Genomic DNA, 71,758 nt, shown 5'->3' on the forward strand with positions numbered 1-71,758 from the left:
TACGGCGCCGCTGCGGCCGATCGCACTCCGACGCTCAAGTCAGTGGCGGTATCACCAAATACTAAGAACTGGAACCGTGCAAATCTCTCTCACAAACAGCTTTGTCACTCGCAAGCGTAAAGTGTATGAACTGAACGCGCGTACCTTAGAAAATCTGTTAGGAACTCTTATATACCTGGTGGTTTTCTCTCTCCTGGCAGTTACAGACTTGGACACGTGGCTCGTATCCAACTGTACACGTGCCATCATCTGGAGGCTCACTGACTTGGCACTGCTTCTACTCTCATTTTGGCTAAGTTACCTATGCATTGTACTGCCCAGTGCATAGCTAACTCAGGAGTGCGATCTCTACTGAAACTGGCGAGGTAGGGCCTTCATACACCTTCCCTGTGGTCTCGCCGGCCGCCTTCATAATCTGCTTCTCCTTTAACTTCGGCGATGTGCTTGTTCTGGCGATCTCCGACTGCCTGGTCGCCTAAGTCCACATCTGGCGACTTCATCCCCAATCTGGCGATCGCCTATTCTAGTACGCTGGAGATCGGAACACGCCAACTTAACTATCGGCGACTACACGTGCCTCCCGACTTCCTTCCCAACTGTCAACCTGGCGCCTTGTCAACACGCCTATACTGTAGCAGGATGCCACGTCATCACACCCGACCACCAGGGCGGTACAATGTTCATAATATAAATTTGTGGTTATTCGATAATGTTCATAATATAAATGTTTTTACACTGAATTAATCGTACTCATCTTAAAGCATGGATAAGAGTGTTACGTACCAATTAGGTCAATCGAAGTTCGTCCATTGGTAAATCTTCCAGTTGGGCCTAATGGGAAGTCAACACCATATGGGATGTAATTTGTCTTTGCAGTTGTTTGAAGATTGTTGTTATTTCCATCATCAGATAGAGAGTCCCCAAAGATGAAAAGGCAAGGCACTCGTGATTCTCCATGTACATATTGTCGCATGCAATTTAAAGCCAAATAAATAAGAGATACAATTAACGATATCTTAGTTTTCGCTGCCATATAGAAAAGCCTAAGGCAATAGAGGTTTGCTTTTTAGTAAATATATGCTATGTCGCAAAAACAATGAAACCTTCATATGTATATATAGTGTTTTTGTGTTCAAGTTGAACTTTTTTTCCTTTTTTTTTAATTACGACGAAATGGGAATGAATCATGTTGAAGGCCGAAGAGTTTCAATTTTTTGTCATTAGCAAAGAAAGTAACAATTTTTTATAAGTCATAAAAAATATATTAGATAAGGAGACATTGGGTGTATGTACAAAAATTATGTTAAATAAGGAAATACTGGATTCATGTATAAAACATTAATTAAATGAAAAAAAATAAAATACTTTTGTAGGTTGACCAAAGAAAGTAACATAATTGTTAATTAAGATGACGAGTTTGAGAAGTTTTGTTTGATAAAATATAGAGTGTAAAGGATGAGAACTTGTATTTCTATTTTGCACCAATGAACACAAGTTCCGAGAAGTACGTGCTCCCATTTGTTCCATTCGTCTTGTTGATAAGTGAACGCCAAAGCACAGATAGATGCTTTTGTTCGTTTCTTCTATTAAGCATTTGATGAAATGTGATTTGATAACAATCGATCATAGTAAAGAACTCTCCTGTCTTCTATGAATGTGTTATATAAAAAATGTTAGAAATCACATATTGGGTAAAAAGTAAATGAGTTAAATAATATATTAGTGAAGAGACTCACAATTTTTTTTGTTGAAAATTGTATCAAATTTTTTGATGTTATTAGATTTTGATCTTGCAGGGGATTCAAACGTTGAAGGATTCGTCACGTCAAACTCTATCTTCCACCTCCTCAACCGCGACAAGTGCAAGAATGTTCCAGGAACTCCACAAGAACTCCAAGCAAACCTGCAAAACACACCAAACGGCGCCTCTAGCGGTCGATTGCACTCCGACGCTCAAGTTAGCCTTACAAAACCACCAAAGAACTAAGAATCTCTACGAGACTCGTGTGCACTCTGTGATTCTCTCTCTGTGTGTGTAAACTGGTAACTTGCAAGAATGAATCTTACCCCCTTTGTATGAGCGTGGAATGCCCTTTATATACTCTGTTGCACGCCTAAGTTATCTGTGCATGATGTAACTTAGCACGTTTCTTACACTAGGTGGCTCGTGCAACCTCAGTGTGAATACCAAGTGTGGCTTGGCTAAGCGCACGCACCAGGCATTACCTACCGTGTGAACGATCACCTCTGCTTTGTACCATGCACGTCATGGGTTAAGAAGCACCAATCACTGACTGGCTTACTAGCTCTCTTAGGCCACTCTCGTGCATGTCACTACAAAGCTCATAACTTCTCCTTTCTCGAATACTCTGCCACGCCAGACTCGCATGCAATGCTCTCGCTGGGAAACGTCCTTCGTTTCCAGCTTAACTGCGTGCAGCACGAAAACCCGATCGATCATCGCTCACCCAGATGACCGATCGGTGCCCCATAGCGCCACGCCTTCTGCTTCCAGGCGCTTATCTAGGCGCTGATCGCGCATCCTCTCTGACCACCGCTCCCTGATCACCGATCACCACCCTGGGTGACTTTCTCAATGACTCATCTGCTTCCCTGGCCCACGTGTTCCACTAAGAACGGTCCACGTGGCTATCCTTTGCTAATGTCACCGACTATCGATGACCGACCGGATCAGATTTGATAAAAAAAACTTCCTTAATTTTTTTCTATCCAATTGTCAAAAGCAAAATTCTTTCAACTATGAAGACTTGATTTAGTTTGTACTAAAATATCCACTAAATAGTTGAACATTAATTATCTTAGAATTGCAAAAAATTAATGAAGTACGTTTTGTCTGTTGGAATAAAATATTCTCTATACAATAAAATTGTTGAATCATCTTTGATGACACATTAACACTTCGTTTGGATCAAGTAAGTTGCAGAGAAAGGAAGAACGTGTATTTACTTTGTTTGGATTAGGATGAATGCGAGAAAAGGTGTTGACGCACGTATAAAGCTCTTCCTCTCTCACTTACAAAGATTACCAAAGAAGGATTAAGTGAACTTACACAAAGGCCCCTATTTTTTTTTCTCAGCATGCACCTGCGGTGCATTTATTAGAGTGGTCTTCATTTACCAACATTGACTTTGCTCTATTTTTACAACCATTATCCCAGGATTTGTTATGAATGCATAATAGACTTATATTATTAATAATAGCTTATTTTAATATTTGTATTATGTTTTTAAGTTGATAATCAATTATGTTAATCTTTATACGTGTTTTATAATCGATTATTCTTATATTTTGAGTTGATAATCGATCACGTCAATCTTTGTAAGTGTCTCATAATCGGTTATGGATTACATATATTGGGATAGATAGAGATGTTGCAGATTTTGTTTTGGTATGTTAGGACTTTTATGTGTTTTTTAAGATTCCAAACTTGTGTAGCTTTTAAATATTTTCATAAATTTCAGATTATGTAGTTTTAATGTATTTCAAATTATTTTCAAATGTATTTTTTACAATTTTTAATATTAAAATTTAATTTATAATTGACAAAATTTAATTTTATGAAAATTTTCTTCTCAAATCACTTTAAATACACTCTCTCAAATCATCACATATCTCCTTCCTAATCCAAACAAAGCATAAGGATCTTGTACTATACCTAAATATTTTTACCAATGTAATATATTTTCTCAAAGTAATTATCATATTTGAAAAATTGTAAAAAATTATAAAATTGAGTAAAACGTGCTTTATAAGCACAATTATAACTTTTTTATTTATTTTTTACAACATAAAAATTAGGTAAGTTTATGGTCTACACTAATTTGATTTATATAGTTTTTTTACTAAAGTCGTGCTTATCAAAATACGACACTAATAAAAAAAATAAAAATTATACTTATCAACACGAATTTAGTATAAAAAAAATTAGAAGTTGTAAACAACAAAATTGTGTTTATTAAATCATCTTTAATAAAAAAGTTGAAATAAAATTAAGTATATCAAAGACAAATTTTATATTATTAAAAATAAAATTTATGTTTGTGGAACACGGCGTTTTGAAGATGAATTTGTATTTTCCAAGCTCGACTTATCAGTTTTATATTTTTTCTACAAGTTTTTCATTCTAGTAATTTCTTCAAGGAACTAAACCATAATGGTAAATATTCCCCATATGCCACCAAAACATGCAGGTAAATAATTTTTTGGGTGAGGTTTTTAGTTAAAAACCTACATAAAAAGATTTGCAAACAAAAATGGACTCATGAGTTGCGAAATGGAGAAAGGGAGATTGATTAATTTGGGATGTGTGTTAACTTTTATTTTAGGATTGTGCAAGAATAGAGGGGAATTTTGTAAATATTTTGAAGAGCAAGGAGAGTTTGAGAGGTGTTCATACTAAGAAGAATAAATAAGGAGATACAAAGAGAAGGAGTGTGTCTAAGATTTGGAAGTACAAGGTCTATATGGCATGACCAAAATGTTCAAGTCAATCCAGTTGTAGAAATATTACGAATCTAAGTGTAAGTATAAGTTTGTAGAAATAAAAATGTTGAGCAAGATATGAAAAAAAGAAAGATCCTCAAAATACATATAAATTACTAGTTACAAATATGTATTTATCGATAAATTTAATATTTTATACAAAATATTATTCACTCATTAATAATAATAATAATAATAATAAATTAATATTTTTAATATTATTTATATTATTACTAAATTATTATTAATATTTTTAATATTATCAAAAAAGTATTGATTGGTATGTATTATTTATGGATATATGTAGATAGGTAATATTAAAAATAGTAATTATATTAATAATATTATTAACACTTTTTTAAAATTTATTAATAAGAATATTAATTTATTAACAATAATATTAATAGATATTAGTATTTTTATTAATATTATTAATATTGTAATTAATATTATTAATTTTTCTACTAACATTATGAACATTAAATATTTATATTAATATTATTATTATGATTATTAATATTAATATTATTATTAATTAATTAAAAATAATAATATATGAATATTTTTATTAATGTCAATAGTTTTATTAATACTATTAACATTGTAATTAATAATAATAGTCACATTATTAATAATTATATTAAAAATAGTAATATTATTAATACTAATAATATTAATAACATTAGCTATAATATTAATTAAAATATTAAAAATGGTAATATTACTAATTATGTTAATAATATTAATTACAATATAGATAATGTTAATAATATTATAAAAAATATTAATAAATATTAATATTATTATGAACATTATTTTTTTTATTACTATATAAATATTAGTTGTTCTGGTACCAATATAGTCCCACACAGCTCAGGAGTTGAGGCCAATGGTAGTTTATATACTTCCATAACAGAACACCAATCTCCAAAGTGGACAATACCTCTAGTGCAGTGATTGACCCTAGCGATGTTATCTCAGACTTGAGGTTGGCCCATTAGTGCCGTTTGTGGGAACGAAAATGTGTCCCAAGCCCTTCAGCTAGGGGGAAACCAGTCCCCTTAAACCTCGACTGGGCTTGTTCTGATACCAATATAGTCCCGCATCGCTCAAGAGTCGAGGTCAATAGAAGTTTATATACTCCTTCCTCCTCTAACCCACCGAGGCACCTTTTAAGGACAAAACCATGACAGAGCACCGACCTCCAAAGCGGACAATACCTCAGATGTGGTGATTGACCCTAACGATGTTATCTCGGACTTGAGGTCGGAACATTGTGTACTGGTCAGACATGCCCAGGGCCCGACCCGAGCACTTATACGCACTACGTTGACTTGCCTAGTCTATAAAGGTTGTTTCCGCCGGTTGACCAGGATCGTCTTTTGCGCGTGGCTTGTCCTTGCGAGCTAGGGCACCTTCGTTACGCTCCGTCTGTGATACCTGAAAAAGAAGTGAACAAAGGGGCGCCCTCACGGCCGTTTGCACTCCGACGATCAAGTCAGCTAGCGAGAAACATCAAAGGTGACACACCCTTGGGAGGTGGTCGAAAAACTGTACTGAAGGGCTAAAACTGTGTTGCCCAAATTGCCTTGTGCTCACTGTGAGTGCGTCGCGAAGACAACTAGGGTTTTATTTGTGTATATCTGTGTATTAGGTTAAGATTCTCATCCCTTTCAAATGTCCCCAGGTTCCTTTTTATACACATCCAACATTTAAAGCGCGCTGAAGCGCATTGAAAGCGTATAAAAATGTCCCCTAAAACATTTGATACGTAATCTTAAATTAGCGCGTACCTTAGCAAACTTTCACTGAAACCTTTAATGGGCACGTGTGCATTGCCACGTGGCCTTCTGACTTGACCGTTTATTCTGTGCAGAGGGTCCCTCAGCGCCGCAACCCAACTTAGGGTTATTCTATTGTGTGAGCTTCCCTTCGAAGTACTCTCTGGCACGTGGGCTGACTTTCTGGGTGCCAACCCACGCTTCCCAATCACTTGTCACTCACCCTGGGGGGCGTATCTACCTTGCTCTCGTACCATGCACGTGGTTCTCCCCTGGTCATGGCCCTCTCATGGGTCGTATCTGTCCCAGGTCTCCCAGCAGTGGCGTGGGTACTTCACGAGTCAGGTTACCCCCTACTGGTACTAGAACTTATGGCCTTGAAGCCACCTTTCTCTTCTCCTTACTACTGTTTTGTATGGTCGAGGCTCGAAGCCTCTCTGGTGATGTCTTTACTCGGCGATGCCTCTTCTGGGCGATGCCTATCTTGGGCGATGCCTCTTCTGGGCGATGCCTCTCTTGGGCGACGCCTTTCTTGGGCGATGCCTCTTCTGGGCGATGCCTCTCTTGGGCGACGCCTCTCTTGGGCGACGCCTCAACGAGGCGATGACTCGAGCGGTCAACCTGTTGACTTCTCTTCCTCGGGTCCCTTGATGGGCCCCACCATGCGTTGACTCTGACCTTTGGTCAATGCCCGGGGACGGGACGGTACACAAGCCCCCCAGTCTTGAGCTGACACTTGTTTCAGCGAAAAGACTAAGGCCTCGCCCCATTATCCATGTGGCATTCTTGCTGATGTGACATTCCTTTGTTCAGTTTGACTTGACACTCTCTGAACATTTGACGTGACGTTCTCTGCGCTTGCGGATGTGACGTTTTAAGTTATGTTCTAATCTTGACACGTGGCTTGATCGCACGACTATCACTTAGCGCTTCTAGCGCTTCTCAAGTTAACGTTGCATCTTTCAAAAACGCGCGCTCCAAGCCACTGTTTCATTCACTCTTCGCATTCTCTCCACTGTTCATCTTCCCAAGCTCTCTTTGCAACCCTTGCTTTCTCTCTCGCCCTTTCGATCTTCCAGCAATCCTTCAAGGGGTGGAAGGGAAAGTTCTTCAAAGTTTGCTGCTCTGATTACGACCCCTCTGCTCTCGACGACTTTCCCCTATACTGGGTGAAGGAGGTTAAGACCATGAAGTCTAAATCGCTGGACGAACTGCCCTCGAACGTTCGAGAGGCTTGTCAGATCTTGACCAGCGTGGGGGGCTTCGAAACCGCCACTCTGATAAATCTAGAGTTTAATGCCGATGCTCTAGCAAAATATATAAGTATGAATGTCCTTCCCTATAACTTTCTGGCCTTTTTTTTTGTTGGATTCTTGCTTGATGCATGATTTGTCTGCTCCTTTGTGCTTTAACTTTAGCATGTGCCTAACCTCTGATATATTTGTCTTCTTGGTGTAGATTCTAAGATGGATAGGCAACAACGGTTGCGACTGACCCAGGTGCTGAAGTCCAAAGATGGGGCTTTGGCGTCTCCGCCCTCAACCTCTTCCGCACCTCCATCTTCTCCTAACCCCCAACCTCAACCTGCAACAACACCAACAACTCCAACAAACCAAGCTTCTCACCCTCCACTTCCAAGTTCACCACCTCCTATCGCAGCCGTGCCTCTCGCGCTGGTCGAGGCGGGTGCTTCCTCAGCCCCCCTTGACAAGGGTAAGAGGGTGGTGGAGGTCGTTTCTGATGATGAGGACTCTGCTGAGGGGCAAGTCTTCAAGCGACAAAGAACCCAGCATGCCCCTCAGATGGTTACCTCCGCTACCTCCTCCTCTCATGGGGCTGAGTCCTTAAGGGAGGATCCACCGAGCGCCACTTCCCCTCCTCAATCAGTGCATCAGGAGAGAGGGTTTGAAGCTGAGCCCGTAGGCGTTCTTCCACCTGCCCCAGAACTTCCTCTTCCCATGCAAGAGTCATTAAGGGGATTTCTGAGCATGGGATCTCCTGGTAGCCAAACTGAAGAGCCCCAGAGGGAGAGCATGTACTATTACATGGGCCTCTTCATGTCTTGCGCCTACACCTGGCACAAAAAATCCAGGGCCAAAATCGCCCAAGCTTCTGCCTTCCAAGCTCTAGAGAAGGAAGTTGCTTCTCTGAAAGAGGGGAAGGAGAGGCTGGCTGCCCATTGGGGGCGTCAAGAGGGAGCCTACAAAGAGTCACTGAGGGTGGCGCAGAAGGCGAGGGAGGAGGCCAACAAACGGCTGCACGAGGTGGCTCAAGCCCAGGCAGGGCTTCTCAATGAGGTGGTCCCCCTTCGCACAAAGATTGTTGATCTTGAGGCGGCTGCAGAAACCTCCAAGGCATACCAGAAGAAGCTCGAGGACCAGTGTGTGGACCGGGAGCAGAAACTGGGGAAGACGGAGGTCGCGCTTGCGAACAAAACTGATGAGTGTTCCTGGTTATCCACTGAGAACGCCTCCCTTTAAGCCAAAGTCCAAGAGTTGACTTCTGCCCTAGCCTCCAAGTACTAAGAGATGACCGCCCAAGCTGCTAACTTCAAAGTTGCTGAAGAGAAGCTGGTCGAGGAGGCTGCCTCCAGATTTGCTGAGGGGTTCGCGGAGGCTCTGGTCTAGGCGGCATGCGCCAACCCTGGTATTGATGTCTCCGGGTGCAGCCCTTTGAACGAGGTGGTTGATGGTAAGCTCGTGGCACTAGAGGCTTCTGACGAATAGCCTTTCTCCTTTGCGTCTCACCCGGACATTTGATGTGTATATAACGTAATGATCCTCTGTTTAATTCGCAACTGTCATGGATTTCCTCTGTAATTATAACTCTTTACTTTTTCTTAAATGCCTATTTGCTTCATCTTCGCATAGTTGTGCACTTTTAGCTTCTCTCGCACGTTTGTCTGTTTCTGCTTTCTTTTCTATATCAAAGGCCCAACTGGTACTTGCCTTCAACGTATTTCTTGGTCGCTTCGCCTTTACTCTTTAGGTAGCGCGTGTCTCCCCCTCTTATTCTTTCTTCTTAAGGCGTGAGGCACACCCTTTAATGATTCACGCTTCTACGCTTCTTCTTCTTAATCTTCGAATTTCTTTTTCCCTTTGAACTTGTGAAATCTTCAACCTGCTTCCTACTTACCTTTCTTGGGCCCAAGGCACTCGTAGCCGAATGCAGTACTGACTTTCTCATCGATTTAGGATGAAAAGGGGAGTCTCTTCTTTTTTGGCCTCGACATTGCTCAAGGGCGAGGAGGTCTTATCTGTTCTTCTGTGGCCTCGACATCGCTCGAAGGCACAGAGGACTTATCGTACCTGTGCTGGGTGTCTACGCTCGAGGAGAGCCCTGCTCTGGGTGTCCTTAGCGTGTCTAAACACTTGGGACAAAAGTCGCGCTCTGGTGCCCACGCCCATGGGGAGGTCTAAACAATAGTACCGTATCGTCCATGGATTGTCTAAAAACACCAAGGTGCAACGTTCTAAACATCAGATGCGGGGCTAGCTGTTCATACTTAAGGAGGGGGCGTCCCGAAGGAATCCCTTAACCCCTGATCAAGGACTAGGCACCCAGATTTTAGCTTGCATCTATCGCCTGATACCGGGGCCAGCTATTCATACCTGAGGAGGGGGCGTCCCGAAGGAATCCCTTAACCCCTACTCAAGGACTAAGCGCCCGGGTTTTTAACTTATGTCTAACATCTGACACCGGGGCCAGCTGTTCATACCTGAGGAGGGGGCGTCCCGAAGGAATCCCTTGGCCCCTGCTCAAGGACTAGGCTTCCGGATTTTAATTCATACTGATATCTGGTAATGGGGCTAGTTGTTCATACTTGAGGAGGGGGTGTCCCGAAGGAATCCCTTAACCCCTGATCAAGGACTAGGCTCCCAGATTTTAACTTATACTGACATCTGGCACAGGGGCTAGTTGTTCATACTTGAGGAGGGGGTGTCCCGAAGGAATCCCTTAACCCATGATCAAGGACTAGGCTCCCGAATTTTAACTTATACTGACATACCTGTTATCTTGCTCTGAACTTGACTTCTGCTTGATTATCTGGTGGCGACGCCTTGTGCTGGCGACGCCCTGTTCTAGTAACACCTTATCTTGGCATTGCTATCTTGGCGACGCCTCATCTTGGCGACGACTCATCTTGGTGACGCCTTGTCTTGGCGATGACTCATCTTGGCGACGACTCATCTTGGCGACGACTCATCTTGGCGACGCCTTGTCTTGGCGACGCCTTATCTTGGTGGTGCCTCAAGTTTTCGTCTTTGTTTCTTTAACCTTTGATCTTACATTCGAATGAGAGAAAAACTAGAGCAAAAATATTTTAACTTTTCTTTTCTTTATTTGGGTGACCTCGTTAAAAAACCCTGGGAGGGAAAAAGAGTGTCCCCTTTACAAACTTCAACTGGAATAACATCAACTGAAATAAAACTTTAAATTTGCCGCATTCCAGCTACGTGGGATGGGGCTCCCTTCTAAAGTCTCTAGCTTATACGAACCATTCCCTTTGGCTTTGGTTATTCTGAACGGTCCAGTCCACTTGGGAGACAACTTGTTTTCTAATTCGTAGGAGTGGGCCTTTCTCATGACCAGATCACCAATCTGGAATTGTCGCAACTTCAGTTTGGAGTTGTACTAACGCTCCACTCTTCTCTTCACGGCCTCGGCCTTAATTTTCGCTTCTTCCCTAGCCTCGTCTATCAGGTCCAGGTTCACCCTCCTTTCTTCGTTGGATTCTTCCGCCACGAAACCCAGGAAACGGGGCGAGCTTTCGTGGATCTCTACTGGGATCATGGCGTCCGATCCATACACTAAGCTGAAGGGTGTCTCCATGGTGGAGGATTGAGGCGTGGTGTGGTAAGCCCATACGATCCTTGGTACTTCATCTGCCCACGCCCCTTTAGCCTTCTCTAGTCTGCCTTTCAAACCCCTCAACAAAACTCTGTTTGCTGACTCGACTTGCCCATTTGTCTGGGGGTGTTCAACTGATGCGAACACCTACTTGATTCCCATTTCTGTACATAGCTTCCCCACCTGTTGGCTTGCGAACTGGGTGCCATTGTCTGAAATGAGATGCCTTGGTACTCCGAAACGACACACAATGTTCTTCCAAACAAAGTGTTGTACCCTGTGGGCGGTGATCTGTGCCACTGGTTCGGCTTCTATCCACTTGGTGAAGTACTCGATGGCAACGATCAAATACTTCATCTGCCTTATCGCCTATGGGAATGGACCTAGGATGTCAATTCCCCAAGTATGGAAAGGCCAGGGGCTGTATATGGATCTCAATTCCTCTGGCGGCGCCTTGTGCCAATCAGCGTGCCTCTGGCACTGCTTGCAATGCTGGGCGTATCGTACGCAATCCTCTCTTACCGTTGGCCAGAAGAACCCTACACGTATCACCTTGGACGCTAAGGATCTTCCTCCCACGTGGCTCCCACAAATACCTTCGTGAAGTTCGGCCATTATCCTGGTGCACTCGTTGCCGCTTACGCACGTCAAGATAGGGTGTGTAAACCCATGCCTGAACAATATCCCATCCACTAAGGTGTACCTGGTGGCGTTCCTCTTGATCTTCTTGCCCTCCTCTGGCTCTGCTGGGAGGATTCCATCCGCTAGGTATCGCTTGTAAGGGGTCATCCAAGTGTCGCCTTCCTCCAAAGTGCATACCTGTACACCCATTTCCTCATCTGGCGAGGCTGCGTAAGTACTGATGCAGGGTGCCCTCGCCGTGTCTTGACTCTGGGAGCGATGGTTACGTGGATTTCCTCTTGTTGTGCTAACGTAAAGGACATCTACCCTGTTGTCTGCAACAAACTTTTGCAGCGTTTTGAGGGTCTCTTGGATTACAGTCCTCTGCCTTCCCCCCTTGCTTGAGCTGGCCAGCTTGGCAAGCAGGTCAGCTCTGGCATTTTGCTCCCTGGGGACGTGCACTAGCTCAAACGCAGCGAAGGCCCTCTTCAACATCTCGACATACCTTAAGTACGCGGCCATCTGTGGATCCTTTGCTTGATATTCTCCCGTTACTTGCCCTGTGACTAATTGCAAGTCACTCTTTGCCAATAGGCTCTGAGCGCCCATTTCTTTAGCCAAGAGCATCCCAGCAATCAACGCTTCGTACTCTGCCTGGTTGTTGCTTGCCTTGAAGGCGAAGCGTAAAGTCTGCTCGATCAATACTCCATTAGGCCCTTCCAAAATAATTCCAGCACCGCTCCCTTGCTGGTTGGAAGACCCATCCACTGAGAGCATCCACTATGCTCCTAACTCCACCTCTTCAGGGTCTCCTCCTGGTGAAAGTTCTGCCACGAAGTCGCCATAGACTTGCCCTTTGATGGACCCCCTGGGCTCATATTGGATATCGAACTCTGACAACTCGACCGCCCATCAAACCATCCTCCCTGCCACATCTGGCTTCTGAAGTACCTTTTGGATAGGGAGGTTTGTCATTACCACCACTGTGAAGCTGTAGAAATAGTGGCGGAGCCTCCGTGCTGAGAATACTACCGCTAGCGCCGCTTTCTCTAGTGACTGATACCTCAATTCTGGGCCTTGTAAGGCCTTGCTCACGAAGTAGATGGGCTTCTGCACCTGGTCTTGTTCCTGGACAAGTACAGACCTGATGGCCCACTCAGTCACCGTAAAGTATAAGCGGAGGGGGACGCTACTTGTGGCTTGCAAAGCACAGGTGGCGTCGCCAAGTACTCCTTCAACTTGAGAAACGTTGCTTCACACTCGTCTGTCCATGCGAAACGGCTATTCCTTTTGAGGCACTGGAAGTAAGGGTGGCCCTTTTCTCCTCCGGCTGATACGAATCTCGATAATGCTGCCATTCGCCCCGTTAGTTGTTGAACTTCTTTCACTGAGGTTGGGCTCCTCATGGCGATGATGGCTGCACACTTGTCAAGATTTGCTTTTATCCCCCTCTCTGTGAGCATGAAACCTAAAAACTTTCCCGCTTCTACGCCAAAAACGCACTTCTCTGGGTTTAACTTGAGGTGATACTTCGATATGGTAGCAAACAGCTCTTCCAGATCAGCTGCATGCTGCCCTCTCTCGTGGGAAGTTACCACTATGTCATCTACGTAAGCCTGCACGTTCCTTCCCAGCATGGGTGCAAGGACCTTGTCCATCAGCCTCTGGTAGGTGGCGCCTGCATTTTTCAAACCAAACGACATCACCTTATAACAATAACTACATGTCTCTGTCATGAACGTTGTCTTGCTCTCGTCTCTGGGATGCATCTTGATCTGATTGTAACCTGAGAATGCATCCAAGAAACTTAGCATCTTGCAACCCGAGGCGCTATCCACTAATGCATCGATGTTGGGTAATGGGTACGAGTCCTTGGGGCATGCCTTGTTCAGATCTCTGAAGTCAACGCACATCCTCCACTTCCCATTCGCCTTCTTCACTAGAACTACGTTGGCTAACCACTCAGGGTATTGTATCTCCCTGATGTGTCCGGCGCTGAGCAGCTTCTGTGTTTCCTCCTTCACAACGAGGCATCGCTCTTCGTTGAACTTCCTCCTTCTTTGTCTCACAGGGCGAACCTTTGCGTCCATGGTGAGATGATGGCACAAAAAATCTGGGTCAATACCTGGCATATCCGCCGCAGTCCACGCGAAAGCATCTAGGTGGCATGAGATTACTGCAGCTACCTCTTCTTGTTCTCCTTGGCTCAGCAAGCGTCCTAATTTGAACACCTTACCCCCTATTTGTCTTTCTACTATGTTATCTTCTGGTCGGGGTAGCTCATTCTGTACATTCTCTGCTAGAGACTCGTTCGTGGAGTCCTCTTCCATAGGCATTGCCCCAACGGATGCATCGGGCATCGCCTCTTCCAGCTCTCCTTCTGCGGGCGAGGCCTCTCCGTGTACCCCTTCCATCGGCGAGGCATCGCAGTTTCTTCCTTTTGTATGTGCCTCTTCTATAGGCGTCGCCCCTGAGGTGGCTTCGATCGGCGTGGGCTTCGCGGGCGTCGCCTCTTCCAACGGTTCTAACTCCATTTGCGAATTTGAAACGAATGGTTGTTCAATCACCATGACCACGCCTCTCTTTGTTTTTAGGCTATTTTCATAGCACTTACGGGCTTCTTCTTGATCCGACTTGATCACAATTACCTTACCACTAAGATCTGGTAGTTTCATCTTCGTGTGGCACGTGGAGGACACCGCCCTCAATCCGTTCAAAGCAGGTCTGCCTAACAAAATGTTGTACGCTGAGTTGGCATTGACCACCAAGTACCGGATGTTCTCGGTGCGTGAGGCTGCTCCATCAGTGAACGTTGTCCTCAGCTCCAAGTAGCCTCGTACCTCTACTGGATTATCTGCAAACCCATACAAGCATCAAGTATAGGGTCTCAAAAGATCGGGGGACAACTGTAGCTTGTTGAAAGTTGACCAAAACATGACATCTGCGGAACTGCCCAGGGTCGACGAGAAACCTATGCACCTTCCTTCCTGCCGTGACTATTGAAATGACCACTGGGTCATTGTCGTGTGGGACCACATCCCGCAGGTCAGCCCTTGTGAAAACGAGATCTGACTCCCATGGGTCGTCTGGAAATTCCTCTGCAACCGTACTCACTGACCTCACATATTTCTTCCGTTGAGAGGTAGTGGGCTCTCCTCCAGAAAAGCCGCCAGAGATGGTGTGCACTTCTCCGTGAGTTGGGACTTCATGCGCTTGACCTTCCTCTAGCGTCGCTGGGACTGTGGTCGTGGTGGACCCAGCGAGATAATCTTTCAAGAAACCATTCTTCACAAGCTCGTCCAACTGATAGCCCAGCGCCAAGCAGTTATTAATATGGTGCCCAAACGCCTCGTGGAACTCGCACCATGATTCCTTGTGAGGCCCCAGTATTTTGTCAGACTTCACTGGTGGCCTCAACCTGTCAGCTATGTTGGGCACAACGATGAGGACTTTGAGTTCCACCATAAAGTTGTGCCTTAGTGGTCTATTTCCCTCCCTCCTTCCTTTGTCTCGTAAGTGTGCTTCCTGTCTTAGTTCTTTTTCTCTGTGGCAACTTCGTGGACCCTAGCAGGTTGTGTGCGTATCTGTGCCCTTGGTCGCGCAGGTGCAGCAATCATGCACTTCTCGTATGCCTCGCCCTCCGAGGCAATGTGCTCTACCGCCCGACGCCTCACTTCAGCAAAAGTTTTGGGGCGGCTGCGGTTGAGCGATTTGCTAAAAGATCCAAGACACACTCCCTTCCTAAATGCATACACGATCATGGGCTCGTCTGTGGTACCCACCTTCACAACCTGTGCCCCGAAGCGGCTTATGTACTCCTTCAATGTTTCCCCTTGGTATTGCTTTACGTCGAAAAGGTCATACGAAACTGGGGCTGGGGCCCTGTTGGCTAAATACTGCTCTCTGAATAGTCGTGAGAGTTGTGCGAAAGACGTAATGTGACCCTCTGGGAGGTTGATGAACCAATCCATAGCCATCCCAGTCAAAGTGCTCATAAAGAGCTTGCATCTCACGGCATCAGAACCGCCAACCAGCATCATCTGTGTGTGGAACGCAGTGAGGTGCGCCTAAGGATCCTCCATCCCTATGAAGGTTACCTTGGGCCCTGATCCTGCCTGTTGACCAGAACGCAAGAGCCTTGCCTCGTCAAATCTGGATCGACTTTGCACCGTGCTAGCTTCCGTCCTTCGCCTTGATTCACCTCAGGGACCTGCAAAAGACAGAACGGCGCCGCTGCGGCCGATCACGCTCCGACGCCCAAGTCAGCGACTGAACCACCAAAATACTAAGAGAAAACTAAGAACTTCAGGAATCGTGCAATATTCTCTCTCAGCGTACTCCAGTTCTCGCAAGCGTAAAAGAAGTATTCTAAAACGCGCGTACCTCAGAAGTTCTTTAGGATTCCTTATATACCTGTGCATTTTCTCTCTCCTGACAGTTACACATCTGGACACGTGGCTCGCATCCAGCTGTACACGTGTCACCATCTGGAGCATCCTTGACTTGAGCGTCACCTCTTACTCTTCAGGCTTTACGACTAAGTTACTTATGCAGGAAGCAACTCAGCGTATAACTGCCTTGGAGCGCGATCTCTTCTGCGTGGCGAGTACGGGTGTCTTCATACACACCTTCCCTGTGGTCTCGCCGGTCGCCATTATATTCTACTTTTCTTAGTTCACTGTGCATGCTCGGGTAAGCTGTTCCCCGACCTCAACCTCTGGCCAGCTAGGGAATGACCATCTGACGACTTCATCCTTTGCTTCGAAAGCCTGGAACAAGCTTTCCTGATCCTTCGGCGATGTCATCCTCTCGGCGATCTCCGATCGCCTTGTCGCCTGGGTTCGCACCCGGCGACTACAACACAAACTTGGTGACCGCCGTTTTAGGTACGCTAGAGATCGGGGCACGCCAACTTAACGACTGGCGATCACACGAGCCTCCCGACGTCCTTCCCTTCTACCAGCCAGGTGTCCCGTTCAACACGCCTATACTATTGCTTGCGGCCACGTCATCAATTCCGACTACCTGAGCGGTACACAAGCCCCCCAGTCTTAAGCGAAGACTTGTCCAGCGAAAAGACTAAGAGGTCACGTCACTGCCGATCTACGTGGCGCTGGCACGGAATTCCAAACGTTCGTACCCTCTGCTTTTCTGACGTTCCACCAAACCCCTTTTTCCAATCGTTCGACACATGGCTTCATCAACGGTCATCTTCAGCTGTCGTTTGCGCTTCCAAAAACGTTTGAAAAACCCTTAAACCCCTTCATTTCTACTGTTTCATCATCTCTCTGCATTCTCAAAACGCTCTGAGTTTTCTCTGCAAACCCACAACGCTTCTCAGCTCCCTCAATCTCCAACTCCCTTCAACGCTCATCTGATCATCGAAAGGTACCTCTTTTACTTCTTCTGTTGATACTTGCTGCATTTTAACCGATTCGCATCATCCATTATCTGTCTGGTGCATACGCTGTGGGTTGTTTCCTCTTCTTCTTCCTTCTCGTAACTTAGGGCTTCGTCTTCCATTACATTCATCACAACAAACTCCCGTTCGTTCGTTCTCCATTCTTCGTCCACAATCGAGTCGATCTCTGTAACCTTTGTTCATCCTTTTTCCTTTTTCCTTTGCAGTTCCCGCGATGGCTCGTACGAAAACCACCGCGAATCCTCCTCCTTCATCACGAAACCCTCCACCCCAAGCGCATAACTTACCACGAGCATCTGGTGCTCCTTCTTCCCAGGCTGAGAGGCCTGCAACCTCTCACCCCAATCTCGCTCAGGCAACTCCACCAGTCGCCGGAGGAGCCTCCGTTGCCACACAAGACTACAAGAAGCTTTATCCGTGGGCCACCTCAGCTTTGTTGAAAGTAACCTCTTCCATAAACACAATGTTGGGCGTGCACCGACTAAGGAAAGGGGACCAATCTGATCTTTCATTCCATAAGGAGCATGACAGCAAAATGGCCGTGCTTCCCTGCCACCCGGATGAACCAATCTGTGCTGACGATAAAGCGAGCAACGACGAGTTGTTCTGCTTTCTCTACGCGACGTTCTTCAAGAAGGTGAAGCTCCGACTTCCCTTCACTCGCTTCGAGAGGGAGTTACTAACTGAGCTCGACATCGCCCCCGCCCAGCTTCACCCCAACAGCTGGGCGTTCGTAAGGGCGTTCCAGATCATGTGCGCACACCTGGGTTTTCCTCTTCCTCTTTAAAGCTAAGAATCTAGGAGACCGCCTCTGGATTAGCCTGAACGGGATCGCTGGGAGGTCAATCCTCTCCATCTTCCAGCAATCTTACAAAGATTGGAAAGGAAAATTCATAAAGGTGCGCGCCAACGACCAAGATCCTTCCCTGCTCGACGGCTTCCCCTTGTACTGGGTGCACAAGGGGAACAAAGATGCCAAAGAGAGCTTTAGGAGGCCCAGAAGTCCCGACAACATGGGCGAGCTAGATAAAGATCTATGCCTTTTTTGGAAGAAAGTAGCAGCCGCCAACATCACTTTTCCCACCTCCGCAATAATCTCCTTCGAGTTCCTCGAGGACCAACTCGAAGCTCACATAGGTTAGCACTTACCTCGACATTTAGGTTTTCGTCTTGTGTTGGAACTGATTTCGCATCTCTGTTATCTACCATCGGGCGTCCTGCTTGTTGCGCACTGGACTTGGTTTTTAATTCATGCGCCATTTGTTTGCATCATTCGCACACGTACTCGTATATTTTGCTTTTGCTGTTGTGCTTACTTGTATATTTTTACCCTGTGCAGACCTCATGTTGGGCAAAGGCAAATTAGCTGAACTGAGGGCGCTCGCCTGAACTCATAAGTTGGCGACGGGTTCCCAAACCGTGCCCAACTCGGTGGTGGAGATCGCCGCCGCCCAGGGTAGATCGCCTCCTCGAGGCCCAGCTCCTCCAGAGACACTGCCCGCCCCTCAACGAAAAAAGCTCATCTTAAGGAAACCAAAGAGGAAAACTCCTCAAGTGGTTCAAGAAGATGAGGATGAGGATGATGAGGCGACTGAGGACGGCCTTGTCACCAAAAGGAAAAGGGTGGCACCTTCTTCACCACCCGCTCTCCCAACACCAACACCGCCCTCTCCCCCAGCTCCAACACCGCCCTCTCCCCCAGCTCCAACACCGCCGGTCCAAGCAACACCCTTGGCAGTCGCGCTTCCTGCGGTTGAAGGCAACGAGCCCAAATTCATGGAGAACCCTCCTAGTGCCTCCACGCCGTTCGTATATGCTGGAGAGGGTCCTCCTTCAACCGCCTCAATTGCTGAAGCCGCACCAGGTGGGGATGAAGGCGCTCACAACTCACCGATACTCATAACCGAGTCGCCCACTTCACCACCACGCCAGAAAGCCCCCCTTGCTCAACCAATTCAAGAGGGTGGTGGTGAGAGTCAGCACCAGGCTCCTTCAGCACCTCCACCAACAGAAGCTGCAAGCCTTCCCCCCTTGGTCAAAGAAGTCTGGGGGCCTTTCACAGCTAAGCTAAAGATGATGGCAGAGGACCTTCCCTCAATCATAACAAAGGCTGTGAAGAGCTCCAACAAAAAGCTTCAGGACGAGATGATGAGAATCAACTAAAGGTGGCTTTTTATAATGAAGAACAAGATCATTCGCCTTCACATTTAAAGTTTTTCTTGTTAATCTTTGCAAAAGATAAAGCCCAAGCCCAAGCCCAAGAAGGCCAAAGCCCACAAAAGCCCAAAGACCATCCCATGAAGGGCAAAGCCAAGTTTTAAATAAATATTGTTTAGAAAGGTGCTTAGAGGGAAACATTAGAAACCTCTATTGTTAAAGCATCTTTTAGTCTTAGGGGGGGTGTGTTAGTAGATAGGTGTAGGAGTAAATAAGGAGGTGCCAAAGTGAGAGAAGGGATCACACCTTCCTCATGCTTTGTTTTAGGCGCAAATTCTAGAAGCTTTTTAGGAGGGAGTTTTTTTCAATTTGTGTAGCTTACTTTTCAACACCTTAGGCTATAAATAGAGGTGCTCTCTTTGTAAAATTCAGATTGGAATTAATCTAAGAAAACTCTACTCAAATTTTGAGTGAACTTTGGAGAGCTTTGAGCCTTCTTCTCTAGTCTTATCTTGATGGATCGATGGAGTCCTCAAGTGGCGGCATCACTCTCATCTAGGAGCATTCCACACTTCTAGTGGCGAGATCATCCATCCTCTTTCCATCTTCATGAGCATTTCTCTTCTCCTTCCTTTCTTCTCTTTCTATTGTTTTTGTTAGCTTGTGTTCTTGAGTTTTGGTTTGGTGTTCTTGCTGTTTTTTATGAGTTTTGGTTCGGCAGTTTTATATTTCAGTCCATTCATCTTGTTCCTTTGCTTTTCTTACTCTTTTGTTCGGTTCAATTTGACTAAAATTGGTTCATCCAAATGAGTTTGGGATTTGGTACTAGTTTTTGGTGAGTTCTTGTCTTAGAACAATGATCCAACTCTAAGAAAAGTGCCTCTATAATGTCCAACTCAAGGTGATTCCTAAGAAGGTCAAGAACCTTTCTCTATGTGGCTAGTGGAATCACATCATGTGGTATCATGAGTCTTAGGTTCTTCTTGTTTAATTTTTGAGTTGTGTAGCACTTTATTTCAAGAGCTCTTTAATTTTCTTGCAATTTAAGTTTCTGTTTTAGGCTTATTTTGAGTTTACTTGTTGTTTTAATTCTTTTGCCTATCATATGTTTGAGTATTTTCCTTTTTGAATCATGTCAAGTTTTGTCTTAGTCATGTTATTCCATAATTGTCATTACTTCTAGTAGTACTTTTATTGTTTTTGATTGTTTCTTGCTTTAGTGTCATATAATTTTCTGAATTGATGTTGATCCTTTGTGCATTTTCTTTTTAGAATTGAGTTCGTACTTGTATTCTAGACCTATACAAGTTCCAATACATCATTTTCTATTATGTCTTTGCTAGTTCATCATCCTGTTTTTTATTCCTATTAGGATTCCTCTGTTTCTGAAAAAAAGTGCTTACTGTTTTTCCTTATTGCAATTGATTTACTTACTGGAAAATTCTGAAATTCTGGCTAGTGGAATCACATCATGTGGTATCATGAGTCTTAGGTTCTTCTTGTTTAATTTTTGAGTTGTGTAGCACTTTATTTCAATTGTGAATCACATCACGAGATCTCCACACTCCAGGAGGAGAATCGCCTGATAAGGATCGAGGCGGAAAAGCTGTCTTGCAACCTGATGATGGCAGAGATCGATCACTCAAGGGTGGAAGACGCCATGAGTGCCGAGTTGAGGGTTGTGCGCAAGGAGGCCTCCGATCTGCGCCAGAAACTGCACCTCCTAGCTCAAGAGAAAATCGAGCTGGAGAGCAAGCTGGTTCCCTATAGGCTTAAGGTTGCCAACTTGGAGGCATCGATGAAAGCGGATGCAGCCAAGGTAGAGAACCTTGAAAAGAGGTCGGCTGATCGGGAGGTTCTCCTTGGAAAGGTCGAGAAGGAGAGGGACGATGCCGTGGACGAGCTCGTCAAGGCTCGAGAGGAAAACGAGAAAATTGCTGCAGAGCTGGCCCAGGCGCGGGACGAAGAACTGAAGAAACGAGCTGACGAGCTAAAGCAGCAAACCGAGGGGCTCAAACAACAAAACGAAGAGCTCGAACTAAGCTCCACCCAAGTCCTTGCCGCCGGATTCGACGCCGCCCTGGAGCAAGTCGCCTGCCAGTACCCCGAGCTCGACCTCTCCATGGTGTCGATATGTAATGAAGTGGTGGATGAGAAGATCGTGCCTTCTGAAGATTAGTCGTCTCCCTCCATCACTTATTCCCTGGGAACTAATGCTTGTCCCTTTTTGCACAAACTTTACCTGTAATAACTTTTTCTTTTCTTCTTATGCATTCAAACTAATACCACCTTTATTATAACTTCTCCCGCTTCTGCACATGGTCTCTCTGTTTACTTCGCTTTTCCTTGTAGAAACCGCTTAAACAAATTAACTTAGCGATTCTGCGGGCTCAATCGTTTACTTACTGCTTCAAACTCGAGCAAACTATCAACTCTCAAACGATGGCATTTTAATAACTTGTGAACTTAAGGCAACGAACTTCAGCGTGAAACTACTTACTAAACAGCAAGTTTCAATCCAACTGATAGTTTAAGATATAGTTCACCTGATCTGCTCCATCGAAACGGGCCCTTACTCTTGCCATCGCCCGGACTTCTTCTGATCGCCATAGGGTCCCGGCGATGTAAGCTTCCTTTTGCCTTCATAACTTGGCTATTGTTCCCTCATCTGGGGTAGAGGCGCCTTTCGGATCCTTCTCTACCTCCCTGAGTTTCAGAACAATAAGCCGGATAGCTAGGCGTTCTCTTTGAACCTACCTTAGCCACCCTTTAAACTTCTTTCACCCTCCACACCATACCTGAACTCGTTTGAGACGAGAAGGATTTTATCTTGCCTGAACTCGCTCGACGGCGAGAAGGTCTTTATCTTGCCTAAACTCGCTCGACGGCGAGAAGGTCTTTATCTTGCCTGAACTCGCTCGACGGCAAGAAGGTCTTTATCTTGCCTGAACTCGCTCGACGGCGAGAAGGTCTTTATCTGGTGCCTCTACTTTGCCCAGGGATTACATCTCCTCTTCCCTGGATGCACTGAGGGCTTTTAACTTGTTCTTGCCTGCACTCGCACAAAGTCGAGGAGGACTTTAATCTCTTTCTCGCCTCAAGACGCGCGATGGCGTTGAGGTCTTTTAAACGTTGTTGGCGCCTCCGATCGCCGAAAGACGATGAAGACTTTTAACTTTAACTGATGCCGCCAATCGCCAAAAAGCGATGAGGACTTTAAAACTTTTAGAAAGCATGCAACATATCTTCAAACTTGCCTTAAATCACATACGAGTGACAAGGTGTTTTTCTAAAACTTTCGAAGCAACAAGCATGCAATCTTAGAAACTTTAAACTTTGAAAATTCTTCTTTATTGGGTGGCCTCATTAAAAACCCTCCTTAGGGAAAAAAGAGTGCCCCCTTCAAACTGTTTTAACAGAAAGCTTGCAAATATCTTCGTGTTTGTTTTTACTTACAAAGCTTCAACTGTAATATAACTTGAGGTGTGTGGCGTTCCAAGTGCGAGGAATCGCCCCTCCTTCCAATGTTTCTAAGCGGTAGGCGCCGTTCCCGAGCGCCTCGGTTATTCTGAACGGTCCCGTCCACTTAGGCGACAACTTGTTTTCCATCTCGTACTGGTGGGCCTTCCTCATCACCAGGTCGCCTTCTTTAAACTGCCTCAGCATCACCTTCGAGTTATATCTTCGTTCAATCCTCCTTTTCACTGCCTCGGCTTTTACTCTCGCCTCCTCCCTGACCTCATCCAGCAAATCCAGATTCAACCTTCTTTCCTCATTCGAGTCTTCCACTACAAAGTTCTGGAATCTCGGCGAGCTCTCCTGGATTTCCACTGGAATCATTGCGTCGCATCCATAGACCAGGCTAAACGGGGTCTCATGGGTTCCTGACTGCTCGGTGGTGTGGTATGCCCAAACTATGCGGGGTACCTCCTCAGCCCACAATCCCTTGGCTTTCTCCATCCTCCTCTTCAAGCCTCTTAGCAACACCCGATTGGTGGACTCTACTTGGCCATTTGTCTGAGGGTGCTCGACGGATGCAAATACTTGTTGAATTCCCACCTCTTCGCACAGCTTCTTCAACAGGTGACTTGCAAACTGAGTCCCGTTGTCTGACACCAGGCACTTAGGCACACCAAACCGGCACACGATGTTCTTCCACACAAAGCTCTCAATCTTGTGTGTGGTGATCTGGGCTACTGGTTCTGCTTCGATCCACTTGGTGAAATATTCGATTGCCACCACCAAGTACTTCATCTGCCTGATCGCCAATGGGAAAGGTCCCAGGATGTCGATTCCCCACGTATGAAACGGCCAAGGGCTGTAAATTGACTTTAACTCTTCTGGAGGCGCTTTGTGCCAATCGGCGTGCTGCTGACATTGTTTGCAACACTGTGCATACTTCTTGCAGTCCTCCCTCATTGTTGGCCAGTAGTAACCTGCACGGAGGGTTCTTGCGGCCAGAGCTCGACCCCCGACGTGACTTCCGCATATCCCTTCATGGAGCTCGGCCATAATTCTTGTACATTTCTCTCCGTGCACACATTCCAGGAGTGGGTGTGTGAACCCAAACCTATACAACTCGCCATCAATCATCGTGAACTTGCTGGAGTTCTTCTTTATCTTCCTAGCCTCCGTCGGATCCAGCGGGAGAAGGCCATCTGCCAGGCATCGCTGGTATTGTGTTATCCATGTGTCTGGCTCATGCGTAGCGCAGACCTGCGTCATGTTCACCCTCTCCCCCCGAAATGCTCTTATTCTTGGTGATCTCAAGGTTTCCTGAGTCAAAGACCCGTGACTCCTCACTGCTTTCTCCGTCGACTTGCTTATTTGAAGGACCATGTGGTCTACCACAAATGCTCTAGGCGTCTTCAGAGTTTCTTCGATCACCGTCCTCTGCCTACCCCCCTTGCCTGAACTGGCGAGCTTAGCTAGCAAGTCTGCTCGGGCATTCTGCTCTCTGGGCACATGCACCACTTCGAAGGAGGCAAAGGAAACCTTCAATTCCTGCACGTACGCTAAGTAAGCCGCCATTTGTGGATCCTTGGCCTGGAACTCGCCCGTTACTTGTCCCGTGACCAACAGCGAGTCACTCTTAGCCATCAGCACCCTAGCTCCCATCTCCTTGGCCAGCAAGATTCCGGCGATCAGCGCCTCATATTCTGCTTGATTGTTGCTGGCTTTGAAGGCAAACCTCAGGGACTGTTCAATCAGCACACCGTTGGGCCCTTCTAGGATGACTCCAGCACCGCTACCCTGCTGGTTCGACGATCCGTCCACCGAGAGCACCCAACGAAAGCCATCCCCTTCGACTCGTGCTGCCTCCGACGAGAGTTCGACCACGAAATCGGCGAAAACTTGCCCCTTGATCGGTCCTCGGGGCTCATACTTGATGTCGAACTGCGATAGCTCCACTGCCCATTTCACCATCCTCCCAGCTACATCAGGCTTCTTCAGGACTTTCTGGATAGGCAAGTCGGTCATCACCAGTATTGTAAAACTGTGAAAATAGTGGCGCAACCTCCTCGCCGAAAACACCACAGCCAGTGCAGCTTTCTCCAAGGCCTGATACCTGACCTCCGGGCCCTGCAACACCTTGCTGACGAAATAAATAGGCTTCTGGGCCTGGTCTTGGTCTTGGGCGAGCACCGCACTCACCGCCCTCTCAGTCACAGCAAAATACAACCTGGGAGGGGTTCCCGCCAACGGTTTGCACAAAACCGGCGGGCTCGCCAGGTACTCTTTAAGCTTGACGAAGGCCTCTTCACACTCCCTCGTCCAGGCAAACTTATTGTTTCGCCTTAAACACTGGAAGTACGAATGGCCTTTCTCTCCGCTAGCCGACACGAAACGAGACAGGGCGACCATCCGACCTGTAAGCTGCTGCACCTCCTTCACGGTAGCCGGACTCCTCATCGCCAAGATGGCAGCACACTTATCAGGATTTGCCTCTATTCCTCTTTCAGTTAAGAGGAATCCCAAGAACTTCCCTGCCTCCACGCCGAAAATGCACTTCTCGGGATTCAGCTTTAACCTGAACTTGGCGATTATGGTGAACAACTCCTCCAGGTCCGCAACGTGCTTGCTCGTTTCCGGCGAGGTCACGACCATATCATCCACACACGCTTGCACATTCCTTCCCAGCATTGGTGCAAGTACCCTATCCATCAATCTTTGGTACGTGGCCCCTGCGTTCTTCAGCCCAAAGGGCATCACTTTGTAGCAGTAGCACGATCTCTCGGTCATGAAGGCGGTCTTCTCTTCGTCCATAGGATGCATTTTTATCTGGTTGTACCCCGAGAAGGCGTCCAGGAAACTCAGCATCTTACACCCTGCAACACTGTCGACCAGGGCATCTATGCTTGGCAAAGGATATGAGTCCTTTGGGCAAGCCTTGTTTAGATCAGTGAAGTCGACGCACATGCGCCACTTCCCATTGCTTTTCTTCACCAGCACGACATTGGCCAACCACTCAGGGTACTGAACTTCTCTGATATGGCCTGCGGCGAGGAGCTTCTGTATTTCATCCCTGATCGCCTGCCTCCTCTCCTCGTTAAACTTCCTTCTTCTCTGCCGCACTGGTCTGACCTGGTTGTCCATTGCTAGACGATGGCACAAGAAGTCGGGGTCGATTCCCGGCAAGTCTGAAGCAGACCATGCGAAAGCATCCAGATGCCGCTCTATCACCTTGGCGATCTGGTCTTGGAGTTCAGCCTCCAAAGATCTTCCCAGCTTGAAGACTTTTCCCCCGATCTCCCTCTCGAGCCACTCCTCGACGGGTTTGGGTCGGTTTTCCTTGGCGATCACCGCCTTGGCGATTCCCAGCTCCCTCGCTTCCTCTGGGCGGTTCCTCGCCTCTTCTTCCCGATCGGCGTTCTCCTCCCTTGCTTCAGCATCTACCATGACGACATCGCTACCGGCGGTCGCCTCCACTACCGTCGACCTGTGCTTCACACCGGGAGGCGGGGTGGTAGTGATGTAACTTACTGACCTCTTATTTTTCAGGCTATTCTCATAGCACTTTTTCGCTTCCTTCTGGTCAGATTTGATGGTGATCACCACCCCATCCATAGACGGCAACTTCACCTTCATGTGCCTGGTCGAGGGCACAACTCCTATTCTATTGAGTGTTGGTCTTCCCAACAGAATGTTATATGCTGAGGGAGCATTCACGACGAGGTACTTGATTTTCTCCGTCCTCGAGCCCGCCTCATCTGTGAATGTAGTTCTTAACTCGATGTACCCCCTAACCTCCACCTGGTCACCAGCGAAACCGTATAAGCACCCTCCATAAGGCCTCAGCTGGTCAAGGGGTAATTGCAGCTGTGTGAAAGTCGGCCAGAACATCACATCTGCCGAGCTTCCTTGGCCCACCAGTACCCTGTGGACCTTCCTCCCCGCTGTGACAAGCGAGATAACTATGGGATCGTTGTCATGAGGCACAACGTCCCTGAGATCTTCTCTTGTGAACGTGATGTCCACATCTGGCGAGTGGTCCTCGAACATGTCCACCGTCATCACAGACCTTGCATACTTCTTCCTCTGTGATGCGGTGCATCCACCACCCGAGAAACCTCCTGCGATGGTGTGAATCTCTCCATGAGTGGGCATCTCGTGCTGCTGAGCCTCACTACCCGCCGGCTGGGAGCTCGACGCGCCCCCTGTCCTCCTGTCCAGCAGGTAATCATTCAGGAAACTGCTCTTGACCAGGTCGTCGAGCTGGTATCCCAGTGCCAAACATGAATCGACGGTGTGACCAAAACTCTGGTGGAATTCGCACCAGGCGTCTGGTTTTGGTCCTAACACCTTGTTGCCCACTTTCTCGGGTGCTTTGAGCCGGGCTGTTATATTGGGGATGGCGATCAGGTCCGCCAACCCCATGACAAACTTATGCTTTGGCGGGCGATTGTACTCCCTGGGGCGCCCTGGGCCCCTGCCCTTGTTTTTCCTCGGATCATAAGGATGGCGAGTCCTTTGATCCCTCTTGGCCGCTGCTGTCTCCAGCACCCTCTGTGGCTGGATCCTGGTCTGGGCACGTGGCCTAGCGGGGGCCACGATCCCTCTCTTCTCGGCGAACTCACTCTCATCGGCGATGTGGGCCACCACAAGTCGCCTAACCTCAGCAAACGTGGCGGGGTGAGCCCTGATCAGTGCCTCACAGAAAGGTCCCGGCAGCACGCCCTTTTTGAAGGCGTATACCAGCATCTCCTCGTCTTTCGCAGGCGAGCGGACCATCTGTGCCCCAAAACGATTCAGATAGTCCCTGAGGGACTCTCCCTGGTATTGCCTTATGTCGAACAGGTCGTAAGACACCCTTGGTGGCGCTTTGTTCACAATGTACTGCTCGACGAAAATCTTCGAAAACTGCTGGAAATTGGTTATGTGACCTGTAGGCAGGCTCACAAACCATTCCAGCGCTGTTCCCTGGAGTGTGCTCACAAACATTTTGCAATACCCAGCATGCGAGCCTCCTGACAGCATCATCTGCGTGTGGAACGTGGTGAGATGTGCCTCAGGATCCTCCATGCCGGTGAAAGTAGCCTTCACGGGTACCACGCTCGCAGGGATAGGCGTGTCTGTGATCGCCTGAGCAAATGGCATAGGGAAAACGCGAGGTGGCGACAACGGTGCGACCTCTTCAGCGACTGGGCGGCCTCTCTGCTCCTGAAGAGCTTGGCGCAACTCCTCAGTCACTTTGCTGAGCTCTTCATTCCTGGCCTGAGAGGCAACTAGGTCCTCATGCATCTTTGCCTGCTCTACGCGCGAGGCCTCCACGTTCGCCTGTAGTGCACGCATGATCTCCATCATTTGCGCCATGGTCATGGCGCCTTCAGCAGCAACTGGCACAACTGGACTTGAACGGTTGCTTCTCATCTTTCTCATGAAAACTCAGCAAACCAAAGTTCGACGAACAAAATCTCCTTTAGCAACGATCGGTCCAACGAACAACCGGCCAGAAGTCCCCAAACTCCCTAAGGCCTTCGCAAACACAACTACAACAGCACGCCGATAGATTCGGACGTCAAAACCTTCGCAGAAACTTGCAACTTCACCTCAGATCCTCCACTTCTTCAACAAGCCCCCGATCCCCTAACCAGAAACGCAATCAAACAGAAACACACTGAATGGCCGATTGAACACCGGGCGAACGGCAAGAAACTCCAAGAAAAACGATCGAAAGCTTGAATGAACGGTGGAAAACCTCACTCCACCGATTAAAACTCGAACAACGGTAGAAACCTCGAATTCACCGGACAAGACTCAAACGAGCGGTGAAAAACACGAGTTTACCGAACAACAGCTTGAACGAACGGCGGAAAATGGTTGCATCAGCACACAACCACACAGAAACTACCGAAACTTCAAGAACTCACGCTGTGGATGGGGACACGTTTTACACGGCCCCACGGTGGGCGCCTGATGATCCTGCCTGTTGACCAGAACGCAAGAGCCTTGCCTCGTCAAATCTGGATCGACTTTGCACCGTGCTAGCTTCCGTCCTTCGCCTTGATTCACCTCAGGGACCTGCAAAAGACAGAACGGCGCCGCTGCGGCCGATCACGCTCCGACGCCCAAGTCAGCAACTGAACCACCAAAATACTAAGAGAAAACTAAGAACTTCAAGAACCGTGCAATATTCTCTCTCAGCGTACTCCAGTTCTCGCAAGCGTAAAAGAAGTATTCTAAAACGCGCGTACCTCAGAAGTTCGTTAGGATTCCTTATATACCTATGCATTTTCTCTCTCCTGACAGTTACACATCTGGACACGTGGCTCGCATCCAGCTGTACACGTGTCACCATCTGGAGCATCCTTGACTTGAGCATCATCTCTTACTCTTCAGGCTTTTCGACTAAGTTACTTATGCAGGAAGCAACTCAGTGTATAACTGCCTTGGAGCGCGATCTCTTCTGCGTGGCGAGTACGGGTGTCTTCATACACACCTTCCCTGTGGTCTCGCCGGTCGCCATTATATTCTACTTTTCTTAGTTCACTGTGCATGCTCGGGTAAGCTGTTCCCCGACCTCAACCTCTGGCCAGCTAGGGAATGACCATCTGACGACTTCATCCTTTGCTTCGAAAGCCTGGAACAAGCTTTCCTGATCCTTCGGCGATGTCATCCTCTCGGCGATCTCCGATCGCCTTGTCGCCTGGGTTCGCACCCGGCGACTACAACACAAACTTGGTGACCGCCGTTTTAGGTACGCTAGAGATCGGGGCACGCCAACTTAACGACTGGCGATCACACGAGCCTCCCGACGTCCTTCCCTTCTACCAGCCAGGTGTCCCGTTCAACACGCCTATACTATTGCTTGCGGCCACGTCATCAATTCCGACTACCTGGGCGGTACAGGCCCTGTGAACATGTTGGGGATTGCTGTCTCTAAGATTGCCTGTGAGAATGGTGTTGTGAATTCTCTAGGTGGGGTGGTAGTCTCAGGTTCGTCTACATCACGCCAACCACGGCGTAGTTCCTCGTTGGCACGGTGGAGCTCATCGTTTCTTGCCTGAGAAGCTGCGAGATCCGCCTGCATGCGCTCTTGCTCCGCTTTGGATGCCGCCATTGCTTCCTGCAGCCCTTGCATCATGCCCATGAGTTGTTGCATGGTCATCTCTTCACTCCTAGCGCGTGCAAGCCTCGTGATCATGGTTCTCTGAAAACCTTCTTAACTTGCCTAGGTCTTGAGAACTGGGAATGGAAAACTTGTGTGGTGGGACTGATGTTTTATATCAGCCCCACGGTGGGCGCCAAATGTTCCCGCTGGTTGACCGGGATCGTCTTTTGCGCGTGGCTTGTCCTTGCGAGCTAGGGCACCTTCGTTACGCTCCGTCTGTGATACCTGAAAAAGAAGTGAACAAAGGGGCGCCCTCGCGGCCGTTTGCACTCCGACGATCAAGTCAGCTAGCTAGAAACATCAAAGGTGACACACCCTTGGGAGGTGGTCGAAAAACTGTACTGAAGGGCTAAAAATGTCCCCTGAAACATTTGATACGTAATCTTAAATTAGCGCGTACCTTAGCAAACTTTCACTGAAACCTGTAATGAGCACGTGTGCATTGCCACGTGGCCTTCTGACTTGACCGTTTATTCTGTGCAGAGGGTCCCTCAGCGCCGCAAACCAACTTAGGGTTATTCTATTGTGTGAGCTTCCCTTAGAAGTATTCTCTAGCACATGGGCTGACTTTCTGGGTGCCAACCCACGCTTCCCAATCACTAGTCACTCACCCTGGGGGGCGTATCTACCTTGCTCTCGTACCATGCACGTGGTTCTCCCCTGGTCATGGCCCTCTCATGGGTCGTATCTGTCCTAGGGTCTCCCAGCAGTGGCGTGGGTACTTCACGAGTCAGGTTACCCCCTACTGGTACTAGAACTTATGGCCTTGAAGCCACCTTTCTCTTCTCCTTACTACTGTTCTGTATGGTCGAGGCTCGAAGCCTCTCTGGCGATGTCTTTACTCGGCGATGCCTCTTCTGGGCGATGCTTCTCTTGGGCGATGCCTCTCTTGGGCGACGCCTCTCTTGGGCGACGCCTCACTTAGGTGACGCCTCACTTAAGCGATGCCTCAACGAGGCGATGACTCGAGCGATCAACCTGTTGACTTCTCTTCCTCGGGTCCCTTGATGGGCCCCACCATGCGTTGACTCTGACCTTTGGTCAACGCCCGGGGACGGGACGGTACAAAGGCAAATACTTAACTCAATCAAAAACAATAATAGGCCTAATTATGTGTCAAACAATTGAATGTGTAACTGAATCAGTTAGACATTAATATGTTCTTACTGACTTGATCGTGGGAGTCTTATCAACCTCCTCTTAACATTCTTTATGATATTATTATTATTAAAAATAATAATAATTAATAAATTTTATAATAATAATCATGACATTTATCTACGAATGATTATTAGTGGGAAGACATAAAATTTTGATTAGCATGGATAAAAATTTATGGGAAATTTACCTACACCTTAATTGTACTTAATTTTGTATTTTCTTATGAATTTTTTTTCAGGTAAATGTAATTTTATTTTGTAATAGGTGAAAAATTATATGTGAGGATTCTTGTATAAAAAATCTTTTTAATGATTTCAAACTAGTTTGTCCTGTTGTGCTAATAAAAGAACGATACAAGTAAAAGTTATAGTTTAGGTATTCAAGGTTGAAATGTTTCTCCTTGAGAGAGTGTACCAATATAAAAGGACTCACTTTTGAGAAGAAGATAATTAATAATCCAAGTGAGTCCAAGTCTCACATTAAGTAGAAAAGAGAAAGTTGAGCAATCTATAAGAAAAAAAGACATGTAAAACTATTGCCTTAAGGTTTTAGGTTAGAGATCGTGTTAATCCCTAATGTAAATTTGACTCAGGTCTCATTGTTCTTAAATCACTCTAATAAATCCCTTCAAAAAGACCTAACAGGGAACTAAATATATTCTTCAACAACATTAGTAGTTGGGATCTGATGTTATAGAATTCCATTGCTCACTAGGAATGTATCAAGTATAACAAAGGTTGTCAGGTATAAAGGATCGTCTAGTGACAACGAGAAGGCGTATGGAAATATTTGGAATGGTCTAATTGCAATGAAGAATGAGCACAATATTAGATTAGGGGCCATCCCGCCTAAACAAAAAAGGGAAATAGTCGTTCGACAAATCACCAGGAATGAAAAATAGTATAAGACCCATTGGATAATAGGAACTAGAGAAACTTGTCATGGAAGGATCGCAATTTCAGAGGGATCTTAGGAAACAGGATAATGACCAATAGTAGGGTCAAATCCTTGCATATTCACATTCAAATTTAGTTATAGGAATAACTAGTAGGTTAGGCACGTGTAGTAAGCAACACAAAGAGAAAAGTTTGGAGATAATAAAGAAAATGGGGCCAAACAAAAAAATAAGTTGGATTGTAGATGTTCCTGCTGGTTGACTCGCTTCGCCGGTTGACTCCAACGGTAGCCTTGGGCCCTTCTATCTCCGCCTGAGAATCGTACCTTCTTGATCAAGAAACCTCTCACCTGCAAAGACAAAGGGGCGCCCTAGCGGCCGTTTGCACTCCGACGCTCAAGTCAGTATTAGGGCAAAGAAACACCAAGAGTGTATATTAGCTTCAGTCTTATAAACTGTGTACCTTGCTAGGGTTCTTAGCACCCTTTATATAGGCTGAAACTAGGGTTTACCTCTGTTCTGTTACCCTTGTCTAAGGTTCCTTGGGGAACGTCCTTACGCCGCTATTTACAGAATCTTAGCGTATCTGGCACATAAAATTTCCCTTAATTGGAGTGCAACGAATAACAGAATGGCCGCTTGGGTACCACTTGTGCACCTAACCTCTAGCGCCATCTGCTTCGTGGGTGCCCTAAGCATTCACGTGCCATGCATGCAACTTTCCCTGGAAACCCTAACCCTAATGGGCCTTATCGCCTCTCAGGATTATTTACTTGTGTCGCGCCTTCATGCGCTATACACACCACGTGCATGGATCCTTCGTGACCCAGGCTTCCCACATATCTAATGGCTTAACTGTGAACTTGGCATAATTCTAGGGCCCACCTTACGTGCCCCATTACAACGTTCAGACCGTTGATGCCCGATCTCTTCCTTTGTCGGCGAGGTCTGATGTTGATTTTCAACATCGGGATCTATGATATCAATGTCCGAAAACTAACCAATCTCCTGATAGGCGCGTCTGGGGCCCACCTTACGTGGCCCCCTTCCATTACCAAGCATCGGTGTGCGATGTCTGAGGTCAGTCCCTGGGTCGATGACAGAGGACTGGTCGGGACACAAGCCCCCTAGTCTCGGGCTGTAACTTGTTTCAGCGAAGAGACTAAGTGATTGCACTGGGCGACCTACGTGGCGCTGGGTAACGGGTGTGAATAGTACATCGATGCGACGTGTCACCATACTTCGTTAATCAACGTACACGTGTCAAGATCAACGACTAGGACTTGTTGGCGCTCGAACTTCTTCGTGCACTGTTCAAACACTTAAAACTCTAACGCTTTCTTCACTATTCCATTACTCTCACTTACGCGAACCTTCTCTTAAGCATTTATGCGAAAAACGCTCTTCCCTCTCTCTTCCAAAACTCCAAACCCTCAAACCTCAATATTCAAAGGTATGATTTTTATTCACCGATTGCTTGCGATTTATGATTTCGCTGCTTGTAACATATATAACTGCCTGAGACTGTTTATGATTTTCTGCATTTTTCTGTGCATTCATTTTCTCTACTCACGCGTTGAGTCTCTGTTTTATGGTTTTCTCTGGTTCTGTCGAGTTACGCCACCTTCTTTCTCTAAAGTTTCTCTTTTTCTTTCCTTTTTAGCTTCCTTATCTAAGATGACCTAATGAGAACCCACTTCAGCTCTTCCTTTGGATTCTAACTCTGTTATGTCTTCGTCCCCTGTTCCATCTACGTCACCGATCCCTCCTCCTTCCGCCTCCTTCTATAAGTCCTTATATCGTTGGGCTCTGACTGCCCTTCTAAACGAGATTTCCAGCTTTACTTCCCTCAAGAGTATAGCCCCCTATAGGAAGAAACATACCTGTCACAAATCGCGGGTCTTTGGGAAAGACCATGATAAATACGTGAGGATGGTGGCCTGTTGGGAAGGAGAGCCAGTGTGTGCTGACGAATCTTCAAACCCCGAAGGACCCTTCTGTTTTATTTATTCCACCGTTTTTCAAAGGCTTGGGCTTCGACTACCCTTCACCCCCTTCGAGCTTGCACTCCTGACAGAGGTGAATGTCGCCCCTGCCCAACTGCACCCCAACAGTTGGGCATTCGTAAGGTCCTTTACGATCCTTTGCCACTGTCTTGGCCATACGCCATCGGTGGATGTGTTCCTCTTCTTCTTCAAAGCAAAGAGTCATGGGAAGAAGTTGTGGGTTAGTTTCAACAGTGTTGCTGAGAGGGTGCTCCTAACGCTCTTCCAGCAATCCTACAAGGGGTTCAAGAGGAACTTCTTCAAGGTTCGGAGCAATCGGAGGGACCCCACACTTTTAGATGGGTTCCCCCTATACTAGGCGGAGAAACCAAACCTTTAGAGGCTCAGGTGTCTCGAGGACCTTCTCCCTCAGGATCGGGAAGTATGCGAGCTCCTCTCTGGACTCCATACTCCATTCAGCACCTTGGAGTTGCTCAAGCTTGAGTTTAGCCCTAAGTATCTTAAGAAATATATTGGTACCCTTCTTAGTCCTGTCTTACGTTTGCCTGTATTTTATTTGCTTTATCCATGTTGCATATGTTGACTTGTTGTTTTCGTGTACATATGGGCTTCAACAAGGATAAGAAGAAGAAATTGGCCGACCTGCTTGCCAAGCGTAGGGCGGCCGCTGCCGGGGTGGGCACTTCACCCAGAGTCTCTCCAACCTCAGCTACTTCTGCCCCAATCGAACCAGCCCCTGTTGATGACAGGCAGAAAGGGGTGGTGGCCGTTGACTCGGATGACGAGGAGACGTGCACGGGCCGCTCCCGAGCTTCCCATGCTGCTTCAACAAATCCTCAAGCGCTTCCAAGACAAGGAAGTGTTGGAGAGCTTGGACAGCCTTGGGGACTTCCTAATCGCATCTAACCTTGCGCTAAGTAGGGCCCAAGAGGCGGAAGAACTCAAGGCTAGGATGGCAGAGCTGGAGGAAGAATTGTCCCTCAAGACCAAGACCTTCGCCAACCGCGAGACCGCTATGTACAACGAGCTGGCAAGCCTTCGCTAATCTGAGAAGGACGTCAAGAAAGCTCTTTTTGACAAGAGCCATGAGGCTGTCCAACTGGAAGTGAAGATCTTGCCTATTCGCAACAACACAGTCAAACTGGAGGGGCAGGTCGAGGAGATGAAAGCAAAAATGACCAAGCTGGAGGAGAGGGCCACCCAATGGGAGGTCTTGCTGGGGCAGGTTGAAGGGGAACTGGCCGAAAAGGTTGAGCTCTTCAAGAAGACAAAGGAGGAACTCACCAATGATGTCGCCGATGCTTACGGCGAGGGGTTCCAAGATGCCATCGCTCAGTTTGCTTGTGTGCATCCTGAGGTGGATCTTGCCCCTTTTAGTGAGTCCAAGTACGTTGTTGATGGGCAACTCGTGCCGCGAGAGTGATTATTCTGTAACTTTATCTTCTTGAAGGACAATTTTCTCTCTGTGCATATAACTTTATAAATATTTATCTTTTGTTTAACTGTTTGTTTTAGCTTGCGTTTTTCTACCTTTACTTGTCTTGACTTCTACTAACAGCGCCCTCGACCTAGGTTCGCCCTTTAGGTAGCACGTTTTAACTTTGCGCGCAACCCCTTAGCTGGCTCGATCTCTGTTCGAGGGTACGCTCCTCTTGCTGTTCTTGATTTTCTTCTTACAAAGTAAGGCGTCTCCATTGATCTCATTCGTACCCTCCTTAGATCGACAGGAATGCCTTGCTGGCAATGTTGGGCAAACATACCCCTTTCAACCTCGGTGAGCCATACTGTTCGACCCTGGAGTTATTACGCAAGAGGGAGGTCCCCTAAGGAACCATACTTCCCCTATCTTGGTGTTTCTAACTTGAGTGAACGACTCTTAGCGACCTCATCCTTGTTGTACAAAGTTAAGGGACAGGTCTGAATAACTTGTTGATCAAGAGCGATCAAGTGCTTTGAAGAATTCATTTTATGCTTTGAAGAATCCAAATCCTCTGTGCTTGATGCAAGGCTGTGTTGCTGTTGTATTTTGGGAGGGATTTGGGTAATTTTATATGTGATCCGATCGGTCATCGGTAGTCGATGACGTCAGCATCAGAGAACCACGTGGACCACTCGCAGGGTGACACGTGGACCAGGTGGCAGAGAGGTAGGGGGACGATCGCCAAGAGAGGTGATCGGTGGTCAGTAACCAAGTTACCACCGACAGATCAGGCGGCAGAGAGGTCGGGGGATAGATCACCCAGAATGGTGATCGGTGGTCAGTAGCCAAGTGACCACCAGCAGACCAGTTCACAGACTCGCGCCTGGAGGCAGAGCGCGAGTAGCGAATAAACACTGATCAGTCATCGGGTGTATTGTCATCGGGGTCTCGTGTTACACGCAGTTAAACTGGGACTAAGGTTCCCAGCGAGAGCGTTACGCATGGACCTTGCATGAGCACACCTCAAGGAATCATGCACGAGAGTGGCCTGAGGGAACTAGTAAGCCAGTCAGTGATTGGTGATTCCCTCAACCCATTACGTGCGTGTCATCCAGAAGGGTAAGTCGCCTACATAGAGAGTAACGTTCGGTGAGTGCGCCTAGACCAGCCACACCCGACGACCACTCCTAAGAGTGTGCGATTTACCCAGATAAGGGAAGCATCCTAAGTTACTCCGCAAGGGCGTAGCTTAGACAGACAAATAGAGGCGCTAGAGCCCTTCCAGTAAGTGACACGTGTGTGGTTAGATGTGAGTTGCAGGCCTCCACGTGTCACCATCTGAGAGGGGTGCGGTCCAGACAAAAGAGCACTCCGTACCGCTAAAGGTACAGACAGGCGCAGCCAAGCGCAGACATGCGCAGACTCTCACGCTCCCCATTGCTGATTCTGAAGGTACGCTTTCTCTGAAAAGCATGACAGGGTTCTGACACATGCCAGAAAAGCATAACAGAATTCCGTTATGCCCAGAAGCAGGGAAAGAGAGATAAAAGGCAGAATCAGAGTGAGAGAAATGGTGAGAGGAAAAACAGAGTGCAAGTTTTTCTCACACACACATTTTTACTAAGTTTCCAGTTTCTGGTGGTTCTGTTGAACTAACTTGATCGTCGGAGTGCAAACGGCCGCTAGAGGCGCCGTCTGTGTATTTTGCAGGTCACATTTTGAAGACATCTGAGAGAGATAGTTCAGAAGGTGATTCTTCAGGAGACGCAGTCGCGAAGACAGGGCAGAAAGTGTTACGAAGCGATTCACCCACGTTCAAGTTGCCGGCAGGATCAATATGTAATCCACTCCTTTGTTGAATCTAAAGCTAATGTGTTTTAAAATCCTTTTTAAAATAAAGTGTTTTTCAAACTAAGTGAAAAACAACCTGTTGTTTTGTCGAATCAACTTGTTGTTTTACTCTTAGGAGTTTTTGAAAAGGTTGAAAATTGTTTAAGTTTGGTTGACTTAACTGCCAAACCAAACAATCGGTTGTTTCATGGTTTCAACCGATTGTTTCTTTGAAAATCCTAACAGAATTCTGTTTTGGTGGTTGAATGTGCTTTAAATGATTTCCAACTGAATACGCTCCTTCATTAAATGCTTTGACCAATCTTTGGAAAATATAAATAGTTTGTTTGTTTTCAAACGTAAAAGTGAAACAGATTTGAGTTTTGCAGTTGTGAAAGAATTGATTCAAGATTTGAACATTCACATCAAAGTTTTGGGTTTTCTAAGAGAGTGGAATAGGATTGCATTTGTATTGATTTCAGATTGTTCTGTTAGCAAGTGTAATCTCTTCTCAACCTTCTGTATTTTTGGTGTTGTGTTGCCAAGGAGTGTTGTGTGCTCTTGAGGGGATCAATATCAATACTCTTGGTGTGTGAATTGCCAAAGTGAGTGTGTTTCTTGAAGGGTTCAAGGTCACTGCTTTGGTGGATTATGTGTTGTAATCTGGTTTGATTACTTTGTGGATTACCCAGTGGTTTTCTGGGGACTGGATGTAGCTCTTGGTTTAAGAGTGAACCAGTATAAACTGTTGGTGTATCTTTCTCTTACCCTTAAACTCATTTACATTTTCTTTAGCTTTACTGGTATAAACAACCGATTGTTTCGCAGAAACAACTAATTGTTTTTCTGCTGCTTTATTGATCTTGTTCTTGGCTAACCTGATTTTTGTTTTGGATTCATACAAAGAATTTTGTTAAAAATAAAAAAGATTTCAAAAACCCCTTTTAAACAATTCACCCCCCTCTCGTTTAAGGCCATATATTCTATCATAACTGACCGCGACCTTGCTGTAAAAGTCAAGGGGCAAGCCTTTAACGTTTGAACCATACTGTTCTCAGCCTTGGTAAACTTGCGTAAGAGGGAGGTTCACCATCGAACCATACTATTCCCGACCTTGGCACATTACTTCAAGGGAGAGGTTCATTAACTGGAGAACCATACTATTCTTCCCCTTGGTGAACTTACACAAGAGGGGCTCCTTAGGGAAACTAAACTACCTCTGCTCTTGGTGTATCACTTCAAGGGAGAGGTTCACTAATCTGCAACGCACACATATTCTTAACTGAAATTTTATTTGGGTGACCTCGTTAAAAAACCCTTATGAGGGAAAAGAGTGTCCCTTTAAAACGTGTACAATGCAAAATATTTTTAACTAAAATAAAACCAAAGATTGGTCGTGTTCCAAGTACGAGGGATCGCGCCACCAACTAACGTTTCGAGCCTGTACGCTCCATTTCCAAGGGCCACCGTTACTCTGAAAGGGCAAGTCCACTTGGGAGATAACTTTTTTTTCAACTGGTACGGGTGGGCCTTTCGCATCACCAGGTCGGCAACCTGGAACTGCCGAGGTCTCAACTTGGAGCTGTACTTGTACTCCACCCTCTTTTTCAAGGCTTCAGCCTTAATCCTTGCTTCCTCCCTTACTTCATCTAGTAGGTCTAGGTTCACCTATCTTTCTTCGTTGGACTCCTCGACCACAAAGTTCTGGAAACGCGGCGAGTTCTCTTGGATTTCTACTGGAATTATAGCGTCCGAACCATACACCAAGCTGAAGGGTGTTTCCCTGGTTGTGGACTGGGAGTAGTGTGGTAGGTCCATACAATTCTAGGAACTTCTTCCGCCCAGGTCCCCTTGGCTTTGTCTAGCCTTCTCTTTAGACCTCTGAGCATAACTCGGTTGGCAGACTCGACCTGTCCGTTCGTTTAGGGGTGTTCTACTGATGTGAACACCTGCTTCACTCCCAGCTCTGTACATAACTTGCCCAATTGTTGGCTTGCAAACCGGGTACCATTGTCAGATAGCAACCTCTTCAGAATTCGAAACGGCACACTATGTTCTTCCATACGAAGTGCTGGACCTTATGGGTTGTGATCTGTGCCACTGGCTCAGCTTCAATCCACTTTGTGAAATATTCTATGGCAACCACGAGGTACTTCATTTGTTGTACTGCTAAAGGGAAAGGCCCCAAGATGTCGATCCCCCAAGTATGAAACGACCATGGGCTGTAGATCGACCTCAGCTTCTCTAGAGGCGCCTTGTTCCAGTCAGCATGTTGTTGGCACTGTTTACACCACTGGGTGTACCTTGTGCAGTCTTCCCTCATGGTTGGCCAGTAATATCCTGCACGAATGGATTTCGACGAGAGAGATCGGTCGCCGATGTGGTTGCCGCATATTCATTCATGTAGTTCTGCCATGATACGCGTGCATTGTTCGCCACTTACACACACCAAGATAGGATTGGTGAATCCATGTCTAAACAACTTCCCATCGATTACGGTGTACTTGCTCACATTTTTCTTGATTTTTCGAGCTTCTGTGGGTTCTAACGGGAGTACATCATCATCCAAATAGCGTTGGTAGGATGTCATCCAAGTTTCTCCAGATTCAACTTGGTAAACTTGCGACGACATCATCCCTGCGACCGGGCACACGCTTATTTTGGGCGTTTTCACCGTCTCCTATGTTAACGACCGATGACTCCTCCTCACCCCTTCCAATGTGCTAACCTGTTGGACTTCCGCCACGTTGTCTGTAATAGTTCGAGGTGTCTTCAGGGTCTCCTGAATTATGGTCCTCTGCCTGTCCCCCTTACCCGAACTGGCGAGCTTTGCAAGCAAGTATGCTCGGGCATTCTATTCTCTGGGTACGTGGACTAACTCGAACACCTCGAACAATTCCTTCAGGATCTGGACGTATTCTAGGTATGTAGCCATTTGAGGGTTTTAGCTTGGTACTCCCCCGTGACTTGACCTGTGACTAACAAAGAGTCACTCTTTGCCAGCAAACCTTTCGCTCCCATCTCCTTAGCCAAGATATTCCAGCGATCAGGGCCTCATATTCTGCTTGGTTGTTACTAGCCTTGAAAGCAAACTGATAGCTGTCGTTTTGCTATCAAATTAATATGATTCTAGTGTAGACTTGTCTAACACTAGAGAGATGATAGTATAATTGTGGTCAGATGACCCCAAATCGTCTCCCAACGAATCCAATAGTAAAATCAATAGATTAGTGTTTAGAATCTATCTGCAAGCAATAAAAGTTAGCAATAACAATAATAATAAAAAGAGGGTTAAGAGAGTTATGCAGAAAATATGAAAGAGGTTTGAAACAACAAATAAAAAGCGATTGATCCCAAGTTATTTCACCATTGAATTCTTCACAGGTTCTCTAAAGATTAATCTTTTCTTAATCCTCCAACAGAGTTAAATCAGATTGAACATGCGCCAATCTAATTCAACTAAAACTTACCAGTAAAACATGCGTCTACTGGTTTAATCAATACCCACTTTGTTCCATGTGTATACTCCATGGGAATGCTTACCTCCTCTCTCTTGAATCATGCGCCCAAGAAATTAATTAGAACAATGTGAACTAACTAAGAAACCAAAGTTTAAGATAAGGAAGACTCTCAATCATGCGTTCAAGTACAACCTCTCACAAAAACTAGTTTTCCAAGAGATTAGACAATAAAAACAACTGCTATAGAGAATTAAAAATCAATACTTTTATTGAACAAAACCTCAGAACTCAATGGGGAATTACAAAAAAATCAACCAAAAAGGTTTAGCCTTCCATGAGGAGGCAAAACAAAATAATTAAAAAGAAGAAAAGAAACTAAGAAAACCCTATGAAGCTCTCTCCTCTTCTCCTTGATGCTTGTGTCCTTTTATAGGCTTTTCTGCTCCAAGGATCTTGGAAAAATATTGTAGTTTATATTTTGTTAACAATTTCCACTTTCCATAATTCTTTTTATTTTGCAGAAGATTTGCTTCCAATTCTGTTTCTGGGATCTGGTAGCTTTTTTTTTCTGTTTCTTCTCCTCAGAATTTGTTTTTTGTTTTGATTCAAAGAAACAACTTGGACTTTTGCATATTTGGCCCATTCACAAAGGTAGAAAACTTCAAATCATTTACCCTAAAAACACAAAATTAACAAAAATAATAGTTAAGGTCCAAATAAACCCAATTATAAGAATATTAAAATTAAAACAATGAATTTATTTATTATTTATAGTCCAATAATCTATGATTAAGGCTATTGTGTGCAAATAAATATATGCTCATCAAATACCCCCACACTTATCCTTTTGCACTCCTGGGCAAAACATTCTAAGGTTTAAAAAGAAAAGAAAAACAGTGCAAATAACAAATAGCAAATTCTAAGAATGCATAATGACAAACATGATATAATTTCAAGAAATCAAGGAATCAAGAAAAATGTGAATGGAAATTCCTATATTTTAATGTACAAGAAAGTAATTGAAATCCAAGGTTGAATCAAAATTGACAAAACTTCACTGTACACTCTTCTACTCTCAAGTGTTTAGGGTTTGTATGTACACTCAGCACCCATGCAGGCAAACACTACCATATACTTAGCAAGACTCTAATATTCATAACAATCGAAAAAAAAACATGCAATCAAAGATCAAGAGGTCTCCATAAGGGATATAATGAGGCTAAGGTAAAGGTAGGTAAAAGTGGGAAAATAGGCTTAAAAACCATAGAAAAACAAAGGAGCAATGGACGATAGGTCTAAAAACAAGTGTAAGTATTATGACAATTCAACTCCTTTTTTATTTTCATATAGTAGACACTAAATCCTATGTATTAAAGGATCCACTCTTATTTTCTTTATTTTGCTTTGCTTTTCTTTTTCTTGTTGTATTCCTCTTTTTTTCTATCCTTTTTTTTTCTTTTTTCAAAAATAAAAATAAAAACTGAAGAGGTAAACTATGAAAATGAGATACACCCCCACACTTATTAAAAAACCTATTCTCAAATAATTTCAAAGCTCCTTCATCTTCTAAGGTAGGGACAAACATGGTTTTCTGTTTTGAGGCTTGTAATGAGGGTTAAAAATAAGAAAAAGGTTATAGGCTCAAAGGGCTAACAAATGGATTATCATGAAGGTAGGCTAATATGGCTAGTGGGTTAATTTACTCAAAGAATGCCTCTATCATATCAGTTCATGCACGTAAATCACAGTGGTAAAACAAAAAATCAAGTTAAGTTCTAGAATATAAGCAAACATGAGTGAAAACACACTAAAAAAAAGTATTAAATGATATATCAATTAAGGCTCAAAATTCACTAGGGACATTCTATCAAAAGATTCAACCCAAAATTTATCATAACCAACTTATTTATCAATTTTTAAGAAAATCCAAACAACAAAGATCAAGAAACCAAGATTTTCAAGAATTATAAAACATGTCAGCCATTAGACAATCGTAAAAAGCTTATTTATTTTAATAGAAGCAAAAAGAAATTCAAATAAATAAAAGAAAAACAAAAAACACAAAAACAATTCAACAAAAGATAAATCCTAAACTATGATTCTCCTCCCCCACACTTAAATCACACATTGTCCTCAATGTAAAATCAATAAATAAATGTGTACGATAAAAGTGCGAGAAGAAGTACTCCCTCATTCAGCTTGAGGGAAGTGACAATTGCAGCTGTTTCAACCATCCCCTCTACAGTAGAAGTCAAGACTCTTCATCCACAGTGGTGTAGAAACACTATCAGCTGAAGCGTCTAACCAAAGCATGCAATACCTTGGTAAACTATGTAACAAAAATATTATGATGAAGAAGCCTTGAAATAGTGGATGGAACTGGGGTAGGTCTGGAGGGCGTGTGAAATGGTATAGTTTCTTCCATGAATGGATGATGGTACTTTCTAGAGTATAGATGGAAGACAAAAATTTATTCATCATAGACGATCTGATATGGTTAGCTATTTGGGGATCATCTAAGGGTAGTGGTCTAAGGCTAGATAGTCTAACTAGGGTAAACGGTCTAGTTGGGGTGGGAAATGGAATGAAATGTAAGTTAGGAGGTGGCGGTGGTCGGTAGAGGGTGCTTTCAAATGTTCCAACTATGATAAAAGGTGTAGCCAGTGGAGATGATGGAATGAGTGATATGGGCTTCACCTTAATTAGTGGAGGTTGTACTATTTGAAGTTTCAAGGATGGAAGAATAATATCATCTTCTTCTCCACTAGCAGCGTCTACTTGAAAGATGGGTAATGTCTGCTCTTCCTTTTCTTGTATTACCTCCAAAACCATGTCAGAGCCATTTGCTAGTGCACAATCTTTTTCAGTAGATTCAAAAAGTATAGCAACATCAACAACTTTTGTATCAAGACCTGCATCACAAGGGTTAGTGCATTCTAAGAACTCATCTATCTCAGCATCTATACATTCAATTGGATTGGAAAAGTTAAAATCTCCTAGAAACTCAAGCACTATTTCATCCTCAGGGTTTATGCACTAAATGATCTTCACATGTCACAACTTTTAATTCCTCATGATTTAGCAAATGATTTCTCCTCCATCAGTAGAGGTTGGAACATCAGGCTCCTTTTGCATTACAATTTTTTTAGCCTCCCATTCTTGATCATATTTCATGTTCATCTTCTCCATCTGCCTCACCAACTCCTCTAAAGTTGGTTCTTCCTTTTGAATTGCAATTTTGTTAGCCGCCCATTCTTGAAATTTTATGTTAATCTCCGTCATTTCCCTCATCAACTCCTCTAAAGTTGGTTCTTCAAGATTATGAGGAGTATTACCAGTTTGCACAAATGGTTGAAAAGGTGTTTGACTTTCATCAAAATAGTTTTGCTGATAATAAGGTTGTTGTTGAGGTTGCTCATAAGACTGTTGACAATATGGATTATAATGTTGAGGCTGTTGAAAGTAGGGTTCACATTGCTGCAGAGGCTGCTCACATTGTTGATAATATGAATTATAATGTTGAGGCTGTTGAAAGTAGGGTTCACATTGTTGTAAAAGTTGCTTATATTATAAAACTGTGAAGATTGCTGCAAATATGGCTCATAATGAATATCATAATCGTAAATTTCTTTAGCTAATTTCTCTTCCATTTTGGAATTGAAAACAACGATATGTAACTGAGACCAATACCTATTAGACGCCTCAGGGCAAACTTTTTTTTTTAATTGAAAAGCAAACCAAGTAAACTCCCAGGAAAGAGAGGTGAGTCACAAGCGGACAAACTTAAAAACCAAGTCTTTCCTAGCCAGAGTCTTCCCTGAATTTCTTTCAATTTAAAAACTTAAAGAGTAGCAACTAAAGTATCTACCCTAAATGCAAAATCCTATAAAAATAAAAACTAATGGAAATGTTGCCCTTAATGTTTTTTTAAAAACTAGTTAGAGAAAAAAAATTATGCAAAAATAAATAAATAAAATATAGAAAATAATAATAATAATTAAACCAAAAACATAAATAAATAAAATGGCAGAAAGAAGAAGAAGAAAAATAAAATAAAATAAAGACAATACAAAATAAGATAAAGATAAAAGATATAAAGGAATGAAAAAAAAATAAAAACAAAATAAAAACAAGAGATATAGGAGATAAAATAAAATCAAAACAAATCAAAACAAAATAAAGACAAAAGATATAGGAGATAAAATAAAAAAAAACAAATCAAAACAAAATAAAGATAGGATATATAAGAGATAAAATAAAATAAAAAATAAAAAGATATCCTGAATATTATCTTTTTATTTTTTTTCGTTTTTTATTTTTTTCGTTTATAAAAGAAATAAGAAAAAAAATGTTGAATATTAGATTTTTTTAGTTTTTTTTTTTTTTTTTTCATTTTTTAGGGTATACTAAATAAATAAAAACTAATAAGAAGAAAACAAAATTTAAATATGCAGAAAATAAAATTAGGAAAATAAAAAAAAATTATGCAAATAATGCCATTACAAACCGTAGGGCCTGCTCAATCAGCAACCCATCTGGTCCTTCCAAGATGACGCCAGCCTCACTACCCTGTAGGTTCTAGGAACCATCTAAAGAAAGCATCCATCTGAAATTCGCTCCTTCTTGGTGCCTGGCTGCCGAGGAGAGCTCTACCACAGAGTCAACGTAAACCTGACCCTTAATGGGGCCTCTAAGCTCATACTGTACGTCAAACTCAGACAGCTCTACTGCCCATCGCACCATTCTGCCTGCCACGTCTGGCTTTTGTAAGATCTTGCGGATTGGAAGGTCAGTCATTACTATCACGGGGAAGCTCTGGAAGTAGTGGTGAAGTCTTCGCGCTGAGAATACTATTGCCAGAGCTTCTTTTTCTAAGGCCTGATATCCCACCTCTGGCCCTTGCAACACCTTGCTGACGAAATAGATCGGCCTCTGCACCCGGTCTTGCTCTTGCAATAGGACTGAAATGATTGCCTTCTCTGTGACTGCGAAGCATAGGTGGAATGGAGCACCTGACTCTGGCTTGCAAAGCACTTGTGGACTAGCTAGATACTCCTTCAACTTTAAAAACGCTTCTTCGCACTCCTGGGTCCATACGAACCTGATGTTTCTCTTCAGGCACTGGAAATAAGGGTGCCCCTTGTCTCCTCCTGCCGATACGAATCTAGACAGAGCGGCCATGCGCCCTGCCAACTGCTGCACCTCTTTCACCGAGATCGGGCTCCTCATGGCTATTATCGCGGCGCACTTCTCAGGATTCGCCTTTATTCCTCGTTCAGTGAGTAAGAAACCCAAGAATTTTCCTGCCTCAACCCCGAACACGCACTTCTCTGGGTTCAGCTTCAACCTGTACTTTGCTATCGTGGTGAACAGCTCTTCCAGGTCTGCTACATGTTCCTCCTTCTACTGGGAGGTGACCACCATGCCATCCATGTATGCTTGGACATTCTGCCCTAACATGGGCACTAGTACTCTGTCCATCAACCGCTGGTAGGTGGCACCTGCGTTCTTTAGTCCAAAGGGCATTACCTTGTAGCAAGAACAAGACAACTCTGTCATAAATGTTGTCTTGCACTCGTCCCTGGGTGCATCATGATCTGATTGTAGCTAGAGAAGGCATCCAAGAAGTTGAGTAGTCTACACCCAGAGGCACTGTCTACCAAGGCATCAATACTGGGCAGCGGGTAGGAATCCTTCGGACAGGCCTTGTTGAGGTCCGTGAAGTCAATGCACATCCTCCACTTCCCGGTGGCCTTCTTCACTAATGCCACATTGGCTAACCATTCGGGGTACTAAATCTCCTTAATGTGGCCAGCCTTCAACAACTTCTCCGTCTCTTCGCGTACAACCTGTCGCCTTTCTTCATTGAATTTTCTCCTTCTCTGGCGAACAGGTCGGACCTGGGGGGTCCATGGTGAGGCGGTGACACAGGAAGTCAGGGTCTATGTCGGGCATGTCAGAGGCAGACCATGTGAAAGCGTCAAGGTGTCGCGCTATGTCCTCAACAACTGCGACTCATGGCTCAAATTGGCCAAGCTTGAACATCTTTCCACCGATCTCTCTTTCTACTATGTCTCCAGTGGGTTCAGGTCGTTTCTCCCATGCGATCTCTGCACGGGTGATCCCTTCTTCCCTTGGAGGTTGGGTTGTAACAACGAACACCCCTCTCTTTATCTTGAGGCTATTTTCGTAGCACTTCTTAACCTCTTTTTGGTCAGACTTGATGGTGATCACTGCACCCTCAAGGGAAGGCAACTTCATCTTCATATGCCTCGTGGAGGCGACTGTTCCGATCTTGTTTAAAGCTGGTCTACCTAACAGTATGTTGTAGGCCGATGGAGTATTAACAACAAGATACCGGATGTTGGTAGTGCGCGAAGTCGTGCCATCCGTGAAGGTCGTCCTCAACTCTATATGCCCACGCACCTCCACCTGGTCTCTAGCGAAACCATACAAACATCCGGTGTAGGGCTTTAACTAGTTTGTGGACAATTGTAACTTATTGAAGGTCGTCCAGAACATCACATCGGCCGAACTTCCTTGATCCACGAGGATGCGGTGCACCTTCCTTTCTGTTGTGACTAGCGAAATCACTACCGGGTCATTGTCATGGGGTATGACATCCTAGAGGTCGGCCTTGGTGAAGACGAGGTCGACATCGGGAGTTTGATCCACCTGTTGTACTTCTACCGCCATTACCTCCCATGTGTACTTCTTTCTCTAGGAGGCAGTGCACCCTCCCCCTGAAAATCCTCCTGAGATTGTGTTTACCTCCCCGTGAATGGACACCTCGCGCCCCTGATCTACCCTTGTTGTCACCATTGCTTGATCGTCTGCGGCTCTTGAAGATAATCCTTTAAGAACCCGCTCTTTACCAGCTCATCTAGTTGGTGTGCTAGGGCCAAGCAATTGCGTATGTAGTGCCCATTTGCTTGGTGAAACTCACACCAAGCGTTCTTGTTGGGCCCCATCTTCTTGTCGGTTTTTGCGGGCACCTTCAGCCTTGCCGCTATGTTCGGGATAGCGATCAACTCCTCGAGCTCCACTCGAAAATTATGCTTTGGGTCCGTTCGTAGGGTTTTCTCGCTCCCTTTTTCTCTGTGGTCGCCTCATGCACCCTCATCGGTTGAGGTCGTCCTTCCGCTCGAGGTCGGATAGGACCGACAAGACCTTGTTTCTCTCTTACTCGATCATCTGCAGTGATGTGTGCCAACGCTCGACGTCTAATCTCAGTGAACGTCTTTAGGTAGAACCTTAGCAGCGATTCGCTGAAAGGTCCTGACAACATTCCCTTGACAAAGGCATGCACCGTCATGGCCTCATCAGTGGGTTTCAACCTCACCACTTGGACCCCAAATCTATTCAAATAGTCCTTCATGGACTCCCCCTAGTACTGTTTAATGTCGAAGACATCATAGGAAAGCCAGGTGGGGGCCTTGTTAACAAGGTGTTGCTCCCTGAACAGCATCGCGAACTGGTCAAAGGTGGTGATGTGTCAGTTGGGAAGGCTAACGAACAACTCCAACATCGCGCCTGCCAACGTGCTCATAAGCAACTTGCAGTACATAGTGTCAGATTCTCCTGTGAGCATCATCTGAATGTGGAACGTTGTGAGATGGGCCTCTGGGTCCTCTACTCCTGTGAAGGTGACCTTCGGGCCTAGAGACGTGGTTGGCAACACTGTGTCCATGATTGCTTGTAAAAACGATATGAGACGTGCCCGGAGTGGTACAAGTGGGGCACGTTTGTCCGCCGCGCGCTCCCCTACTTGTTGCAAATCTCTGCGTAGTTCTTCATTGGCTCTGCGAAGTTCCGCGTTGTCCGCTCGTGACGCGACAATTTCAACCCTAGATGTCGCCACCTCTGCTTGGAGGGCATGCATTGTCTCCTAGAATTGTTGTGTGGTAACGCTGTCCCCTCCGGGGGGCACAACTCCTATGGGTCCAGCAGTTCCTTGCCTCGTACTCCTCATTTTTCTGGTAAAGACTCCTAATGTGATTGTGAGTGGGACTTTTCTTTAATGGGCCCCACGGTGAGCGCCAAATGTTCCTACCGGTTGACAACAACGGTAGCCTTGGGCCCTTCTATCTCTGCCTGAGAATCGTACCTTCTTGATCAAGAAACGTCTCAATTGCAAAGACAAAGGGGCGCCCTAGCGGTCGTTTGCACTCTGACGCTCAAGTCAGTATTAGGGCAAAGAAACACTAAAAGTGTATATTAACTTCACTCTTAGAAACTGTGTACCTTGCTAGGGTTCTTAGCACCCTTTACATAGGTTGAAACTAGGGTTTACCTTCTTGATCAAGAAACGTCTCAACTGCAAAGACAAAGGGGCGCCCTAGCGGTCGTTTGCACTCTGACGCTCAAGTCAGTATTAGGGCAAAGAAACACTAAAAGTGTATATTAGCTTCACTCTTAGAAACTGTGTACCTTGCTAGGGTTCTTAGCACCCTTTACATAGGTTGAAACTAGGGTTTACCTCTATTCGGTTACCCTTGTCTAGGGTTCCTTGGGGAACGTCCTTGCGCTGCTACTTACAGAATCTTAGCGTATCTGGCACATAAAATTCCCTTAACTGGAGTGCAACGAATAACAGAATGGCCGCTTGGGTACCACTTGTGCACCTAACCTCTAGCGCCATCTGCTTCGTGGGTGCCCTAAGCATTCACGTGCCATGCATGCAGCTTTCCCTGGAAACCCTAACCTGTTCCGTCCGGTTGACCTGGGACGTCTTTGTGCGCGACCTCAACCGTCAGCTAGGGACTCCTTCCCACTGGTTACATGTGGATTCCTACAAAGAAGGACAAAAGGGCGCCCTAGCGGCCGTTTGCACTCCGACGCTCAAGTCAGCCAGCAAGAAACACCAAAAACTATGCACCTCCGTATCGGAGCACCGCGTATGGCACTCTGAAGGTGGTCAAAAGGAAAACTGTGTCTAGTGTATATTTTCTCGTTCTGGCAAAGATCTTTCCCTAGTCCCTTGTGCGTAACCTCAAGGCTCGAGCAAGCAACTAGAGTGTTTCTGGAAAATTTGCCAAAAGTTCGAACCCTGTTCCCAACATTCTCGGCGCTATTTAAACTACCCAAGCATCTAAAGCGCCTTAAAGCGCTTTTAATCATGAAACGTAACGCACTTAATTAACTCGTCTAATTAGAAAACGTAGCGCATTTAAGACGTTGAAACGCTTGGGAGCCTTTATAGTACCTTAAACGCTCGAAACAAAAACTGTATTAAATGACTTTAATTACCTGGTACCTGACTAAATGGTGTTTCTATTCTGACCTGGCTGTCGTACACGTGGAGGGCCTCACAGCGCCATGACCCCATCTGGGGACGTTTCTACGTGTGAGTCCTCCTGCTTGGGAGTGCTACTGCGCAAGGGGTGACTTTTTGGGTGCCAACTCATGCCCCCAATCATCTAGTCACTCACTTTGAGAGCGTATCTGCCTTCCTCTCGTACCCTGCACCTGGCTACCCTGGGCGTGACCCTCCCCTTGAGTCGTATCTGTCCCAAAGGCGTCTCTGGGGCAGCAGGGGTACTTCACGAGTCAGGCTGCCCTACACTGGTGCTATCACTATCACTATGGCCTTGAAGCCACCTTTTCCTTCTCTTTATCACTACCCCGGATTATCGGGACCTGAGGCCTTCCCACGGCGTCGCTCCCTCCATGGTCTTTCCTACCCATGGGTATCGGAGAACCGCGCTGTGACTGCCTTGACTTAATGATATCTGATCTTGGCGACGCCCTGGTTGGGCGACGCCTCCACCTAGGCGACGCCTCGCCTTGGCGACGCTTCCTCTTGGCGACGCTGGTACTTGGCGTCTCTTCATCTAGGCGATGCCTTGTGTTGACTTTGCCTCCTGACGTTGACTTTGACCTTGACTTTGTCAACGCCCGGATACGGGACGGTACACAAGCCCCCTAGTCTTAAGCCGAAGACTTGTCTTCAGCGCAAAGACTAAGGCCTCGCCCACGCCGTCCACGTACCACCCTGATGACGTGTCATTCCCTGCTGACTCAACAATTCTCGAATTATTGACGTGACACTCTCTGAACCATAGGGGCGCTCTTAATGGCTGATTGGACATCCTCTAAAGCGGGGAAAATAACACCTTTTGGGGCTACGCTTAATCGTGCGCCACGTGGCTCATCACACGGCCAGCCTCTAGAGTCTCTTGCGCTCCCCTTGAGCGCTTAATCCTTTGACACGCGGCACGATCTCACGGCTCCTGATTAGCGCGTCTTGGGTTGCAAATGTAACGTTCAAGTTCCTCCAAACCCCGTGCTCACACCACTGTTACATCCATTCTCTCTGCATCTCCGCACTGTTCATCGCCTTCAAACCCTTTCCCTGTAACTCCTGCTCTTTCCTTCGTGCTCTCCTTCCTCCCTTACTTCGACAACAAAGGTATGATTTTCGCACATCCCGACTCTTCTCCTTCGTCGCATTGCATAGTTTATTGAACTGCCTGGGACTGTTTACGTTTATGCATTACTGTGTTCTTCCGCTTCTCCTTTCTTCTCTGTTCCCTTCTCCTTCTTTCTGGGTTTTCTCGCGTGGGTGGTATTTCCTGGGGTTTTACCCCCTTTTCTGTCTTGGCATCACTTTGTTAAAAACCTTTTTCCTTTCTTCTTTCTTCAGCTATTTATTCACACCATGACGAGCCCGAACTCCCAGTCTGGTTCTCCCCCCAAGACCCCTAAGTCCAACTATAAAGCCTTCTATACATGGGCCCCCGACGAGCTTTTGAACGAGTGTACCAGCCTGGCATCCTTTCAGGACCTGGAGAATCATCGTGGGGATCCCCACTTGTATAATTTTAATGCTTTCTGCCGCACTCATGACGCGCACATCTCCGTCCGTCCCGGCCGACCGGGGGAACCTGTGTGTGTGGATGACAGACCTAGAAAGGGGAGTCCCTTCTTCTTCATGTACCAGACGGTGTTTAAACGCGTCGGGGTGCGCCTCCCATTCACGCCCTTTGAGAGGGAACTCCTCACCGAGATTAACACAGCCCCCGCCTAGCTCCATCCCAACAACTGGACATTTGTAAGGGGTTTTCAAATCCTCTGCGGGCACCTGGGCATCCTTCCTTCCGTGGATGTTTTCTTGCATTTCTTCGAAGTGAAGAAACAGGGGAAAAGCTTTTGGGTAAGCTTCTCCGGGATCGCGGGCAGGATCATCCTTTCCCTCTTCCAGAACTCCTACAAAAACTATAAAGGAAAATTCTTTAGGGTGTGCAGCGCCAAGCACGACCCCACAGCCTTAGACGGCTTTCCCCTGTACTGGACGGAGCACCCTAAGCTGCTCAAGGCCAAAGCCCTGGATGAGCTATCCCCTGCTGATAGGGAGGTATGCAAGGCCTTGGCTTGCCTGGGGATTGTCTTCGATACATTGAAGCTTATCGCGAGCGAATACAACGCTCACGCCCTGACCACATTCTTTGGTAGCACCTGCTGCTGACCCGAACCCCCCATCAACCCTGCCTCTGCCACCACCGGCCACTACCGAAGCCCCACTAGGCTCATCTTCACCGTCCCCACATAGCCCCGAGGCGCTTCAAACTCCCGGCTCTCCTCTGCCCATTGCCGCCGTTCCTCTGGCCGTGGCCTCATCGCCGACCCCAACCCCCCACGACAAAGGGAAACGGGTCTTGGAGATCATATCCGACGATGAAGACTCGGATGGCGTGGCACCCTTCAAGAGGAGGAAATCTGCAACGGTTCCCCTCCTACCAGCGGCGTCGCCCCAGGGAGAGGATTCTTTCAGGGACAACCCTCCAAGCGCTACTTCCCTTCCCCCCACAATCGTCCAAGAGGATATAGGCGAAGGCGCCGAGTCTGCTCCACCTCCGCCACCGGCAGAGGTCTCTGCTTCTCCTGCCCCCGTCGCTGCCGCCCCCGATCTTATTGCCATCCCTTCTCCAATTATGCATCTGATGAGGGGCTTCAGTGGTGGAACAATGCCAGAGGGCTCCGACAGGAAGGAGGGCATGCCCTTCTACTTGGGGGCCTTCTTGGCGGTGGCCCTTGAATGGCGCGCCCAGGCCAGAAACGCTGCTTTGCAAACCCAAACCCTCTAGGCCTTGGAAACAAGGGTAGCTGCCCTGGAGGAGGAAAGGAAGATTCTGGGCCGCCAAAACGAAACTTACCAAACCACCCTGAGGCAGGTGCAAGAGTCCAAAGCAGAGGCTGAAAAACAACTGGCAGAGGCGGTGGAGCTCCAGGCCGACTTCTACGCTCGGGAAGTCGCCCTTAAAGTTCAGGTAACGAGCCTTCAAGACATAGTCGAAGCTTACGAAGAAGTTCAAAAGGACTTGAAGGACCGATGCTGAGAGCAAGCGGACGAAATGGAGCGGATGGAGGGGGAAATGGCTACCCAGGCCAAAGCTATGGGCCTTCTCCAGGTCGACTACGACAAACTGCAGGTCGAGGTTAGCCGACTCCGCATGGAGAAGGAGGCTTTGGAGAAGCAGGTAGCTTCTGGGGACGCCACCATTGAGGAGCTAGAGAAGGACAAAAGGACCCTCATCCAGGACATGGCGGGCACTTTCGAGGAGGGATTCCAGGAGGCTCTGGCCCAAGCTGTCTGCATGAATCCGGGGATCGACATTTCCAACTGCGATTCCACTCACCACATTGTTGATGGAAAAGTCGTGCCCCTGGAGCTGGACGATTGAACCGCCACCCTCGACCATCACTTTATTCCTTTACACTTGTTTTTAACCCTCTTTGATAAACTTGTAATTCTTTGAATTGTCTGCACTTTCGTTACAACTTTGGGTTTTTGCATGACTACTTTCGTGCCATTGAGATATAGAATTCCGCCTGTGTGATTTTACTTTCGTTCTTTGCCTTCACGTGCTTCGGTTGTTTTGCCTGTACTATACCCGTTTCTTTCACTGCGTCGGGCGGCCTTGTATGCCCGGGGAAGGTCACGCGTCGATGCTCACGCCCATGGAGAGGCTTGCCTAATCGGGTCGTATCGTCCACGGGGTGTCTCTAACACCAAAGTGATCCGTCCCTTGATTCTTAGTGTCCGGCGCCCACGCCTAAGAAGAGGCCTGCTACAGCAGCGCCGTATCGTCCCAGGGTGTCTAAAAATGCCGAGTGCTCTTGGGGGGGGCGTTCCCTCAATGGTCTTTCCTTCCCATAGGTATCGGGGAACAACCCTGCCAGTGATCCGCTGGCGTTTGGCGATCTCGTCTCCCTCCACAGTCTTTCCTACCTGTGGGTATCGGGGAGGCGATGCCACTAAACTAGCTTTGACCTCTTCGATTTCGTCTCCCTCCACAGTCTTTCCTACCTGTGGGTATCGGGGAGGCGCACTGCTGATACTTGGGTTGGCGACGCCCGCAACGTCTCACACTGGTGTCGCCTTTTGCGCCTTTCCTGGCGACGCCTCGAGCGTCTCATGCTGGCGTTGCCTTGGGCGTTATCTTTACCTTGGCATTCACTTTGACCTTGGCCCTGGTCGACGCCTGAGGATGGCGAAGAGCTTAAGGTTTCGCCTGTGCTATCCACGTCGCGCTTCTTGCATGGCTGATGGGACGTTCAGTCACTCGACTTGGTTCTGACTCCTACTGTGCCCCTGACCCGTTCTTAACAGCGCATCGTACCCTTGGGCATTATGTCGATACGACGTTTTCTGAGTTTAACCAGGGGTGCCAGGGCCATCCTTCCATCCTCCGTCACGTGGCTCGATCGTGTGGTGCATCCATTCGCGTCGTTTAGCGCTATAACTGCAATACTTCCATTTGCGTCGTTTAGCGCTATAACTGCAATACTTCCATTTGCGTCGTTTGGCGCTCTAACCGCAGTATTTAATTCTTCAAAACTTTGAAACTGCCCTCATCATTTCTGCGCTTTTCGTAGCCTACTTGCACCCTCTCTACTTGCACCCTTTCTCTTCTCACGAAGGGTTCTTCCAGTGTTTGTTCCCACCAGCGTTTTAACCTTGCGTTACCAGTAGGCCACACGCCTTCAAACCTCCCTGTTTCTGTTCAAGAATGTCTTCTCGTGCCACTCCCCCCAGGGTCAACCCCAAGGACCTGTATACTTGGGCTTCGAGCGAGCTTCTTGACAAATGCTCCTGCTTACTCTCCACCAGGGCCATAAGGGAACACAAGGGGGATTCATGCTCCTATAATCACCGTGCCTTCGCGAGGAGGCACGACGACGACATTGCTATGCTTCCTTGCACTCTAGGGGAGCCAGTATGTGGAGATGAACGGGCCAACGACGGGGTCCCCTTCTTTTACTTCTATCAGGTGGTTTTCAAAACCATCGGCGTGCGCCTGCCCTTCTCCAGGTTTGAGAAGGAACTGCTGACGGAGATCAATGCCGCTCCGGCCCAGTTATATCCCAACAGCTGGGCTTTTGTCAAGGCCTTTGAGATCCTTTTCGGGTTTCTGGGTTGTGCACCCTCGGTTGACATCTTTCTTCACTTCTTTGAGGTGAAGAGGCAAAGGAGAAACCTTTGGGTAAGCCTTAGTAACGTTCCTGGCAGAGTTCTCCTGACCCCCTTCCAAAACTCGTTCACTGGGTGGAAAGGCCGGTTCTTCAAGATCTGCTGCTCGGACCTCACTCCCTCCGCCCTGGATGGTTTTCCACTGTACTGGGTGAGGGAGACGAGGGCCCTCAAATCCAAGCCCTTCAAGAAGTTAGCCCTAAATGACCAGGTGGTTTGCCGGATTCTCACTGAGGCGGGAGGTTTTGACTCCGCCACCCTGATCAGTTTGGAGTTCAACGCTGGAACTCTCGAAAAGTAAATAGGTATGAGTCACTGCCCTAGAAACTTCCGCCTTTATCGTTCTCTATCTGGGTGTGTTTTGCTTCATGGTGTCTCTGACACATTCATCTTCCTTGGTGCAGGTTCGAAAATAAACCAAGAGCGGAGGACACGACTTACCCGAGCTCTGCGGGCTGAGAGCGGGGCTTCGTCTTCTTCCCGTGCTGACTCTGATGGCCACTGAGAAGTGGTTCGTTTGTGTTTTTGTATGAGTTGTAATGTTTGCCCTACTCGTGTTTCTCCCATTTGTATCGAACACTGCTTGTAAAATGAACTTTACTATACCATACTTGGTTTCTGTAACGCCGCTTTACTTTTGCATACATCTCATATATTGTGCGTTTTTCATCCGTCATGTTTCTCAGCGGCGTCTGCGCTTGGGCGACGCCTTTCTTCTTGGCGACGCCTTCTTTCTCGGCGACGCCTTTCTTCTTGGCGACGCCTTACTTCTTGGCGACGCCTTCTTTCTTGGCGACGCCTCTCGCCACTTCAAACGTGGAAAAGATAAAGACTGAAAACCAAAGCAAGGTTTTTTCTCAAATTATTTTTCTTTTATTTGGGTGACCTCATTAAAAAACCCCGGAAAGGGAAAAAGAGCGTCCCCTTTAACAAGACTGTTACATAGCTGCTTTACATAAGTCAACTAAAATAAAACATCAGGTTGGCTGCATTCCAACTGCGCGGGATAGGACCCCCTTCCAAGGTCTATAGGTTGTACGAACCGTTGCCCTTAGCCTCGGTAACTCTGAAGGGTCCGGTCCACTTGGGAGACAGCTTATTCTCCATCTCGTATGGGTGGGCTTTCCTCATAACTAGGTCGCCAATCTGGAACTATCGTGGCTTTACCTTAGAGCTATATTGCCGCTATACTCTCCTCTTTACCGCTTGGGCTTTTATTTTGGCTTCCTCCCTAGCTTCGTCTAGTAGATCCAGGTTTACCCGCCTTTCTTCGTTGGATTCCTCAACCACAAAGTTTTGAAAGCGTGGCGAGCTTTCATGTATTTCTACGGGGATCATCGCATCCGACCCATACACCAAACTGAAAGGCGTCTCCATGGTAGAAGATTGGGGCGTGGTGTGGTATGCCCATACGATCTGTACCGCCCTGGTGGTCGGGTGTGATGACATGGCATCCTCCTACAGTATAGGCGTATTGACAAGGCGCCAGGTTGGCAGAAGGGAAGGAAGTCGGGGGGCTCGTGTAGTCGCCAGTTGTTATGTTGGCGTGTTCCGATTTCCAGCTTACCAGAATCGGCGATCGCCAGGTTGAAGATGAAGTCGCCAGATGTAGATTCAGGCGACCTAGTCATTGGAGATCGCCAGAGCGAGCACATCGCCGAAGATGAAGGAGAAGCAGATTGTGAAGGCGGCCGGTGAGACCACAGGGAAGGTGTATGAAGGCCCCTAACTCGCCAGTTCCAGTAGAGATCGCACTCCTAAGTTAGCTATGCACTGGGCAGTACCATGCATAAGTAACTTAGCCAAAATGGGAGTAGAAGCAGCGCCAAGTCAGGGAGCCTCCAGATGATGGCACGTGTATAGTTGGATGTGAGCCACGTGTCCAAGTCTGTAACTGCCAGGAGAGAGAAAGCTACCAGGTATATAAGAGTTCTTAACAAACTTTCTGAGGTACGCACGTTCAGGAAGTCGCCCTTAAAGTTCAGGTAACGAGCCTTTAAGACATAGTCGAAGCTTACGAAGAAGTTCAAAAGGACTTGAAGGACCGATGCTGAGAGCAAGCGGACGAAATGGAGCGGATGGAGGGGGAAATGGCTACCCAGGCCAAAGCTATGGGCCTTCTCCAGGTCGACTACGACAAACTGCAGGTCGAGGTTAGCCGACTCCGCATGGAGAAGGAGGCTTTGGAGAAGCAGGTAGCTTCTGGGGACGCCACCATTGAGGAGCTAGAGAAGGACAAAAGGACCCTCATCCAGGACATGGCGGGCACTTTCGAGGAGGGATTCCAGGAGGCTTTGGCCCAAGCTGTCTGCATGAATCCGGGGATCGACATTTCCAACTGCGATTCCACTCACCACATTGTTGATGGAAAAGTCGTGCCCCTGGAGCTGGACGATTGAACCGCCACCCTCGACCATCACTTTATTCCTTTACACTTGTTTTTAACCCTCTTTGATAAACTTGTAATTCTTTGAATTGTCTGCACTTTCGTTACAACTTTGGGTTTTTGCATGACTACTTTCGTGCCATTGAGATATAGAATTCCGCCTGTGTGATTTTACTTTCGTTCTTTGCCTTCACGTGCTTCGGTTGTTTTGCCTGTACTATACCCGTTTCTTTCACTGCGTCGGGCGGCCTTGTATGCCCGGGGAAGGTCACGCGTCGATGCTCACGCCCATGGAGAGGCTTGCCTAATGGGGCCGTATCATCCACGGGGTGTCTCTAACACCAAAGTGATCCGTCCCTTGATTCTTAGTGTCCGGCGCCCACGCCTAAGAAGAGGCCTGCTACAGCAGCGCCGTATCGTCCCAGGGTGTCTAAAAATGCCGAGTGCTCTGGGGGGGTCGTTCCCTCAATGGTCTTTCCTTCCCATAGGTATCGGGGAACAACCCTGCCAGTGATCCGCTGGCGTTTGGCGATCTCGTCTCCCTCCACAGTCTTTCCTACCTGTGGGTATCGGGGAGGCGATGCCACTAAACTAGCTTTGACCTCTTCGATTTCGTCTCCCTCCACAGTCTTTCCTACCTGTGGGTATCGGGGAGGCGGCACTGCTGATACTTGGGTTGGCGACGCCCGCAACGTCTCACACTGGTGTCGCCTTTTGCGCCTTTCCTGGCGACGCCTCGAGCGTCTCATGCTGGCGTTGCCTTGGGCGTTATCTTTACCTTGGCATTCACTTTGACCTTGGCCCTGGTCGACGCCTGAGGATGGCGAAGAGCTTAAGGTTTCGCCTGTGCTATCCACGTCGCGCTTCTTGCATGGCTGATGGGACGTTCAGTCACTCGACTTGGTTCTGACTCCTACTGTGCCCCTGACCCGTTCTTAACAGCGCATCGTACCCTTGGGCATTATGTCGATACGACGTTTTCTGAGTTTAACCAGGGGTGCCAGGGCCATCCTTCCATCCTCCGTCACGTGGCTCGATCGTGTGGTGCATCCATTCGCGTCGTTTAGCGCTATAACTGCAATACTTCCATTTGCGTCGTTTAGCGCTATAACTGCAATACTTCCATTTGCGTCGTTTGGCGCTCTAACCGCAGTATTTAATTCTTCAAAACTTTGAAACTGCCCTCATCATTTCTGCGCTTTTCGTAGCCTACTTGCACCCTCTCTACTTGCACCCTTTCTCTTCTCACGAAGGGTTCTTCCAGTGTTTGTTCCCACCAGCGTTTTAACCTTGCGTTACCAGTAGGCCACACGCCTTCAAACCTCCCTGTTTCTGTTCAAGAATGTCTTCTCGTGCCACTCCCCCCAGGGTCAACCCCAAGGACCTGTATACTTGGGCTTCGAGCGAGCTTCTTGACAAATGCTCCTGCTTACTCTCCACCAGGGCCATAAGGGAACACAAGGGGGATTCATGCTCCTATAATCACCGTGCCTTCGCGAGGAGGCACGACGACGACATTGCTATGCTTCCTTGCACTCTAGGGGAGCCAGTATGTGGAGATGAACGGGCCAACGACGGGGTCCCCTTCTTTTACTTCTATCAGGTGGTTTTCAAAACCATCGGCGTGCGCCTGCCCTTCTCCAGGTTTGAGAAGGAACTGCTGACGGAGATCAATGCCGCTCCGGCCCAGTTATATCCCAACAGCTGGGCTTTTGTCAAGGCCTTTGAGATCCTTTTCGGGTTTCTGGGTTGTGCACCCTCGGTTGACATCTTTCTTCACTTCTTTGAGGTGAAGAGGTAAAGGAGAAACCTTTGGGTAAGCCTTAGTAACGTTCCTGGCAGAGTTCTCCTGACCCCCTTCCAAAACTCGTTCACTGGGTGGAAAGGCCGGTTCTTCAAGATCTGCTGCTCGGACCTCACTCCCTCCGCCCTGGATGGTTTTCCACTGTACTGGGTGAGGGAGACGAGGGCCCTCAAATCCAAGCCCTTCAAGAAGTTAGCCCCAAATGACCAGGTGGTTTGCCGGATTCTCACTGAGGCGGGAGGTTTTGACTCCGCCACCCTGATCAGTTTGGAGTTCAACGCTGGAACTCTCGAAAAGTAAATAGGTATGAGTCACTGCCCTAGAAACTTCCGCCTTTATCGTTCTCTATCTGGGTGTGTTTTGCTTCATGGTGTCTCTGACACATTCATCTTCCTTGGTGCAGGTTCGAAAATAAACCAAGAGCGGAGGACACGACTTACCCGAGCTCTGCGGGCTGAGAGCGGGGCTTCGTCTTCTTCCCGTGCTGACTCTGATGGCCACTGAGAAGTGGTTCGTTTGTGTTTTTGTATGAGTTGTAATGTTTGCCCTACTCGTGTTTCTCCCATTTGTATCGAACACTGCTTGTAAAATGAACTTTACTATACCATACTTGGTTTCTGTAACGCCGCTTTACTTTTGCATACATCTCATATATTGTGCGTTTTTCATCCGTCATGTTTCTCAGCGGCGTCTGCGCTTGGGCGACGCCTTTCTTCTTGGCGACGCCTTCTTTCTCGGCGACGCCTTTCTTCTTGGCGACGCCTTACTTCTTGGCGACGCCTTCTTTCTTGGCGACGCCTCTCGCCACTTCAAACGTGGAAAAGATAAAGACTGAAAACCAAAGCAAGGTTTTTTCTCAAATTATTTTTCTTTTATTTGGGTGACCTCATTAAAAAACCCCGGAAAGGGAAAAAGAGCGTCCCCTTTAACAAGACTGTTACATAGCTGCTTTACATAAGTCAACTAAAATAAAACATCAGGTTGGCTGCATTCCAACTGCGCGGGATAGGACCCCCTTCCAAGGTCTATAGGTTGTACGAACCGTTGCCCTTAGCCTCGGTAACTCTGAAGGGTCCGGTCCACTTGGGAGACAGCTTATTCTCCATCTCGTATGGGTGGGCTTTCCTCATAACTAGGTCGCCAATCTGGAACTATCGTGGCTTTACCTTAGAGCTATATTGCCGCTATACTCTCCTCTTTACCGCTTGGGCTTTTATTTTGGCTTCCTCCCTAGCTTCGTCTAGTAGATCCAGGTTTACCCGCCTTTCTTCGTTGGATTCCTCAACCACAAAGTTTTGAAAGCGTGGCGAGCTTTCATGTATTTCTACGGGGATCATCGCATCCGACCCATACACCAAACTGAAAGGCGTCTCCATGGTAGAAGATTGGGGCGTGGTGTGGTATGCCCATACGATCTGTACCGCCCTGGTGGTCGGGTGTGATGACATGGCATCCTCCTACAGTATAGGCGTATTGACAAGGCGCCAGGTTGGCAGAAGGGAAGGAAGTCGGGGGGCTCGTGTAGTCGCCAGTTGTTATGTTGGCGTGTTCCGATTTCCAGCTTACCAGAATCGGCGATCGCCAGGTTGAAGATGAAGTCGCCAGATGTAGATTCAGGCGACCTAGTCATTGGAGATCGCCAGAGCGAGCACATCGCCGAAGATGAAGGAGAAGCAGATTGTGAAGGCGGCCGGTGAGACCACAGGGAAGGTGTATGAAGGCCCCTAACTCGCCAGTTCCAGTAGAGATCGCACTCCTAAGTTAGCTATGCACTGGGCAGTACCATGCATAAGTAACTTAGCCAAAATGGGAGTAGAAGCAGCGCCAAGTCAGGGAGCCTCCAGATGATGGCACGTGTATAGTTGGATGTGAGCCACGTGTCCAAGTCTGTAACTGCCAGGAGAGAGAAAGCTACCAGGTATATAAGAGTTCTTAACAAACTTTCTGAGGTACGCACGTTCAGGAAGTCGCCCTTAAAGTTCAGGTAACGAGCCTTTAAGACATAGTCGAAGCTTACGAAGAAGTTCAAAAGGACTTGAAGGACCGATGCTGAGAGCAAGCGGACGAAATGGAGCGGATGGAGGGGGAAATGGCTACCCAGGCCAAAGCTATGGGCCTTCTCCAGGTCGACTACGACAAACTGCAGGTCGAGGTTAGCCGACTCCGCATGGAGAAGGAGGCTTTGGAGAAGCAGGTAGCTTCTGGGGACGCCACCATTGAGGAGCTAGAGAAGGACAAAAGGACCCTCATCCAGGACATGGCGGGCACTTTCGAGGAGGGATTCCAGGAGGCTTTGGCCCAAGCTGTCTGCATGAATCCGGGGATCGACATTTCCAACTGCGATTCCACTCACCACATTGTTGATGGAAAAGTCGTGCCCCTGGAGCTGGACGATTGAACCGCCACCCTCGACCATCACTTTATTCCTTTACACTTGTTTTTAACCCTCTTTGATAAACTTGTAATTCTTTGAATTGTCTGCACTTTCGTTACAACTTTGGGTTTTTGCATGACTACTTTCGTGCCATTGAGATATAGAATTCCGCCTGTGTGATTTTACTTTCGTTCTTTGCCTTCACGTGCTTCGGTTGTTTTGCCTGTACTATACCCGTTTCTTTCACTGCGTCGGGCGGCCTTGTATGCCCGGGGAAGGTCACGCGTCGATGCTCACGCCCATGGAGAGGCTTGCCTAATGGGGCCGTATCATCCACGGGGTGTCTCTAACACCAAAGTGATCCGTCCCTTGATTCTTAGTGTTCGGCGCCCACGCCTAAGAAGAGGCCTGCTACAGCAGCGCCGTATCGTCCCAGGGTGTCTAAAAATGCCGAGTGCTCTGGGGGGGGTCGTTCCCTCAATGGTCTTTCCTTCCCATAGGTATCGGGGAACAACCCTGCCAGTGATCCGCTGGCGTTTGGCGATCTCGTCTCCCTCCACAGTCTTTCCTACCTGTGGGTATCGGGGAGGCGATGCCACTAAACTAGCTTTGACCTCTTCGATTTCGTCTCCCTCCACAGTCTTTCCTACCTGTGGGTATCGGGGAGGCGGCACTGCTGATACTTGGGTTGGCGACGCCCGCAACGTCTCACACTGGTGTCGCCTTTTGCGCCTTTCCTGGCGACGCCTCGAGCGTCTCATGCTGGCGTCGCCTTGGGCGTTATCTTTACCTTGGCATTCACTTTGACCTTGGCCCTGGTCGACGCCTGAGGATGGCGAAGAGCTTAATGTTTCGCCTGTGCTATCCACGTCGCGCTTCTTGCATGGCTGATGGGACGTTCAGTCACTCGACTTGGTTCTGACTCCTACTGTGCCCCTGACCCGTTCTTAACAGCGCATCGTACCCTTGGGCATTATGTCGATACGACGTTTTCTGAGTTTAACCAGGGGTGCCAGGGCCATCCTTCCATCCTCCGTCACGTGGCTCGATCGTGTGGTGCATCCATTCGCGTCGTTTAGCGCTATAACTGCAATACTTCCATTTGCGTCGTTTAGCGCTATAACTGCAATACTTCCATTTGCGTCGTTTGGCGCTCTAACCGCAGTATTTAATTCTTCAAAACTTTGAAACTGCCCTCATCATTTCTGCGCTTTTCGTAGCCTACTTGCACCCTCTCTACTTGCACCCTTTCTCTTCTCACGAAGGGTTCTTCCAGTGTTTGTTCCCACCAGCGTTTTAACCTTGCGTTACCAGTAGGCCACACGCCTTCAAACCTCCCTGTTTCTGTTCAAGAATGTCTTCTCGTGCCACTCCCCCCAGGGTCAACCCCAAGGACCTGTATACTTGGGCTTCGAGCGAGCTTCTTGACAAATGCTCCTGCTTACTCTCCACCAGGGCCATAAGGGAACACAAGGGGGATTCATGCTCCTATAATCACCGTGCCTTCGCGAGGAGGCACGACGACGACATTGCTATGCTTCCTTGCACTCTAGGGGAGCCAGTATGTGGAGATGAACGGGCCAACGACGGGGTCCCCTTCTTTTACTTCTATCAGGTGGTTTTCAAAACCATCGGCGTGCGCCTGCCCTTCTCCAGGTTTGAGAAGGAACTGCTGACGGAGATCAATGCCGCTCCGGCCCAGTTATATCCCAACAGCTGGGCTTTTGTCAAGGCCTTTGAGATCCTTTTCGGGTTTCTGGGTTGTGCACCCTCGGTTGACATCTTTCTTCACTTCTTTGAGGTGAAGAGGCAAAGGAGAAACCTTTGGGTAAGCCTTAGTAACGTTCCTGGCAGAGTTCTCCTGACCCCCTTCCAAAACTCGTTCACTGGGTGGAAAGGCCGGTTCTTCAAGATCTGCTGCTCGGACCTCACTCCCTCCGCCCTGGATGGTTTTCCACTGTACTGGGTGAGGGAGACGAGGGCCCTCAAATCCAAGCCCTTCAAGAAGTTAGCCCCAAATGACCAGGTGGTTTGCCGGATTCTCACTGAGGCGGGAGGTTTTGACTCCGCCACCCTGATCAGTTTGGAGTTCAACGCTGGAACTCTCGAAAAGTAAATAGGTATGAGTCACTGCCCTAGAAACTTCCGCCTTTATCGTTCTCTATCTGGGTGTGTTTTGCTTCATGGTGTCTCTGACACATTCATCTTCCTTGGTGCAGGTTCGAAAATAAACCAAGAGCGGAGGACACGACTTACCCGAGCTCTGCGGGCTGAGAGCGGGGCTTCGTCTTCTTCCCGTGCTGACTCTGATGGCCACTGAGAAGTGGTTCGTTTGTGTTTTTGTATGAGTTGTAATGTTTGCCCTACTCGTGTTTCTCCCATTTGTATCGAACACTGCTTGTAAAATGAACTTTACTATACCATACTTGGTTTCTGTAACGCCGCTTTACTTTTGCATACATCTCATATATTGTGCGTTTTTCATCCGTCATGTTTCTCAGCGGCGTCTGCGCTTGGGCGACGCCTTTCTTCTTGGCGACGCCTTCTTTCTCGGCGACGCCTTTCTTCTTGGCGACGCCTTACTTCTTGGCGACGCCTTCTTTCTTGGCGACGCCTCTCGCCACTTCAAACGTGGAAAAGATAAAGACTGAAAACCAAAGCAAGGTTTTTTCTCAAATTATTTTTCTTTTATTTGGGTGACCTCATTAAAAAACCCCGGAAAGGGAAAAAGAGCGTCCCCTTTAACAAGACTGTTACATAGCTGCTTTACATAAGTCAACTAAAATAAAACATCAGGTTGGCTGCATTCCAACTGCGCGGGATAGGACCCCCTTCCAAGGTCTATAGGTTGTACGAACCGTTGCCCTTAGCCTCGGTAACTCTGAAGGGTCCGGTCCACTTGGGAGACAGCTTATTCTCCATCTCGTATGGGTGGGCTTTCCTCATAACTAGGTCGCCAATCTGGAACTATCGTGGCTTTACCTTAGAGCTATATTGCCGCTATACTCTCCTCTTTACCGCTTGGGCTTTTATTTTGGCTTCCTCCCTAGCTTCGTCTAGTAGATCCAGGTTTACCCGCCTTTCTTCGTTGGATTCCTCAACCACAAAGTTTTGAAAGCGTGGCGAGCTTTCATGTATTTCTACGGGGATCATCGCATCCGACCCATACACCAAACTGAAAGGCGTCTCCATGGTAGAAGATTGGGGCGTGGTGTGGTATGCCCATACGATCTGTACCGCCCTGGTGGTCGGGTGTGATGACATGGCATCCTCCTACAGTATAGGCGTATTGACAAGGCGCCAGGTTGGCAGAAGGGAAGGAAGTCGGGGGGCTCGTGTAGTCGCCAGTTGTTATGTTGGCGTGTTCCGATTTCCAGCTTACCAGAATCGGCGATCGCCAGGTTGAAGATGAAGTCGCCAGATGTAGATTCAGGCGACCTAGTCATTGGAGATCGCCAGAGCGAGCACATCGCCGAAGATGAAGGAGAAGCAGATTGTGAAGGCGGCCGGTGAGACCACAGGGAAGGTGTATGAAGGCCCCTAACTCGCCAGTTCCAGTAGAGATCGCACTCCTAAGTTAGCTATGCACTGGGCAGTACCATGCATAAGTAACTTAGCCAAAATGGGAGTAGAAGCAGCGCCAAGTCAGGGAGCCTCCAGATGATGGCACGTGTATAGTTGGATGTGAGCCACGTGTCCAAGTCTGTAACTGCCAGGAGAGAGAAAGCTACCAGGTATATAAGAGTTCTTAACAAACTTTCTGAGGTACGCACGTTCAGTTTATACACTTTACGCTTGCGAGTGATAGAGCTGACTGTGAGAGAGGATTTGCACGGTTCTTGTTCTCTTAGTTTTTGGTGATACCGTCACTGACTTGAGCGTTGGAGTGCGATCGGCCGCAGCGCCGCCGCTCTGTTTCTTTGCAGGTTCTTGAGGTAGATCCCGGAGAGGAACGGAAGTGAGAAGCGGTGCGCACGTCGATCCTTTGATGAGGCGGTTTCCAGCGTTCCGGTCAACAAGCAGGATCATCAGGCGCCCACCGTGGGGCCGTGTAAAACTTGCTCCCATCCACAGCGTGAGTTCTTGGAAGTTTTCGAAGTTTTCTGCATGGTTGTGTCACTAGTACAAAAAGGTAGATTAACGACGGTTAAAATCAACATTTAAAGACGGTTCCAGAACCGTCGTTATTATAGGCGTCGTTAAAAGGTATGAACTTATAACGACGGTTCTGGGAACCGTCGTTAAGAGGTTTGGACTTATAACGACGGTTGTGAAAACCGTCGTTAAAGGTGGTTTGTGAGTTTTTAAAAAAAAATTACGCAATTTTTAAAGACGGTTCCAAGTGGAACCGTCGTTATATGTATTGATTAAAAAAAATAAAAAATTTGATTTTTTAAAAAATCTCAAACAACCTGCATAAAGTTTTCAATTCCAGAAAATAAAAACATTTCAAATCATAATTTAAATATAAAAATTACATACAACAAATTATAACATAATACAAAAAAGTTTGGTAATATATGAAAAAATTTGTCATTGTAATGATTTATCTATTCTAGAGTGTTATATATGGTTACAAAGTACTTTGACCATGTTGTTCTCACATACTCCAATGCTTCTAAATCTAGCGGGTGTTGGTCGTTGAACAACTGTGACATTTGAAATATTTTGAATTAGTGCATGAATAATAAATCTCAAATTTTAAAGTGTTTATTGTATTGAGGTATTACCTTATCCCAACCTTTCTTAATTTCAGCTTGCAAAATAGTCAACATCCACTGCATAACATAATAACCGCACTCATAATTTTGAGGTTGCCTGTTGGACTGCATGTGAAAATAAATGTATTAAATGAATGAGTGAAACACATTAAATTAAGTGAACAAATATACTTTAAATACCTTAAGGTACATCCAAGTGAGTTTTTGTGCGTTTGAAGTTCTCCTCCCACACAACATATTATATCCAGAGTAAGCACTAAAATAATAAGATTTCATGTTAGAATACATAACATTATATAATATATAAGTAATAATAAATGTTAAATGAAACTGTCGTACCTATCTATAATGTTTTTAAAATAGGCAGGAGGTTTTTTATGCAAGGAGCAAAACCATGCAGCGGTATGATCTTGAACAGATATGATCAATAGTTGCCAATGACGCCTGTATAACAAATCAGTTAATTAATTTCTCTTATTTCAATAATTTATTAAAACTTATTTAATAAATAAGAACTTACTCATGGATGTACGGAGCAAAATAAATGTGTTTTCCACCATTCTTTAAGGCAGTGGTGATGTATGTTTGTGTTTCCGACTTCTTATTTCCAATTGATTGAGTGATTTGAGGGTCTAAAAACCCATATATATTGTGTTTCCCCTCATCAAAGCATAATCCAGAAAGATACCTAAATTTCAATAAGTTAGTACTAATATATTTAATAAATCAAAAGTATAAAGATTTTAAAATTTGAACTTACATCATCCATAATTGCAGAACTTTTATGTTAATCTCTTGATCTCCGGATGCAAGCTCCAACAAATCAGACATGTGAACGTACAACGGTAGATTACTATGCCTTCCAAAAACATTGGCATCCCATGGAACCTCTAAGACGGTTGTATCTAAAGCTGTAGCAACTTCCACCAATGCCGCCAGAGGATCATCAATGGAGACTATTTTCTTCTTTCCCAGAGGCAAATTTGTCTTAGGTTCCTGCTACTCATCAAAACAAACAAATACTTAAATTAGTTAGAATGTAATATATCTGATATATAATTGTATTAGTATTAGTGCAAATATATACCATAGAGTCTATAGGTTTGACGAGATGTCTAGGCCAGGCAACGAAAGTATGTAATGCCTCTGCCACAATTGTCACCTCTGATGTCGGCACAGGAACTGCAAGATCACCATAAAGGACCTTCTCCACCGTGACCTTCATGAAATTAGAAGGAAGAGGCACATTGTGTAACATTGTGACCCCTTCATAACACTTACCCAAGGCAACGAATCGGGTCAAAGAATTACACTCAACATATAATTCGCATTGGCTAGTTGAGCCAAAGTCATCCCCTGATAGATCAACTGCCGAACAACTCCCTTTAGTGCTGACTTTCTTAATAGGAGGCTGAGGTGGTTCATCTTCTACCATAGTAGGTGGTTGCTGTGAGTGTCCTAAACCCTCCAACCGCTTTTTGAACTCCATTTCCATTCGCGCACTAAACTCCTCCATGAAGCTTTCTTTAAGCTCTTGAGTTACCTCAGCCTTTAACTGCTCACGTAGTTGTAGTAAATACTCTTGGCTAGGTTCATTGGACAATTGTTCCTTGCTGTGTGATGGAGGTCCAAAGTATGACCGAATCCCAACCCCATATCCAGCTACACGAACACGTCCAGGGTGTTCAGGTCGTCCGAGAGCAACATTAAGAATATCATTGCGACCATATGGTTTAAAAGTCCCCTGTGTTGATTGCTCATTAAGAGAATCCTAAAACAAATGAAAAGAAATTGACAAACTTCAACACATTGAATTTAAAATAACACATAGAATTTAAAATAACACATTGAAAAGAAATTGTCAAACTTACAATGCGTTCAACTGTTTGTTCTGTAGACTTAGAACTCCATGTCCCTAATGTGTTTATACGGGCACCCTTCCACATCTCATGTCGGAGTGGTGGGGATGGAGGTCTTAAAGAATCTACACTATTCATTTCCTCAATGGAAGTAGAACGTGCTTTAATCTTTTCTTCAAGCATCTTCTGCTCTAGCAACTTATAACCACCACGAGACAATAAGTGTGGGGTATCATTATGTGCCTGATTGGCTTTTGCTTTGTTCCGGACCTCCTATCATAACACTCAAAATTTAGTAATACGTTAATATAAACTATATTCAAATATAAAAGTGATACTAACCTGCCATTTTTCAGTTTGTCGAATATTGACAAACTGCTGCCAAGTTTCTTCATCAATGGATGCATATTTTGCACAAGGATTTTCTTCTTTCCTTTTCCCATATATATAATCTGTTGTCAATTTTGATTTAAACTGACGAAACTTGACACCCACATCTGAAAGAACCTTCGCTTTCAAGGTTTCCACATTCGGGATGTTGTAATGCGTCTACATTGTTTGAAAGAATTAGTTCATAAACAAAAACAAAGTATAAAAGAACTTTAGATTTAGCAAAGTAAAAACAGTTACATACCAGAATATCTTGCCAAATCATATTTTTCTCGTGATCAGTCACGTGATCCCAGGACTGAGTTAAGATAGAGATCCTTTCACGAGATAGTACTCCGAGATAACTCCTATATTTCTTTGCATGTTGCCCAGTGGGCACACCAGTGTGGATATCAATAGACAAAGGTATTTTGTCATCTTTAGTTATCTTCTTAAACATATTCTTCAATCTTGTAGGTCCTCTACCAGTTTTTGAATGGGAAACTTTATCATCTGCCATGTTCCTGTTATCAAAAAAATATAATAAGCATCAAGAATATGAAATATAATGAAAATGAAATATATTGTAAAACTAAACATGAATCACATGTACATACAAATATATATTCCTTCATCATGATCATTTCGAGTTGCATGTACAACATCAGCAACATTCTCGTACTCTTTATTGATGGTCGTTCTTGTAAGTGATTCAATCTCACAAATGTCATTGTTTGTATCTTCTGGGTCATTATGTTGTTTTTTTCCATGTAGCACAACAGACCAGTGGTGAGACGTAGGATCTTGGATATAGAAAACTTGGGAAGCTTGATGTGCCATTATAAATGGTTCGTCATGATAACCTATCTTTCGAAAGTCAACCAAAGTCATTCCTGATTCATCAACTTTGACACCAGTCTTATTGTCAACCCACTTGCATTTGAAAACAGGTACAGTAAACTTGGTATAATTAACTTCCCAAATCTCTACTATGACACCATAATAAGGCATTGATCCCACAACAGGATTTTGATCCTTTGCAGTTGAAAACTGCATAGACTCTGCCTCCAAGGTGACTCCGCTATTTTGCACTGTACTCCTATCATCTCGAGACTTTGTGTAAAACAAACAACCATTTACTTCATAGCCAGAACAACATAAAACATCAAATTTGAGACCGTTTGCAAGCCATGTTAATGTTTCAGATGCTGATGGATCATTCATTATTTGTTGCTTAAACCATGACATGAAAGTTTTGTTATGCTCAATTAACACCCATTTTTCTGATTGTCTTGGATTTTTATATTTGACAATGTCTTTGTGTGTATCTAAGTATGGTAACACCTCATCAGTGTTATTCAAGATATACAAGTGTGCTTGCAGAACCTCTTCTCTAGATTTGCTTATGACATGTACACCTCTTGAAGATTTACTTATGAATCTACGAGAGTGCCAACCTTTTTCAGGAACTCCTATACATTTGGCTTTTGACATGTACTCGGAACAAAACTCAATAGATTCTTCTGAAATGTATCTTTCAATAATGGAAGCTTCTGGACGACATTGATTCTTCACATATCCCTTCAAAATCTTCATGTATCGTTCAACTGGATACATCCATCGCATATAAACTGGCCCACACAATCTGATTTCTCTTACAAGATGAACAACCAAGTGTACCATAATATCAAAAAAAGATGGAGGAAAAAACATCTCGAGTTGACACAAGATAACAATTATTTCTTCTTCAAGTTCATCCAACTTCTGAGAGTCAATCTCTTTACTACATATGGAATTGAAAAATGAACATAGTCGAGTGATTGTATGCCTAACATTTTTGGGCAAGATTCCACGAATAGCCACCGGTAGTAATTGTTGCATTAGAACGTGACAATCATGTGACTTTAAGCCAATTAGTTTCAAATCATTCATAGATACAAGACTCTTCACATTTGAAGAGTAGCCTTGTGGTACCTTAACACCTTTAAGACATTCACAAAAACTTGTTTTCTCTTTCTTTGACAAAGTGTAACACGCTGCAGGCAAGTATGTACGTTTACCAACTTCTCTCGGTGCCAATTCCTCTCGTATATTCATCTCAATCAAATCCAGACGTGCATTCACACCATCCTTTGTTTTGCCTTTAATGTTCAGAAGTGTTCCGATTAGACTGTCACACACATTCTTTTCTACGTGCATTACATCTAGACAGTGTCTGACATCTAACTTACACCAATACGGAAGATCAAAAAAGATTGATCTCTTCTTCCATATTTCACTCACAGTTTGCTTCTTCTTCATTTTTCCAAAAGTCACATCAACATTTTTTATTTTTTCATAAATTTCAACACCACTTAAGGGAGTGGGACAAATTTCATGTTCTTGGTATCCGTTAAAAGCTTTTTTCAATCTACGATACGGATGATATTTTTTTAGAAATCTACGATGCCCAAGATACACGGTTTTTCTTCCGTGTTTCAACTGCTCATAAGATGTCTTGTCTTCACATATTGGACATGCTCTATGGCCTTTCACACTATAACCTGACAAGTTCCCATATGCAGGGAAGTCATTGATAGTACAAAACAACATCGCATGCAATCGAAAATATTCATTCTTAAACGCGTCAAACACATCAACCCCTTCATTCCACAATAACTTCAAATCTTCAATCAATGGATTAAGATAAACATCTATGTCATTTCCAGGTTGTTTTGGACCAGAGATCATCATAGATAACATCATGTATTTACGCTTCATACACAAAGCAGGAGGTAAGTTGTAAATCATTAACAAAACGGGCCATGAACTATGATTACTACTTAAATTTCCAAAGGGGTTCATTCCATCAGTTGCCAATCCAAGTCTTAAGTTTCTTGATTCTTTTCCAAATTCAGGAAATTCTTTATCAATATTCTTCCACTGCAAAGAATCAGCAGGATGACGAAGTACTCCATCATATTTTCTATTATCTGCATGCCACCTAAGGTTTTTAGCGTCATCTGCATTTGCAAACAAACGCTTAAGCCTTTGAATTATAGGAAGATACCAA

The 71,758-nt window shown here is 46.1% G+C and overlaps 3 protein-coding genes across 3 annotated transcripts in view; 1 reads left to right on the forward strand and 2 right to left on the reverse strand.

Annotated features, from left to right (window-relative positions):
- Positions 1–15,286: 15,286 nt before the first annotated feature.
- LOC137838513 (uncharacterized) lies at positions 15,287–15,733 on the reverse strand. Its single transcript, XM_068647762.1, has one exon. It carries the CDS (start codon positions 15,731–15,733, stop codon positions 15,287–15,289), a length of 447 nt encoding a protein of 148 aa, XP_068503863.1.
- A 5,226-nt stretch (positions 15,734–20,959) lies between these two features.
- LOC137838519 (filament-like plant protein 1) lies at positions 20,960–27,807 on the forward strand. The gene is made up of 2 exons (XM_068647766.1): positions 20,960–21,435; positions 27,726–27,807. The coding sequence occupies exons 1-2, from the start codon at positions 20,960–20,962 to the stop codon at positions 27,805–27,807; spliced, it is 558 nt and encodes a 185-aa protein (XP_068503867.1).
- Positions 27,808–67,234: 39,427 nt separating this feature from the next.
- The window catches only part of LOC137838532 (uncharacterized), a 5,307-nt gene continuing 783 nt past the window's right edge, over positions 67,235–71,758 (reverse strand). The window contains exons 2-9 of the mRNA XM_068647780.1: positions 69,429–71,758; positions 68,972–69,219; positions 68,680–68,886; positions 68,350–68,610; positions 67,797–68,249; positions 67,566–67,697; positions 67,400–67,477; positions 67,235–67,291 (exon numbers count right to left, since the gene is read on the reverse strand). The exon at positions 69,429–71,758 is cut by the window's right edge and continues 10 nt beyond it. Of these exons, the coding sequence (XP_068503881.1) occupies positions 67,235–67,291; positions 67,400–67,477; positions 67,566–67,697; positions 67,797–68,249; positions 68,350–68,610; positions 68,680–68,886; positions 68,972–69,219; positions 69,429–71,758 (3,766 nt within the window). The remainder of the gene's footprint in view (positions 67,292–67,399; positions 67,478–67,565; positions 67,698–67,796; positions 68,250–68,349; positions 68,611–68,679; positions 68,887–68,971; positions 69,220–69,428) is intronic.

The sequence above is a fragment of the Phaseolus vulgaris genome, chromosome 11 (genome assembly GCF_000499845.2).
Source record: "Phaseolus vulgaris cultivar G19833 chromosome 11, P. vulgaris v2.0, whole genome shotgun sequence".
Classification (NCBI taxonomy): Eukaryota; Viridiplantae; Streptophyta; class Magnoliopsida; order Fabales; family Fabaceae; genus Phaseolus; species Phaseolus vulgaris.

Coding starts and splice junctions, on each gene's coding strand:
- LOC137838519 (XM_068647766.1), top strand. CDS start 20,960: ATGGCAGAGATCGATCACTCAAGGGTGGAAGACGCCATGAGTGCCGAG. Junction 21,436..27,725: donor CTGGAGCAAGTCGCCTGCCA/GTACCCCGAGCT, acceptor TGTGACCTGTAG/GCAGGCTCACAAACCATTCC.
- LOC137838513 (XM_068647762.1), bottom strand. CDS start 15,733: ATGGCTATGGATTGGTTCATCAACCTCCCAGAGGGTCACATTACGTCT.